The sequence below is a fragment of the Notechis scutatus genome, chromosome 1, assembly GCF_049901735.1.
Source record: "Notechis scutatus isolate UNSWTSFEM ecotype Mainland chromosome 1, rNotScu1.2, whole genome shotgun sequence".
Taxonomy (NCBI): Eukaryota; Metazoa; Chordata; class Lepidosauria; order Squamata; family Elapidae; genus Notechis; species Notechis scutatus.
Window position 1 is genome coordinate 138123784 of NC_142009.1, and position 72089 is coordinate 138195872.

Below are 72089 nucleotides of genomic sequence, written 5' to 3' on the forward strand. Positions count from 1 at the left end.
AATACGGTAACTTTCACTGGAGATCTTAATGCTAGGGGAGCATTTTACATAGAATCTCAGGAGCCCACTGAATGTGGGAATATATCTTTTCCAACAAATAAACTCATTACCTACTAGGACTAGGCATCTTTCTTCTTGCTGCCACCTTCTCATTTTTGACTGGTCAAAAGTCCGTGACTCTTGGAGTAAGAAGAGCAAGTGGAAAGTAGTTGACAGAATAACAGAATTGGTAAGGTCTTCTAATCCAGCTGTCTGCTCAAACCGGAGATTCTATACTGCACCATTTCAGATACATGCACTTCTTAAAAACCCCCAGGCTTGGAGCTGGCATTCTTGTATCTACAAAAAATGAGTGGCTTATGAATGATCATGAATGAGACAGTAAAAAATATTTGTAACACTTTCAATGGGTTTTTACTTTCATACTTATCATTGTTCATCACCCTTGGCATTTCTGTTTGAGACAGATTAGCTCCAAGGCAGACTTTTCTCCATCAGTCTTGTAAACATATGCGCTGGCAGATAGTAACTTGTCCCATTCTGAATTGTAAAATATATTTTAAGAAAAACTTAGTTGTATTCTCTCACTTCATCAAAAATTATAAAAGGTGAAACAAGCCAACATAACTATAATTAAATGCTGATGGATAAATTTTGACAACGAACCTGGCATGCATACTATACATATATTAATCCATTCTGCACATTTTGGTAAGCGGCCTTGGACAAAATATTACTAATATTTTAAAAATATGTTGTTATGGTTTTGTTGGAAGTTGGAAAGGCTTTTCAAAAGGACAGTTCAAAATCTGGACTCAACTTTGGCCAAACTTAGATTTTTTTTCTTTGTTATGAATAGGATTAAAGTCTGTTATTTTAATCCTTTGAGCACAATTATTACAAATGGAATTATTTCCTTACCTCGAAAAAGGTCTCATGGACCTCATCAAAAATGTCTGTTGTTGCCACTTATATTTAATTTGATACTGGACATTTTTCTTTAGACAATTAAAGGGCATGAAGTGTTTATTAATTATTTGCAAGAATCTTGGATAAAGAGTTGGAATACCTTAACAAATTAATCATTTCTAGACTGACTCAGTTTCCAACAGAATTTGGACAGTGCACAATAAAACAATACCAATATAACTAAAATTTCCAATTATACAATTCCTAATAAAAACATAGAAAAAAACACCTTACAATGGTCAAGAGTCTTGAAGAATATTAAGTATGATACTTAATAAGCTTAAGATGATATTAATTCAAGAAAAAATGTTCATGCTTTCTGGGCATTTCAGAGAATCTTTTAAAACATATATCTTTAAATTTAAATCCAGGGGTAGGCTTCAAAAATTTTAGCAAAGGGTTCTCTGCCTGATTTCTGGGTGGGCGTGGCCATGCTGGGTGTGTGGCCTAGTCGGCCTCCTGCAACATGGCAGGTGGGGGCATTTTTGTCCTCCCCGGGCTCTGGAGGCTTTCCTTGGGGCTCCAGGAGGGCGAAAATGGCCTTCCCAGGCTTCAGAGGCTCTCTGGAAGCCAGAAACAAGCCCATTTCCAGACTTCACAAACTTCTAGGAGGCCCGCTTTTCATCCTCCCTGAGCCTCTGCATGCGCCCTGCATTTACCTGCATCCAAAACGGGCCACGTGGGGACTCCTGAGAGGGCCCAGCCAGGAGTGGGATTTGGGGGTTCTCCAAACTGCACAGAATCTTAGCTAGGGGCTCTCCTGAACCCCTGCGAACCCCCAGTAGCCCAGCCCTGTCTAAATCTATTGGAAGTATAAAATAATGGAGGAAGCTGATGCATAAAATTTAAGTTTGCCTTTCTATGCCCTATTTTGGTTAAATATCCATAAAATATTTAGTATGAGTTTTGGGAAGTATAATGCAGTTTAAACATATGAATGTTATTCAGAACTATATATCACAAACATGGAATCTATTGTTATAGAAGTACAGATCCACTGAGCATTTGTTATGATGGAATGACAAGATTTACAGTCTTGGATTAATTATATGTGTTCACTTTTTGCTTCTGAATTGATTCTCTTTATGTAATGGAAAGACCAATCAATATTCTTCCTTGTTATTAAGCTTGATGCAATTTAAAAACTGAGCTGTTTTCTGTATGGATAATGGTATATTTTTGTCTCTATTTTTTCCCTTTGGTTTTCTCATACTCTTGTTATTTATTGTTTGATGTTGTTATGTTTTCCTATATAGTAAAACAAATTATTGCCAAAATCTTGACTTGGGATGTTATGCCTATGTATTGCTTATATGTAATTGACTAAAGCAGTCCATAAATTCATAAATAAATAATAAAAAACAAATGTACCTACTTTGTTTTGTGAGGACAGTTGCATTTTATCTGACTTGGATTAAATGGTCACACAAAGAAATTTTCTCATTAAAAATAACTAGACAAAAGCAAAAATATTGTATCAACTCTATTATATTACATTTCTTTTAAATGCATTAATTGATCTACAATGCACCAGTTGTAGATCAATTAATATCCTTTGTTTTTCACCTTTAAAAGTTTTCAAAGAAAAGTTGATATTTTGCCCCACTGGCCTTTTAAAGGATGAATTAGCAACTGGCAGAAATTTTGGTATCTCTATGCCAGGAGTTTTAAACCAGACTGTGGTACCAGCACTATGCCTCTGAGTAAACAGTGATGGTTAAAATTGGGCTCCAGGAAGAAAAGAAAAAAGACCTCCTTGTTTTATTCTATTTAACAAACTGATGATTATTGTCAAGAGATTTGGGATATAGTAAATATATGGCTTCATACAGGACGTATTTATTTAGTTCAATTAAATGCCTCTGGAAATATAGCAATTAAATTCAAATTGGTTCAAAGTTGCCTTTTATCATCATGCCAGTGCCTAAATGTACTGAATGGAGAGCATCACCAAATTATAGCTTTGTCACCGAAGAACAAAATGTGTCACAGAGACAGGCTCTGCTTCTAAGGATGCACCTTTTCTCTTAGAAGAAAGAAAGGCATAAGTTGAACGATAAGAACCACAGACATCTGATATGGTTATGCAAGCCCTACTCCCTCAGAGTCAGTCTCCACCAGGGGCATGACACCTACACTTTTTTCCAAAAGGATTGTTTCTCTGCCCCACCCCACCCCACTCATAATCACTCTGTTAAGTTTGGGAAATAATGGAGACCAGACATCTGACCAGTGACTTCAACTCTTTAATAATCGTAAATAGAACAGAACAGAGCAAGGCTATGGGCAACAGCAACCCTTTTATAGGGTTATCTGCTACCTTATTAACCAATGACATGTGCAATAAGTTCAAACTTATAACCAATGAGAAGTGTCAAAATAGTGGCCAATCAGGGACTACTTATGGACCAATCCCTAGTTGTTGTATAAGGGCCAATCAGGTGTGCAGTTTTCCAAACCCTGATTTGCATTTATGCTAGTAACTTTTATTGATTCACAACACACTCCATGTTGAATCTTAACTTGCCATTAGCCATCTTCTTGGATAAATTTGGTACCTATAAATTCCCCTCACACACACAGGCTACATTATTTAATATTATCATACCAAAGGCCAGTTAGGACCAAATAGCTTCTTTGCTTTCTTCTACCTTTGAATGTTTTGACTTTCTTGTTTGCATTTCTATACATTTTTACAACTGTGATGCATGCATTGTATGCTTGATTTAGCTCTGCCTACACACATGGTTCTAACCACTGTATGTAAAAGTAATTAACAACAACAACAAAAACCCTGCTATTCCTGATAAGCTTGTTAGAACATCTACCTTTTGAGACTGGAAAATATGAATGTTAAGGAACTGAACAGAGGGTGGTCATTGCAAAGGTTACTTTAAGACCCCTTGAAGCTTCACTCATAAAAATGAACCATTTGTATCAAGCCAAAGAGAGGTAAGTAAGAAGGCAGTTGTAACTTGAAGCTTGTTGGTTTCCTCCTCACTCCTGTTGGTTTATCATAAATCTAATCTTTTTCATTCAATAGAAGAACCAATAGAAGAGAACTGGGGTCCTTGATTCTCTCTGAGCTTGTTTTTCTTGCAGATGTTTCATTATCCAACTAGATAACAGCATCATAATTCCTCTGTATTTGACAAGACCTTTCAGGTTTAGTCCTTCTCTCTTCTGTATCTCAAAGACTAAACTTGGTCATTCTACCTATAACTGGTGAATTCCCTCACCTACCTTTCCACTCCATATTAACTTGCCCTCAAAAGCAAAAGAACAAGCCAACCTACTTCTCATTACTTGCATGCAACCTTACCAAAGCCTTGATATATGTCCCATAGCCTAGTAAACCGAGCCTTCAGAGTTTAAATAATTTACAGAAGTGAATTTTTCTTCCCATTATTATTTTTGCAAGAAGGGGAGCACCTCTGTTCACTGCAGAACAACAATGTGGTCTTGATCCACATTGCTACTGTATGTTCTTTTTAATCATTTGTCAGCATTTTTTATCTTAATCCTTTTCTGGTAGCATGCGTCTATACACAAAAATGGCCAGCCAATATAGCCTTTGAGTCATCCCAGCACATTTTGTGTGCATTACATTGGAGAAGGCAAATTTTGATAATGGCAATGGAATTGCTCGAACTTTTGAGCTAAAGCATTACTTTTGATGGTACCCCACAGTATATTACAATCAGCATTTTATAGCATAGAATACCTTGTGGGAAACCAGAGTTGAACATTATGATATTCTTGCTTTTCTCTCTCTTTTTTTAACCTTTTCTCATTTTTATCTGCTCTCTGTCACTCAATTCTGCTAGAAGCATGGGGTTGATATTTTCTCCTGATATTTTTAAAAAAGCATGCTGCCTTTCAAAAATTTTCCCAGTAGTGTCCTAGACAAAAATCAGGCACTAAAATTGTAAACAATTAGACTGTATAATAAAACAGAATCATTATAGGGCATCATTCTAATAAAGCTACAAAACATTAAAAGCACCTGCCCAAATCAAAATATTCTATGTTCCTTAGGAAATATTTTCAGCTGTTTTTTCACTGAGGACTGTACAAAACATTTCAATCACTTCAATTTAGAACTTCAGTGTGAAAAAAAAGTCATAAAGGCACTGAAACTTAGCTTACAAAGCTAAAACTATGCTAATAAAAATGGTGCAAAGATAATTTTCTTCAATCTATCTAGACCTAATGGCACAGTTACAGCTCATTTCTAAACAATCATCAGACACAGGAGCAAAAAAGAAACATAACATATTGAACAGAAAACATATGTAACTCTTCTAAAATGTGATTGTTGTATTGCTTTGTTGCTTAGACAGGCCATTTATTATATATTTGCTGACCAGTATAAAATCTCCCTCTAAAACCTTCCTTATCAATCTTCCCCAAAGGTCAAGGCAGAGTTTAATTGCTTTCTAAGAAATTAAATCAGCACCCCATGTATGATTAGACTTCACTGCTGCAATGTGACATTTGACTAATCTAAGATGAAGTCAAATTACTTTTATTTATATTGTTTCATATCCGCAGCTCAATTGCTGAGGACGTTTGGCATTTCTGAGGCAGTCCACAAGCATTTATCAATGAGAATGGGAGCATTTACCCCTTCAAATTAGGATTTCCCCCTTTTCTTGCCAATTGCTTATGGATTCATTTTTTAAAAATCGTTCAGAGATTCAAGAAATGTAGTTTCACCTCCCATTGCCTTTTGAAATTAACATGTTGAGTTTTTACCTGTTAAGTATACAAAAAAAAGTATCACGATAATCCTGGCTGGATTCTTCATTTGCTGTTGTCCATATTTAGTAAAGCAAATAGGTGGGAAGAGAACCAAACCTATGAGAGGAAACAGCTGGGCTTTTACTGCCCCTTTGATGGACAACCCAGTAGGCGCCAACTGTACCTTATGGAGGGGAGCAGAGCAGTGAGATTGAAGAGTAAGATCACACAACCAGAAAGCACTTTGGCCATTTTACCATAAAGGAAGATGTATTAAAGATCCCTGTTGCCTTGTAAACTTAGAAAATCAATTAGCACAGATATACCATATATTCATGCATATCACTTCTAAGTGGTCCAGCTTTTTTTTTTTTCTTTTCTTTTCTGGACATTATATATAGAATAGGAAGAAAAAAAAATGTTGGCATAGAAAGTGCACAAAAAACTAGGCATATAAAGGAAAGGTCCTTGCTTAGACACATCTTTTGCATGTCTCTTTCTTGGGATAAAGTCTTGGCCTTCTCTGATAAAGTCACCTCTTTAGAAGAAGCCTCTCTTGAGAGCTTCTGGCCCCAAGCAAGTATGGAGCTTTGCATTGCTGCTTGTCATGGTCTTATCTGATCTCAGTTCTAAAGAGGAGGCAAAACTTATCTGAGTTCTAAAGAGGAGGCAAAATTTCAGCCGATCTCGTGCTTGTTATTGGTTCCCGTCATAAAAAATGGCCATGAAGGAATGTCTACATATACAACCTGTACATTTACTTTTTTCCCCTCTCTGTCTTTCTAGGCTTCTTTTTCAAGGAATTTGTCCAACATAATAATAAATAAATAGATGATAACATGTTTCCCCGAAAATACGACCTACCCTGAAAGTAAGTCCTAACTTGATTTTTACACATGCGCCCAATATAAACCCTAACCCCAAAATAAGCCCTAATTAAGACCCCGCCCATTCCATGGTGCATGGGTAAAAATTAAGCTGGTGATGGGGGGGGTAGAGTGCCCTACTACTTACCTTCGGACGGTTGCAGCCAGGCCTCACACACCCTGACACCTGCCTTGCTAGCCCATTTCTTCTGCAGCTGGCAAGGCTTTCCTGAAGGCCACTGCAACTGATAACAGAGCTCCAGACTGATCCAGCATTCTGTTATCAGCTGCAGAGGCTGACAGGAAAGCCTTGCTGGACTTGCTGGCTGCAGAATAAGTTCCTGAAAGCCTCTGACAGCAAAAAGGAGGAAAGGAGCGACGCATGGGAGTGAGATAAGTCAATGGATATATCTCCTGAAAATAAGACCTGGTGCCTTTTTTGATGGCAAAAAAATAAGATGGAGTCTTATTTTCAGGGAAACATGGTAGATGATAGATAGATAGATAGATAGATAGATAGATAGATAGATAGATAGATAGATAGATAGATAGATAGATAGATAGATAGATGTGTGTGTGTGTGAGAGAGAGAGAGACAGACAGACAGACAGACAGACAGACAGAAAAAAGTTTTTTATCCTGTCTTTAGTTTTTATTTATGTATTTATAGAATTTTATCCTGCCTTAATTACTTTATAAGTAGCTCAGGGAAGCCAACGTACTTACTACTCCTTCCTCCCCCTATTTTCCTCACAACAACAACAACAACAATCCTGTGAAATGAGTTGAGCTGAGAGAAAGTGACTGGCCCAAATCCACCCAGCTGGCTTTCATGCCCAAGCTCATGGTCTATAGAGTTTCTAGCCAGCATCTTCACAACTACACCAAATATCCAAGTAATCTCAGTTCATTAGACTACAGGACCTCACTGCTTACGTTTCCTTTTTTGGACTCTTTATTTTTGCTTCAGAGTGTCTACTAATATATAATTATAACTGTCCATCCACAGTGTGGAGGCCACTGTTTAAAACATTCCACTTAATGTTACAAGCTTTTAATTTAATTTCAGTGACCTTTTAAAATGTTTCAATTAGCATAAACATCCTGCCAGGCCATTATGTATTTGCTATGCCCAGCTAAATTCTTTTTCTTTCTCTCCATTTCCATCACCTCTTCCCTTCCCCGCCTCTCAATTTTGCATTGGTTGAGACTGCATGGCTTAATGCTTTCCTCTCCCCACAGCTCTTTTCTTGTGGCATCAGAGGTATTATTGTAGAGGTTCTTGAAAAAACAGTTGGGAGGCAGCCGTTTGTATGAAAAGGTAAGATGGAATTTAGGTCTCCTCTTCAAACACTAAGAATCCCCAAAACATTCAAAAAAATTATCAAAACCATCTGTTTGCCTCATTTTCTGAAACAAGGATTGTTGCCTAGCCTTTATATCCAAAAAATATTCTCTCTCAGAATCTGTTTATGATAAAATATTCCAGGATTCTTCCAAAATGTTTTTTTTTAATTTCTCCAGCTTAATGTCAGCCCTGAAGCCATTTTGGAGCATCTTCAGGGCTGCCACAGCAAGGCAGGTTGGAGCTGTGGGGACATGAGGGGGGAGATAGAGATAGCTGGGGGATGTGCAGCCAAAGTAACATTCTTTCCTGTGGGAGCCAAGGACATTCTCACCAGGTACTGGAGAGACGTGGACTAAAGCCAGCTGGAGTTGGGACTGTGACCTGATTGGATCATGTGATGGATATGTGACCTGGGGGCAAGAATTTGGGGTTTTGATTTGGGTGGGGGAAAACTTGGGTTTCTTCAGAGTCAAGTTTTCAGCAGCTGTGCCAATATGATATTCCTAATAAATTCTTACTTTGAGGATACTCCTAGCCTCAGAGTTTTGATTGCCTTGGGTCTGTTACTTGGAACCCTGACACTTAACCCTCCTCAGCCAACCCTGGCTCTTCTCGAAAGACCTACATGTCCCATCAGACCAAGAGGCAAATGAGGCAAAAGGAGAAGAGATAAGAAGACGTGCATGAGGAATTTCATTCTCTTCAATGCTTCTGCAGTCTGGAGGCAGAATGGGACTTGGTGCAGCCAATTTGCCACAGCCACCTTGCCACAGCCAACTCAACACGGGACTACTCACTGTGACCAATTTACCAAGGGACAACTCTTTATGGGACAATTCAACATTTCAATTTAAGTATTTAAAATAGTCAAAAATTAAAGAAAAGTAAAAGATGATTCTGAAACCCATCTCTATAAAACTGTATAATTTGGGGGCTTCCGGTTTGAGCTTCTTCAGCGACAGACCGAAACCTCATCTCTGCACGGCTTCGATCCGGAGTACCACTGGAGTGCCCCGAGCCGGCTAAGCCACCCCGTAGAGGTGGGGGGGAGACTGCCTGCAGGATTGAGGAGAGCCGCATCTCTCCTCCCCAGCTGGCCATTACTCTCTTTCCCAAAGGCGGTTGTAGCAGTGGTCGGAAATGGACACCACAAAGAAGAACTCGACCAGAAAAGAATGTGCAGGAGGAAGATAAGACGAGAAAGTTTTAGTTGACCGGGTCAAACAGCAAAAGCAACAAATAAGGTACCCTGGAATTTAAATTTAATAACATTGTTCCCAAAGAAGATTTCGAATCTGCGAAGGACAGAGAGAAGGGAAAGGATTAGGTTTTGTTTTTTTTCTTCCTTTCCTTATACTGACAGCTAAGAGACTTAAGCAAGAAATTGAAAAAAATCCACTTTGACATTAATAGGCATCTAAACTGAAAATAAAAGTCAAAGGGATAATAAAGATTTCTGGATATTTAAAAGTTTTTAAAAGCAGGAAAGGAGGAAAAAAAAAGAATAAAAGGGCAGGATCTGGAAAAATGGAGGAGACTGCCTGGAACTAAGGAATGGAACTGTAACTAAAAGGAACTTACAGTGAAATTTCAACAAAATTCCTCAAAGATACAACTTAATTGAAACTTGGTAACAAAATAATAGAACCCCAGGAAGAGAAAGTGGAAAACAGAAGCAAAATATCAATGTAACTCTTGTCTTGCGGTGAGTTGGCTGTGGCAAGTTTTCCTGAAGTGAGTTGGCTGCAGCAAGTTGGCCATAGTAAGTTGGCTACAAGAAGTTGGGCGTGGTGAGTTGGACACATCGAGTTGGCTGTGCTGAATTATCCTAGAGTCTAGACCCATCTGGAGGAAAACCCTTTTCTGAGCTTCTAATTTGCTTTGATCTCCTGGGATCCTATACTGCAAAATCACTTTTAACTTTTTTCATGCAGCTGGGATAAATTTAAAAAACAAAAAAGGTTCATTGCTTTAATGACAAAGGAAGAGAAATGTCCACAGAAGCCGGGGGTCAAATGTTAAAAAGGCAAGATGACAATCATGGGATTGTAGCATCTTGATTCCCTCACCCCCAGCAAAGCAAAATCTCAAAGCAAACTGCATTAACTTTCATAATGAAAGGGAGGTAAATTAGTCTGAGAGATTTTTCTATTATCCACCACTCCAGCAATTAAATAACTTTTTTAAGAAACTTGATTCGTTAATATATCCCTGTATCTTCCAATTCCATATTAGAATCTGTTGTTTTTTTAAAAGCCAGGAAATTTACAAAGTTTACTCACAGTTTACAAGATACATCTTTATTGTGCATTTTTAGAATATTTGGCCAGTTGGACTTGAGATGGGTTTGCCTGCATTCACAACCTGCTGTTCCTTCATTTTATTTTTTTTATTACTCACTCTTAAGTGAATGATAAAATATTAACACCTGGAAGATTCCGAAAGACTATTATTGACAAAAGGTTTCATTCTAATCAATGAGAAATATTGAATAATTCATATATGTAGCCATTCATCCCCATCATGTTCCTTCCTTTTGGGGTAAGCAACATTTGGCAGAGCACAGAAAAGAAATAAGAAACAATACGCCAAAAGTATAAAAAGTAAAGCAAAATTTATGATTATAAATTTATAAATTAATTATAAATGTATATAAAATCATTCCTTATATTTTTGTATGCTTTTTTGATAATCTAACCCCGATGCTGTTGCATTCATAAACCAGTTCATAACATCAAACCATCAGAGAGGGAGATTTTGAAGTACCAAGCTGAAACAAGAAGAATATGACAAGTTTGTCTTTCAAAAAAATGCTGGTTTTTCTGCAAACTCAATTTTAATACAAATCAAAACTTTATGCTGATGGTAGATGTTGGAAAATAGGGAATGATAGAAGTAGTGCAACTAAGGCAATTTTAGAGTATGGATTTAATAGCCTTATGCTCTTCTCTTATAGATAGTTTTATGATTTCATTTTGCTGAAACCTGACCAAAATGATATACAGATAAGTCAAAATGTCCAAGAACACTCAAAATTGAATCATTAGGTTAAAATGTAGCCATAGTCCAATTAGTATTGAAATCTCAATACCTGTAATAGCAATTAAGGTCCAGAAAATAGACCAGTTAAGTACCATAAGTTCCAGGGAAAGATCAGAGTTTCTAAATAGCTGAGGCTTAAAATACACACATAAATGACCTCAAAATTTGTTCCAGAACTGTATTCCTTTCTCATGGAGGCTTTTATGTTTGAGATTCCTAATTGTTGCTCAAGTGTACCTACAGTAGTAGTCATCAGTTCTCATTTAAAAAAAATGGCTTGTCCAGTAGTAGATCACCCACAAGTAGGCTATCATTCCCAAGATGCTCTCCCAGGCAATCTATCACTATTTCACTCTGTTGATGAAGCTCCCTATGTGATATAGTTCTCTGTTGACCTAGGTGATCAATTCCATGAAGTCAAATCAAGAGCATAGTTGCTTGGTTGGGTCATGTTTGGAGTGCTGTATCTAAATTATCAGAATTTGCTGAGCACCTCACCCAGATCCTGGGTACAACAGTCATAAGGCTAAGAATCCAACCACAATTTAACTCTACAGTTAAATTATTCTGGCTAAGTATTTCTTCTTCTTGAAATATACCTGCCCTGAATTTCTACCCTAACAAAAATGTCACTAGTCAGAAATGTTGGGAGCAGTCATGAAAGTTCTCAATAAAAGGTACTGTAATTATCTTTTCTTCACAGTGATGTTGTGATACATCTACTTCCCAAGGAATTCAGGCCACTGGATGGTCTAGAAACATTCCCTGCTTCTCTGTTGCTCTTTTGGTTTCTCTGTCTCTCTGTTGCAAACATCTTCTGAGTATTTGTCAGCAGTGATCAATTGAGGAAAAGGGGGAGATTTGTCTATCAAGAAGATGCTGCAGGTTAGACTGCAAACCTGGATTGGTGACAAAGATATATTTTTCCATTTGGAATCTAGAAGAAGCTATCTGGAAAGATAGATGGAGGTCTGAGAACCATGAAGTCCCATGGCTTGCTCCATATGTGTGTTCTGCTCACTTTCGTTCTGGTCCAAACACTGAAATGAGGAGCGCTCTCATTTTCAGGAGCACTTCCTACCTTACTTTCTCTCACACCTGCTAAAGGTAATGTGGAGTTAATGGAAATCAAAAGCAAAATTAAGCAATTCCCAATTTTGTCTTTTATTGACTTTATCCAATGTAACTTTATTCTGCCATTTGTTTTACTGTGTTTGTACCTCCATAGCTCTTTTGTTGGTCATATTCACCACAATTTATTTGCAGAGAAAAGATATCAGAAGAATGCTATCACACTGCTGTTAATTTTGTTTAACTTGTGTGGTGGTCTGACATTCGAAATGAGACACAGGGAAAATGTCTGAGCAAATGCCAGCCCTGAGTGAACTCAGGTAGCAGTATTTATTGAGAAAAAAGTAAAACAAAAGTACAGTATGCATTCAGAAAACAATGACCTCTACAGAATTACCTCACCAGCATGAGAACATACAATCTTGGAAAGTCCCAGATGTTACCTTACTAGGATGAGATCATACAGCCACGGAAAGTCCCATGGGAAAGTCTGGAAAGTCCCATGAGAAAGCACAACTGTGTACCTTGAACTTTTACCTATTTTCCTGTTCCTTCTAAACTTGCAGATCAAAACAGGATGAGACATTCATTGCAAAGGTACTCCTACCCCCACCAAGAATGCCTGCATATCCCTAGATCTATGCTAATAGTTGTACAAAGGACTTACAGAAAATGATCAATAAAATATATTACCACATTCCCTCCTTTTTTATTTATTCAAAGATAGGGGGTGTTTTAGTGGCATAGTACACAGTTCCCTCACTACCTGGTCCCCACGCCGGAAGACTGAGGTACACATTTGTAATAGATTAGGAATACATTGAATAAAACAACATAATAAGATACATATAGCAATAATAATAACAACCCCTTGCAATAAGGAGCGAAACCATGACCCATCAGGAAGCCAGGACCACAGACTGTCCCAGAATGATGCATTAAACCCATCGGCTCCAGATTGATGCTGAGCAATACGAGCTTCCATGTCCTGAACAGTCTTTGTAATGTTTGGCTCATAATTATGTATAAAAACACAGCAATGCGAATGAATTAAAGCACAAACTCCTCCTTTGTAGACTCATCCAAAGGAATAGCATGCAACAATACACCACCCTCCCCAGTTCCTGGCACATGCATGCAAAGCCAACAATTAGTAACATTTAAACCCTTGGCCGCAATCCGGACATCTTTGATATAGGAATTTTCTTTCCATAAATTATCACCAAGGTCTCTAGTTTTTGAGATAATAACATCTCTTTGCCTCCGTATCGAAGTTCGGTGGAGGCATAAGGCGAATGGAAAGAGAGTCTGTATAATGTAACTTAGGCAACTCCAATTGACACTGATATTGTCCATAGTCTGAAACAGAAACATTAAACAGGATCAAAGTTGTTGCACAGGCTGAAGATATAATATCCTTATCAGGTCCCGAGTAAAGAATGACTTGATCCTTATGCCAGGACCAATATGCTGGAAAAACCAAAGGATACCGCTGTTTGCAGATTAATTTAGTCCGGTTCCCCAAAGAAACCTGCTGCATACAAGTTGGTAATCTCAGATAAGCAGTCATCTTTTCCCAGTCTTCACATCGCCGCGTCCGAGCTATCGGCATCAAGAGAATCAGGAACCACAGGTACACCATCTTGCTCCTCCGAAACTTCCTTCACAGGTGCCTGCGAATGATCAGGTCGAACGCACCGACCAGGAACCCAACGAATTTGACCAAGATGTTCAACTGCTGCATAACCACGTCCCCACGTTATCAGCTCAGCAGGAACCCATGCTGGATCCGGAAGGAACCGCACCAACACCCGAGGTCTCACCGCATCTGTAGAAGGAGAAGAAAAATGCCTGCTGGCCGCACTCGCAGGGGGGTTACCAGACAAATTTAAAAAATTAAAGTATATAAAGCTAGATTTAATTGATCTTGAATCGCCGGAAGCCCCAGAAGCTTCCCTCCTTTTTTATTTAATTTAGTTAACATGGTCTTGAGCGTGGTTTTTCTAATTGTTGTTGAACCAATTCATGTAAATGAACTAATTTCTCACTAGTCAAAGGCCATTGGTCTATCCACACTGGCTCCTGTTGGAGTAGTTGTAATTTTAATAACTCCACAGGTGGGTGTTCAGTCATCATGAATGACAACCTTTGTATCAAACTGTTGCATCAAATCTCTGCCCCACAAGTTAACGTGAAGGCGCAGAACAATTGGTTGGAAATGTGCAATAGCACCTCCCTGCTCTGTTTTAACAGAAAGAATCCTCCTACTAACCCGTGCGTCCTGAAGTCCTCCGACTCCTCGAACGGACGGTGTAGGATCCGTCGGCCACTCCCTAGGCCACTCACTTTCGCTAATCACCGAGACATCTGCTCCAGTGTCCAGCATCCCAATGAACTTTCTACCTTCAACCAAAAGAGTTAATTTTGGTTTCTGATCAGCTTTGACATTTTGCATGATGGAAAACACACTAGACTCATTAAACATATCTGTAGATCCAAATTCACCCTGACGAATTCTATCTGACTCTCCCAAAGACATAGATGGCAAAACTATAAGCTGTGCAAAACAATCCCCTTTTTTCAAAGATTGAGGAACAGGTGAATGAACCTGAATTTTGATCTGACCCTCATAATCTGAATCAATAACCCCAGGAACCACAAACAATTGACGCCTATGAGACGATGATCTAGGAAGAAGAAGACCCACAGAAGCCGGAGGCAACGGTCCATAGAAATCCGTTGACCCTAAACAAACCACATGCGGATACCCCAATTCTAAATCCTCGGCTAATGGAAGATCAATTCCTGCTGAACCTTTAGTAGCTGGCAACCATATCTTATCCCTACCTCTCTCTGGTGGCTCCAACCCTTCGGACATTACTTCACTCTTTAGAGTAGGGAGAATGCCCTGATCCCTGCTTCCTAGTTTTTCCCTCAGAATGAAGTCTGCACTGATTTGCCCAATGGTAGCCTTTCTTACATTTTGGGCACACTGATTTAGGACGAACACCCTGTCCCATTGATCTCTTATTTTGCTGACTTTGACCTCCTCCAGGAGCCCGACATTGCGCTTTAAAATGTCCAGGCTTCCCACAATTGAAACAATTTCCCTTTTGAGCATTTCCTGCTTGTAAAGCCAGAGCTAAAGTTTCCATGTTAAAAGACTGACTCCCAACCTTCCTACATGCATTAATCAAATCCGCGATTTCTCGCTCTCCACTTGCTACAAGTGGATTTAAGATCTTTCTGCAATCTGTGTTAGCTTGTTCTACTGCTAACTTCAAAAGCAACTCTTTCTGGGCGAATTGATTATTAATTTGTCTTTCAATAGCCAATTTCAGTCTGCTAATGAAATTTTCATAGGGTTCATTGTTCCCTTGTTTGATGTTAGTAAAGGTCTTCTCACCACCTTCGCCGTCAGGGAGAGCCCCTACGGCTTGAAAAATTAATTGTGGGAGAAGAACGAACCCTTCCTCAGGCATACCATCTCTCTGTTGTTCCACTGTTGTAAAATTACCAGCTCCGTAAAGCTGATCTGGGGTAACATTTGCTGTTCCCCTCTGGACTGCCAGCTGTCTCCATTTCTGATCTAACACCAAATATTGAGCTGGAGTTAAAATCATATTCAACAGAGCTTTCCAGTCAGCCGGAATCATTTTATTTCCATAACCGACTGCTTCTAACAATGCTTGAGTATATGGCGATGTAACACCATATTCTTTTGCTGCTTGCTTAACTTCCTTCAAAACCCTGAGAGGTAAAGGCTTCCACTCCCGCTGCGGATTCAACGCAGCGTCCATGACAATTTCTACTGGATTAAGTTGAACTTCTACTCCAAACTCCACCAAATCATCTCCTGATAATTCCCCTCTATTCTTTGCTTCTTGAATAGCTGCAGTAACTGCATCCACCTGAACCCTTAAAGGTAAACTCTTATCCTCTGACAAAGTATTTCTAGCGCCGGACAGTCCCCCAGATTTATCTGGAGGTGCCGTCGGCGGCAACAAACGTACCGCATGGTAAGGCGGCAAACCTTCTTCGGGGGGTGCTAGGAGCGGTTGTTCATAAGTAGCTAACGCATCCATAATCACCCTCCAGGTTAACAAAATTGAAGAAGGGGCACGAGGTTCCCTCGTGCAAAAATTTCCCTATCTTTTTCCAGGACTCTACTTTAATACTACCTCCCTCCGGATATGACTTAATATTTTTCCAAACATACTGTAATAAGTCCTCAATTTCTTTCTTTCCTACAGCACAACCCCTACTGCCAACTCCAAACCCAAAACTATTCCCAATGATCCCTCTCAATTCCCTGATGTGCTCTTTCTGAGCCTTCGAGAGATCTCCCCCATACTCACGAAAAGAATCTATCTTCGACCAGCGAAGAAGATGAGGGCCCAGTCGACGTCCGCGACGATGAGTATAGGATGCGGGAAATGTATAGCCTTCCAAGCTATCACGTCGGGGGTCACCATTTGTGGTGGTCTGACATTCGAAATGAGACACAGGGAAAATGTCTGAGCAAATGCCAGCCCTGAGTGAACTCAGGTAGCAGTATTTATTGAGAAAAAAGTAAAACAAAAGTACAGTATGCATTCAGAAAACAATGACCTCTACAGAATTACCTCACCAGCATGAGAACATACAATCTTGGAAAGTCCCAGATGTTACCTTACTAGGATGAGATCATACAGCCACGGAAAGTCCCATGGGAAAGTCTGGAAAGTCCCATGAGAAAGCACAACTGTGTACCTTGAACTTTTACCTATTTTCCTGTTCCTTCTAAACTTGCAGATCAAAACAGGATGAGACATTCATTGCAAAGGTACTCCTACCCCCACCAAGAATGCCTGCATATCCCTAGATCTATGCTAATAGTTGTACAAAGGACTTACAGAAAATGATCAATAAAATATATTACCACAAACTTGAACAAGAAAATTAGGCCAGGCTGATTTCATTAGACACAATTCTAGAAATTTACCTTTTAGTCAACATTCTTACTTCCGCTCCCAACTTTTCAATATTTCTTGTTCTTTTTACTAACACAATCACCTTTTTTATGGCTGTGCATCTGGCATTCTGCTTCTGTTTATTAATTAAACAGCTGTTGATTAAAAAACAAGTTGCAGATTCTGCAAAAAAAATAAATACATTTTGAAGACAAAAATAAAGATAAATAAATCAGCTTGGTGGTAAGTAATATTCAGGGAGATTGGTTAATTCAAAATATTTTCTTTTATCCAAAAGTGCCTCCTTTTCATGACTTAGCTAGCTGGATTTCTCATTGGTAGTAAAACTCTGCTGAAAAGAATCTCAAACCACCCACAACAGAAGATGGAATCTATTTATGTCCCATTTAGAAGCTTTGATCACAATCATCAAAGATCGTGCATCCAGATAAGATACTGATACTTTTTCCTGGAGATATGTCTTCTCTAAAGTCAGCAAGTGGATTATTTGATCACAAGATGAAAGGGCAGAGCCAATATTTGAGAGGAGAAAGGTGGACCAAGATATATTTGCTAATGCTATCGTATTATCCCAATATATGTTAATCTGTTGTCATGGGAAATATTCTGGAAAGTATACCAAATGGTAAGTCAAGCACTTCCTTAATCTGAATGAATCAACTCAGGTTCAAATTACCATTTGTCTATGGCACTTTGGGGATGAAAGGTATGGAGAACTTATCTATCAGTAGCTACTAAGCAGATATTAGAGGAACTCATGAACTTTTTGAGAAGTGGATAAAAATAAGCCTCAAATGCTTAAACGATCCTACTTTCAAGGCTTAATTATGGCAAAGCCTTCCCACGGGAGGGTTCACCAATTACTTTAGGGAGGAGTTTTTTTCTAGATGTAGCTATTCTGCAAAAAATATTAGGTGCAAGAAACTCTTTCATTAATGAAGAATGCTCAAAGATCTCACAGCAGTAGAAAATTTACCTTATACCTTCTCCTGATGCTGACATTGCTAATGTAAATACATCAACAGTCTATCAATATAAAGCTCCTGTTAAGTCGCCGTTTTGAAGAAGGCTCGGGAGTCAGTGACAAGTTTCAGCTCTTTATTTGCTCCCGAGATCGACTTGGGGTTTTTCGGATCGGCTGCGGCTTATATTGAGTTGGCTGTGCTGGCCGCGGCCAATGGCACCGCTTTGAATCTCCCGCGATCGGTTTCCGCCAATCGCGGGGATTCCCGGTGGGCCAATCAGTGCGGCTCGCTCAGCCAATCCGATTGCCGTGCGCTCTGGCCAATCAGGGCGCGGGGTTACAAGAATGTTAATGAACAATACAGAACACCCCTCCCCTCTTGGTATGGTCCTACGTGACGTAGTCGCGTAGGTAGGCGGGGCTCCGTACCTGCCTACTTGACCTGCGCAGGTTAGTTGATGCTTGGCCTTCGGGCGGTTTGGTCGGGTTCCGTGTTGCTCCCTGGCTCGTTGATGGAACCGCCTGGAAGGGGCTGGGCCTTTCGTGGTGGCTACCTCCCGGTCTACCCGGGCTGGTCGAGCTGCTGGCCTCGCTGCTGCTGTCCAGTCTGTCCGGGCTGGTTGAGCTGGCCTGGCTATTTCTTCCCGGTGAGACTTCGGGCTGGTTGTCTGCTTCTGCTTCAGTTGGTGAGTAGTTTTGGTTTCTTTGGGGTTTGTTCCCAGGGTTTTCCCTCCCCTCTTGGTTTGTGCTTGGATGGTTTTCTTCCATCCCTGGGTTTATGTTTGTGTCTGCTAGCGTGTCGGTTGTGTTTCCTGTGGTCGTTCTTGATCTTATTTGATCGATGTGTCGTTTCCATGCTCGTCCATCGACTGTTTGTAGCCGGTATGAGTGGGGACCTGTTATCTGGGTTATGGTTGCTGGTACCCAGAGTGGGTCCCCGGTAAGGTTCTTAGCGTATACTGCGTCGCCTGGTGTAAAAGTTCGGTGTTTGCTAGAGGAGTTGGGGTTTTTTTCTGGGTTGTAAGTGGGGTGTAGTCTGTCAAGTGGGGACCTTAACTTTCTCCCCATTAATAGTTCTGCCGGGCTTTTGTTGGTTGTCGTGTTTGGTGTTATGTGTTGTATAAACGGCATTTTATTTATTTTCTCTTGGATTTCCCCGTTTTCTATTTTTTGTATTGTTTTTTTTTTGTAAATTGAACCATTCGTTCTGCCCTCCCATTCGCCGCCGGATGTGCTGGTGCTGTCAGCGCATGCCGTATTCCCCGTTCCGCTAGGAATTTTTCGAATTCCAGCGAGGTAAATTGGGGCCCGTTATTGGATATGATGACGTCTGGGAGGCCGTGGGTTGCGAATAGTCTGTTGAGTTCTTTGGTGACGGCCTCCGTGGTGGTAGTTCTCATGTTGCTTACCTCCAGCCAGTTGGAGTAAGCATCTACCGTGATGAGGAAGGTGTGTCCCTTCGTGGGTCCGGCAAAATCTATGTGAATCCTGGACCATGGTCCCCTGGGGGTTTCCCATTCCAGGATCGGTGCAGAGGGAGGGCTAGGCCTGGTTTCTTGGCACTGCCTGCAAGCTGCCACCCAAGCCTCGATTTGCCTGTCCATCCCTGGCCACCAGGCGTAACTCCTGGCCAAGGCCTTTGTTCTCACGATGCCCGGGTGCCCCTCATGTAACAACTCTAATACTTTTTTTTGTAATTTTTCCGGGATAACAACCCTATCCCCCCAAAGTAAACAACCTTTTTGCAATGACAGTTCTGTTTGTCAGTTCCGGAATGTCCTGAATTTCTCGTCGTCATCTTTTTCCGGCCACCCCTTCTCTACCCAATGCAACACCCGCGCCAGACGCTTGTCTTTATTGGTTTCGCGGGCAATGTCTGACGCGGTTATTGGTAGATCGGGCAGAGTCTCTATACTCAGGGTGGACGTTGTGGGTGCTGGGTCAGTATCCAGGTCGGGTAGCGGCGTGCGGCTCAGGGCGTCTGCGTGGCTGATTTTCTTACTGGGTCAGTGCATTAGCCGGTAACTGTAGGCGGCAAGGAATTCGGACCACCTTGTCATTCTTGGAGATAGAATGTTCGGGGTGGCCCTGTTCCCTGCCAGGATTCCCAGCAGCGACTTGTGATTGGTGATAATGGTGAAATCCCTGCCATAGAGGTACTCGTGGAACCTCTTTACAGTGGCGACGATTGCCAGGGCCTCTTTGTCCAGCTGACTGTAGTTTCTTTCTGGCTTGGAGAGGGTCCTTGAAAAGAAGGCGATGGGTGCTTCTTTTCCGTCGGGGAGAGTGTGGCTGAGGACGGTGCCGACGCCGAAAGGTGATGCGTCGCATGTGACGGCCAGCGGTAAGGTCTCGTTGTACTGTATTAGGACAGCATCCGAGGTGAGCAGGTCCTTGGTTTTGTTGAAGGCGGCTTCCTCACGTTTCCCCCAGTTCCAGGTGGCCGCCTTGTCCAAGAGCCTATGCAATGGCTCCGCCAGGTCACTTTCTGGGGTAGGAAGACATTATAGAAATTAAGTAGTCCTAAAAATGCCTGCAGTTCCGTTTTATTCCTTGGCCTGGGGGCTTCCTTGATCGCTCTGATCTTTTTTTCGGTTGGGTGAATTCCGTGCTGGTCTAAAAGGTACCCTAGGAATTCGACCCTCTCAGTGTGCAATTGGCATTTTTCTTTCTTAACTTTTAGCCCCGCATCCTTGAATTTTTGTAGCACTTCCCTTAGACGACCCTCCAGTTGTTTTTGATTGGCCGCTGATACGAGCATGTCGTCGAAGTAGGGAACCACCCCCTTAATCCCTTGTAGGAGTCTTTCCATGAGGCTCTGGAAAATTCCTGGGGCTACGCTGACTCCAAACTGGAGCCTTTTGCAGCGAAAAGCCCCCCGGTGGGTGACTATGGTCTGCGCCTCCACGGTTTCCGCGTCGACCGGTAGTTGTTGATAGGCTTGCGCCAGGTCGAGCTTCGCGAAAACCTTGCCTCCCCCCAGTGAGTGCAGGAGGTGCTGTACTACTGGGACGGGGTAAGCGCTTTGTTGTAAGGCACAATTTAGGGTGGCCTTATAGTCCCCACAGATTCTCACTGACCCATCGGGCTTGACCGGGGTGACTATGGGGGTTTCCCACCGTGCGTGGTCGGTTGCTTCTAGGACTCCCTGCTTGATGAGCTTGTCTATCTGCTCATCAATCTTGGGTCTGAGTGCGAAAGGTACCCGCCGTGGCTTTTAGGCGCGATTGGGGGAATCCTGGGGTCTAGACTGAAGGATATAGGGGGCCCTCTGTAGTTGCCTAGGGTGCCATCGAACACTTCCTGGAAGTCCCTCGTGAGTTGCTCCTCCCAGTCTGTTTCGGTGATGTGGTCGATTCCCGTCACTCCGATCCCGAGTGGTGCGAACCACTGCAGTCCCAAGAGGCTGGGGCGATCTCTGTCCATTATGGTCGGGGGAAGTCTTTCCGTACGGCCTTTGAAGGTGACTTCGAAGTGTCCTGTTCCGACTACGGGGATGCGGTTCCGCAGGTAGTCCTTTAGAATTAGTCTCTGGCTTTCCAGTTCTCTTTTGTGGATGGTGGGTACCAGGCGCTTAATTTCCCGCCATGCAACCATGGAGAGGTAGGATCCGGAGTCTACCTCCATTATGCATGGCCGCCCCTCGATACCCACTTCCACGTGTACCTTCCGGGCATCACTGCTGGACAAGTGGCCGATGATGACCGTCTCATGGGTCTCTTCTCTTTGCCGGTTCTCGTCGTCTCGTCGGCCACGTCCTTCTCGGCTCCACCGGCTCTCGGCTTGGCAGTCCTTTGCCCGGGGCTGTCCCATCTCTGGCTGTTGCTGTACTGTCATCGGGGGCTGTAGTTTCGCTTGAAACGGCAGACTCGAGCGATGTGTCCCCTTTTGTCACAATGGCGGCAGATTGCCTCAAGGAAATGGCATTCTGACCGAGGATAGTCACCCCCGCACCCGGCACATGGTTTCCCCGACTTACGACTCCGTCAATCGCGCCGATCTCTCTCTGCTTGGAGTCGGTGGATGTCTTCTTCCTCGTCGGTAGTGTCGGAAGGTGAGTCGAGGTCGCCATGATGGGTGGTGGTGGTCGCTCGGTGGGTTGTCTCTGGGCGCGTCTCCGGTGCTTGGGTCACCTCGGTGGCTGTGGTTCGGTCTGGTCCGTCGGGTCGCCGCATATGGGCTGCGGACTTTTGTGTTGCCTCGGCCGCGGTTGCTTCGGCGAGGGCGTCTGCGAGGGATATGTCGCCCTTCGCCATCAGTCGGCTCTGTAGAACAGGGTCTTTGAGTCCCAGGACGACGCGGTCTCGGAGTGCCTCATCCATGTCTGTGAAACCGCACATGCCCTCTAGGTTTCTTAAATTGGCTACGAAATCGCCGATGCTCTCACCTTCCTTCTGGTCTCGGCGGTAAAAGTCGTGCCGCCGGATGAGAGTGGGCACGGTGGGGGCATAGTGGCTTCGTAACAGCGGCTCGAGGTCGGTCCAGTCCATCGCCTTCACATCTTCGGGCTTCGCGAGGGCTTTTGCCATTTGAAACACTGCGGGCCCGCAGTGTGTCAGGAAGACGGCCCTTTTTTTCTGTCCGTTCACGTCCTTGAGGTTGCTACTTTCCAAGAACATCAGGAACCGATCTATGTAGGATTCCCAGTCCTCAGTAGCTTGGTTGAAAGGCGCAGGGGACGTGAGGCTGGCCATCTTGTCGGTCGCTCCATCTGGGTGCCACGTGCTTGGTGGGTCTTAATTCGGCGATCCCACCTTCGTTGCCAGTGTTAAGTCGCCGTTTTGAAGAAGGCTCGGGAGTCAGTGACAAGTTTCAGCTCTTTATTTGCTCCCGAGATCGACTTGGGGTTTTTCGGATCGGTTGCGGCTTATATTGAGTTGGCTGTGCTGGCCGCGGCCAATGGCACCGCTTTGAATCTCCCGCGATCGGTTTCCGCCAATCGCGGGGATTCCCGTCGGGCCAATCAGTGCGGCTCACTCAGCCAATCCGATTGCCATGCGCTCTGGCCAATCAGGGCGTGGGGTTACAAGAATGTTAGTGAACAATACAGAACAGCTCCTTTCTGAGATTCCTGCTCATATAGATTTTAAAGATTGGTATCAATCCCTTGAGTGATTCTAAAAGAATAATGAGAACTAATAAAATATACTTTCTTGCAGATGGGTATGAGGCTTTTTAATTCTTTTTGGTGTATATAGTGAGAAGTCACGTCCTAAGGACCAAAGTCTACAATCTTTTAAACCAAAGAGAGAGGGGGAGAAGAGGGGGAGAGGGAGGAAGGGGGAGAGGGGAGAGGGAGGGAGGGAGGGAGGGGGAGAGAGGGGGGAGAAAAGAGGGAAAGGGAGGAAGGGGAGAGGGAGAGGGAGGGAGGGGGAAGGGAGGGAGAGAAGGAGAGGGAGGGAGAGAGAGGGTGGGAGGGAGAGAGAGAGACTGCATTACAGCTACAAAGATGCAGCCAACGTTGCAGCAAAGAATTTTCAGTTTTCATTTCAAAATATCCATGCTCACCATCAGTTTTTTCACTCAGCATTTAAGTCCATGAGAAGAAAAAAATGAACAGAAGAAGAATCTTCCCCTATGCCTAAGTTCAAAAACAACGTTCTTTTTATTCTGTTTCTTCAAAACCTAATCTTCAAAATCAATAGAATATCACTAGCAAAACCACTGCCTGCACAATTCTGAACATTGTAGGTACGTACCTGTGTATATATCTAATCACATTCCTATTTTTTTTTCACTTTGCTCTTTGACTTTCATTACTTGAACTTGCAGAACGTTTGCATTTTCAGTTACCAAAATAGTGTGATCAGCATCATGCAGTTTATTGATATTTCTTCCTCCAGTTTTAAAACCACATTCATCTTCTTCCAATCCAGCTTTCCTCAATATATGCTCAGCATATAAGTTGCATAAATGAGAACAGACACAGCCTAGTCTCACTCTCTTGTTAACTTGGCACCAGTCTGTTTTTACCATGTGCTGTCTGAACTCTGGCTTCCTGTCCTATGTATGGGTTTCACATGAGTTGGCCTAGGATGCTGAAAAAGTCATAAATGTGAAAACTGGCCCTAAGTCACTTTCTTTTAGTGCTGTGTAACTTTGAACTATCATTAAATGAATGGCTATACATCAAGGAAGAGTTGAGGATCTTTCAGAATATGAATGCTGTTTACAATACAGCTAAATTAAAGTCTTCTGGAAGTCTAGTTTTTGCCATTGCCATGCAGGACAATAAAATTCAAAACTGTAAAATCCAAAACAATGCTAATGTAGATACATAGTCTATAAATATGTAAAATATGAGAACCACAAACATGGTAAAGCTCAACACAGTGAAAGATAAAATGAAAGAACTACAGAGAGACATTTTGGTTGAATTGAAGTCATCAGACCCCTTCAGTCAGATCTTCCTCAGGACACAAAAAACAAGAAGGAATGGGGTTGCTTTTATAGTTAGGAAAGATGGGGCAAGAACAATTCTTAGCTACAATGCAATCAGGTATCAAAAGACATCAATTAGACTTCATGAACAACCATTTAATGGGTAATAACTATTACCCAAGTTGAAACTCTATTTGTTGATACAGAAGAAGAGGAGACTGATGGCTGTTATAGTCGACTTCAGAAGGGAAATGGTGGCTCAGTGGCTAAGACCTGAACTTGTTGATCAGAAAGGTAGGCAGTTTGGCGGTTCGAATCCCTTGCACCATGTAACAGAGTGAGCTCCCGTTACTTGTCCCAGCTTCTGCCAACCTAGCAGTTCGAAAGCATGTAAAAATGCAAGTAGAAAAATAGGGACCACTTTGGTGAGAAGGTAAGAGTGTTCATGCGCCTTCGGCGTTTAGCCATGCCGGCCACATGACCATGGAGACATCTTCGGACAGCACTGGCTCTTTGGCTTTGTAACGGAGATGAGCACCGCCCCCTAGAGTCAGGAATGACTAGCACGTATGTGTGAGGGGAACCTTTACGTTTACCTTATAGTCAACTTCAATCAGAAATCAACAGAACAGGCAAGCAAGATGTGCTTGTGGTTGGAGACTGGAATTGGGGTAGTGTGGGGAAATGCTATATTTAGGATTACAGTGTATTACAGAGCTCCCGAGGAACCCAATAGGAAACCAGTTTTGGGAGCAAGGAAATCTATACAATCATTCCATTTTTCTAACTATATTCTTAGAAACCCACAGATTAACATATTTTACAAGATTTTTTTTTTAAAATAATTCCAGCCACACACAATGTGAATATTGATAGGGAACTTAGATTGTTTGCCCAGTATATAAACTAGAGCAGGGCTGTCAAACTCATGGCCCGTGGGCCAGATGAGTCACACGCTGGCCACGCCCTTCCCCAGTTTAGCAAAGGGGGGGAAAGTCTTGATATGTCACGTGATGCCACCGTGATGATGTGAGTTTGACACCCCTGAACTAGAGAAAGGCTTAAATAAGGCATATGAACAGACTTTTCCTATCAATGAAATTATATGCATTTTTGTGTAGAATGTTTCAACTCAAAAAGATTATTAGTGCTGATGAATCCCATGAATCATGGCACAAGTATTTTGCAGTCACATATTTTTGGGTTTCAAATTTACATACCCCACCCCCACCCCCCACCCAGGATACCTATAGATAATATGCTGTGATGATCTTTAGGAGAGCCAGCATGAAGGGATTGACATGCTGAAATAGGAATAGGGAGACTTTCATTCTAGTTGTTCCATATGCCCAGAGGGATGACTTTGGGTCAATCACTCTCTCTCAGCCTTAGACTGGAAAATTTAAAAACATCTACCTATTAGATTATGGTCCATAGCTTTCTGTGGAAACACATTTGTTCTCCAATCGATTGATTTGGACTGAGGACCATAATAATTTGAAGAAGGAATGATTAAACTATGGATTAGGGTGGCCTTCTTATTTCTTATTTATTAAGGGCAAAGCCAATAAACAAAACTGGTAAAAGTGTCTTCTGATCATTAGTGTCTGACTAGCCAGGAGGAATGCAGTAGCCGAAAGCATTCTAAGTTAGGATACATAAAATTTTTTCCATTAATTTATCTGGAAACGGATTTGGAACTATTACTTCAGCAAAATCAAGGATTAAATGGATACCAGCTATAAGGAAAAGTCATTTAGTATTTGGATTTAGAAAAAGTTTGTTCCCTTTTGTAGCACTTCCTGAAATGACTACAAGTAGTCCTCAATTTACAAACATTTGTTTAATGACTGTTCGAAATTACAATGGCACTGAAAATAGTGACTTATAACCAGTCCTTGTACTTACAACTAGTGCAGCATCCCCACAGTCACATGATCAAAATTCAGGTGCTTGGCAACCAGAATTTATAACTATTGCAGCATCATGCCCGGCAGAGGTGGTATTCAGCAGGTTCTGACCAGTTCTGGAGAATCACTAGTGGAAATTTTGAGTAGTTCAGAGAACCAGCAAATACCACCTCTGACTGGCCCCATCCCCATCTATTCTCTGCCTCCCGAGTCACAGCTGATTGGCTGGGTCTTCTTTTATTGCTCTGCACAGGAGAACGGAGCTGGAAAGCAGGTTAGTGGGGTGGGGAGGGAATGGGGTTTTGTAGTAACCTTCCCCCTGGAATCGGGAAGGAATTGAGATTTTACAGTATCCTTCTCCTGCCATGCCCACCAAGCCACCATCACCAAGCCATGCCATGCCATGCCCACCAAGCCACATCCACAGACCGGTAGTAAAAAAAATTGAATCCCACCACTGATGCCCATGGAATCACCATGGGCAACCTTCTCATCTGGCTTCCAATAAACGAAGTCAATGAGGAAAGTTGGATGTGCTTAACAGCCACATGATTCATTTAACAAATGCAGTGATTCACTTAGCAACCATGGCAAAAAAGGTTGTAAAAGTGAATGTGACTCATTTAACAACAGCTTTGCTTAGCAACCAAAATTCTGATCCCAATTGTAGCTGTAAATCAAGGATTACAATAAAACCTGTTTGCATTATAAGCTCATTCCAAAGACAGTCTTGCAAGACCCCTGGGATGTTTAAAAATGGAAGAAAATTAGCAGACGCCTTTCAATCCCCTCTTATTTTAAAACATCCTCATATCAAAACCTTGAAGAGTGCAGTAGAGCGAAGCAGATTTTTAAAAAATCCACACAGTCCTTTGCCCAAGTTACTGGCTTCTCAAATCATATACAAAAAAAGGCTTTGCTTCAAAATTCTGTGGGTTGTTCACCTGCCTCTCTCGTCCTTCACTCCATCAAGGACTTTCAGACTTTTTGGCAGGAGCTAAAAAAGGGGAAGAGAGCTGCATGAGGCAGTACAACCCCAAGGGAAGGGTCAGGAGTGGATGGCATTGATAGACAGCATCTGAGCTGGAAGACCAGAGTAGAACAAAACTCAGAGAAAAAGAACATTGTGTTTAATGTTGTGGATAAACCATCAAATTATCCCAACATTGCAGCAGTCCAACAGATGCCCAGCAATCAAATTCCCCTCTAATCATGGCCCAAACTACCAGCAGCACTAATAAAACTACACACACACATACACACAATGTAATACCTTGTGAAATAAACCCAATAAAATAAAACAATTCCACAGTTCCCTTCTCTATTGCAAGAGGCTTTGTTAATCTGTCTGGGCCTAAAGCCACATGCCAGACATTTCTACAATGATGTTGTTAGGGTTTTTGGGAATTAACCCCTAGCAGAGTATTGCAGCAGTAGTCAAGCCAGGCAACCAAAGGAGAGCGGAAGGGCCCCAGAGTATACACACACTGAACACAAACACTGTTTGTAGTTTAAATAGTTTTTAATCCAGTTAGAGTTTAAGCATTGTCATTCAGTCCATTAAGTCATTCACAGTATTTCCATCCAGTAAGACTCACTAGTATAGTCCAAGTTAAGAGTCCTTGCAATATCTTTATCAGCCGATAAAGATATCTTCTCCTCCTCCGGTTTCACTCTCCAGAGAAACAAACGCTGGATATTCAGTAGAATTACGCAGTAAATCAGCAAACAGTAGCAAACAATAACAGTTCAGTCACAGGCACTCACAGTCAGTAATCACAGTTAGTCGCAGCAGCACACAGTTACAGTTACAGCCAGTTCACAGTTACAGACAGACAGTAACAGACAGTAAGCTTTCCAGCTTCTAATGCTTCCTTATATTGTAACTTCTAACCGCACCCTTAATCGGCTAATTGCCTGCTGCATTGTGCTTAAAGTGATAAGCACTTAAACCATGATATCTAAGTTTTATATATTTATTCACCCAAACCATATTTGGTATCAATGTTATACCTAACATACTCCCCTTTTGGGTGAAATAAATATATAATACCTTTACAATCTTATCCCATATTTTTCACAACTCTCCTGGTGCTTACTGGCACCTTGGGCTTTAGTAAAATTATCAGCTAAATTGTCCTCCGACATACAGTACTCTAGCTGAATCATCTTACTTCTTACAGATTGTCTCACGTTTAGGTATCTTAGATCTGTATGCTTGCTCCTTGTTTTTACTCCAATATTTGTGGCCATTTGAATTGCTGCCTGATTATCTTCATGAATAATTATAGGATAATCTACAGTTATACCTATATCAATTAACATTTGTTTATACATTATTAATTCTGTACATAACAATGATAAACAGGAGAATTCTGCCTCCATAGTAGACAAACTTATATGCTGTTGTCTTATTGACTTCCAGCCTATTAATGTATTACCCAGCATTATGGCTGTTCCTGAAGTCGACTTTCTAGTGTCTCTTTCTGATGCAAAGCTAGCATCTGCATAAGCACTCAAAAATAAATCACCCTTTGGTTCCAAATACAATGAATAATTCATTGTCTTTTTAAGATATCTTAATATCCTCTTAGCTGCATTCCAGTGTCTTTCACATGGTGCAGAATTGAATCTAGCCAACTGATTCACGCAGTACGATATATCTGGTCTAGACCAATTACTAATATAACTCAAACTACCAATTAAAGATTGATAAATCACCTTATCAAACTCAGGGCTTTGTACATCAGTGTTGCTAAACTCCTGACTCATTGGAGTCTTAGCTGGCTTACAAAGCTCCATCTTGTAATCTTTTAGCAATTTGCTTATCTTATCTTCCTGAGATATCTTAAAACCTTTCCGTGTTTTCTTTATATTCAAACCGAGATACTTCTTTATCTCCCCTAATTGCTTGATCTTTTATTCTCTTTCCTAATGATGCTATTATTTTATTTGCTTCATCATTAGTTTCAGTTATCAAAGCAATATCATCTGTGAATAGTAATAATAATGATACTTTCCCATTTTCTCCCTCTTAAACAGACATGGATCGGCTAAACCAGCTTTAAATCCTATATTGTCTAGTTCCTTTACAATATACTGGTTCCATTCATAGCCTGATTGTTTAAGACCATAGAGACTTTTCTTTAACAACCAACAATCATTATTATCCTTATTTTCACTTTTAATACCAACAGGTTTTTTCATATAAATAGTATGTTTTAATGGGGCGTGCAAGTAAGCAGTTTCCACATCTAAATGGTTAACTTTATAGTTTTTACTAGCTGCCCACACTAAAGCTGCCCTCAAGGTTGCTGCCTTAAGACTAGGTGCAAACACCTCATCATAGTCATTAGCATTCTGCCTAAAACCTTGGGCTACTAACCTTGCCTTATGGATTAAATTACCATCTTTATCTGTTTTTACCTTAAAAATCCATTTGCAGCCAATGGATTTCTTTCCTACAGGTAATTTTGCATTTTCATACACTTTCATATCTCTTAATGAATTCAGTTCCTTATTCATTGCTGCATACCATCTTTCTTTTTCCTTAGTAGGATACTTTTTAATTTCTTCAACAGAATTAGGAACTTGATTAATCTGGCACACTGTGTTAGCCTGGTACCTATCAGGCGGTCTAGATACACGTGTAGTTCTTCTGGGAATTACAGGGCTTACAGGAGGACTTTGTTGAACTACTACCTGTTCATCTTCCTCATCCTGTTCAGCTATTGAATCTGTTTCTTCCTTTATGGGCACTATTTCATCCTGTATTTGTCTCTTTACTTTATTTTTAAAGTTACAGGGATAACTGATGGGATTTCTATAGGATTCAATAATTACATCTTTATTGGCATCCTGTTCTAATTTCTCCCATCCTTCATGTTCTAGAAATTGGGCACTAGCACTACATAACACTTTAGATGTGCCTTTCTCCCAAAATCTATATGCCCTATGGTTTGCCTGATAACCAACGAAGAAAAATCTTTTAGCTCTATGTTGCCCTTTTTTTCTGAGTTGTGCAGGAATATGCACCCATGCTGGTGCACCAAATGTGTGCAGGTAACTTAGATCAGGTTTCCTGCCATGCCATCTGGTAAATGGTATTTCACCTGTTGTTGTATTAACAACGTTGTTCAATATGTTATTAGCACACATTGTAGCCTCCCCCCCACAAAGAATCAGGTAACCCAGAATCATTTAACATTGTTCTAACCATTGCCTGTAGTGTTTGGCCTCTTCTTTCAATAAAAGCATTATGTTCTGGCCTGTATGGAGCAGACTTCTTATGCTCTATTCCAGCTACCTTAAGTCTGTTCTGGAATTTGTTATTAACAAATTCCGTGCCATTATCTGTCACCAGGGTTATCAGTTGTCGTTTAGACTTTCTTTCAGCAAACCTAAGCCAATTGAAAAAATGTTGATATGTTTCAGTTTTGCTTTTCATTAAATAGCAAAACCCATATCTAGAATAATGGTCCATAATGCTCAGTATATATCTAGCACCCCCCATACTGGGTTTCTTTGGACCTATTATGTCTGCAAATACTACTTCTAAAGGTTCTTTTGTTTTGAAACCATTTAGCCTATTTGCAGGCAATACCTTGCTCTTATCTTCACAGCAAACATTACAACGCAAATATTTATCACAAGGTTTTAACCTTATTCCTTCAGATAACTCAACTGTACGTTTTAGCATTTTAAAATTTACATGCCCCAAACGCCTATGCAATAAATGGATACATTCTTCATGAGGCTTTATATTATTAAATACAGTCTGAGCCTCCCCTTTCTTACTATTATCTAATACATATAATGTTCCATTTAAAGCTGCAGTTACCCTTTTGTTATCTTTTTCAATTATGCAATTATTATCTTTAAAAGTAATTACATAACCTAATTTATCTAATACCCTTACTGAAAGCAAATTAAACTTTAGTTGCGGTACATACAACATTTTTATATCCTGGTTTATGTACGGACAACGTGCAAAACCTTGACCTTTCGCTTTCAGGTTCCAGCCATTTGCAAGTGATATATGTTGAGAACTTGTAGACATTTTTATAAATTTTGTCTTATCTCTTGTGATGCAGTGGGATGCGCCACTGTCAACCACCCATAAATTATTCTTCACATCAGAGTTGCTAAACGTGGCTAGTTCAAATGCTTTCTTTGGCTTTTTTTATATTCTGGCTTTTTCTCTTTTTGCAGAATCTTGCCAAATGTCCTCTGCCTCCACAATTAAAACACTTTTTAATTGTGTATGCTGTTGAAGATAAATTCTCTTCTTCCAGGTGCTTTACTTTGCTTTGCTGGTTTCTTTCAAGCTTTGAAGATAATTTCTCTTCTTTCTTATCTTCTCTCAGCTCGTCACGCTCACGCCTTCTTCTGGCTTCTTCTAGTAGCCTGCCTGTAATCTCGGTTAATGAGAGGCTTTCTTTTGGCAATACTTCCAACGAAGTTACATAGTCATCATAGCTTTGATCTAATGAAGATAATATTATGTAGACTTGTTGCAGTTCATTAAATATAAGCTCTTTTTCTTGCAAATCTTGAAAAATGCTCTTCATACAGTTTAAATGAACTAACATATCTCCATTCCTCTGAAGATGCGTTCGAAAAAGCTTCCGTGTAAGATTTATATGTGCTCCTACACTGTCCCGAACATAAATCTTCCTGAGGTTCTCCCAGCAGTTTGCAGCATTTTCTTCTCCACGAATATGGACAAGCTGCTGATCACAGAGAGTCAGTCCTATGATGCATAAAGCCTGCTCATTCTTCAGTTTAAAGTCTTGTAACTTTTCGTTATCATCATCATTAGCAGGATCCCATCTACTCACATCTGGTGGGTTTGCTATAATGTCCCACAAACCTTCTCTGCGTGAGAAGTAAACTACATTTCATTGACCATGAAACATAGTTTGTTCCATCCAGCCTGGATATCATGGACAGTTGTGACAAATTTACTTGTGCCATTACTCTTCAGATATTTTGACTATTTTAAACTAATTAAAACAGTTTGTTTTTACAGTAATGTGCAACTCACACCAACTCTCTCTGCTATATCCTGGTTAGTTAAACTATGCTGCTGGGCCCATAACCAATGTTAGGGTTTTTGGGAATTAACCCCTAGCAGAGTATTGCAGCAGTAGTCAAGCCAGGCAACCAAAACGAGAGTGGAAGGGCCCCAGAGTATACACACACTGAACACAAACACTGTTTGTAGTTTAAATAGTTTTTAATCCAGTTAGAGTTTAAGCATTGTCATTCAGTCCATTAAGTCATTCACAGTATTTCCATCCAGTAAGACTCACTAGTATAGTCCAAGTTAAGAGTCCTTGCAATATCTTTATCAGCCGATAAAGATATCTTCTCCTCCTCCGGTTTCACTCTCCAGAGAAACAAACGCTGGATATTCAGTAGAATTACGCAGTAAATCAGCAAACAGTAGCAAACAATAACAGTTCAGTCACAGGCACTCACAGTCAGTAATCACAGTTAGTCGCAGCAGCACACAGTTACAGTTACAGCCAGTTCACAGTTACAGACAGACAGTAACAGACAGTAAGCTTTCCAGCTTCTAATGCTTCCTTATATTGTAACTTCTAACCGCACCCTTAATCGGCTAATTGCCTGCTGCATTGTGCTTAAAGTGATAAGCACTTAAACCATGATATCTAAGTTTTATATATTTATTCACCCAAACCATATTTGGTATCAATGTTATACCTAACAGATGTCTTCTTTGTGAGAAAATTTCCAGTGTTAAACACAAGTTTTAAGGAAGAAATGAACTCAAATGGGCAGCTTAAAAGGTGATCTTCAACTGAAGATGCTGTTGTTGTTGTTTTAATAGATGCATATTATACTGTGAACTAACAGGGACACAAGGCTGAGATTCTTGTAGAAGTGTGCTCAAAAGTGTGCTCAACTAGAATACATTATCTTTGAAACCAAGGAAAGTTTGAAAGGTACTGGGGGAATAAGAGTCAATTTATTCAAACCAATGTTTCAGTGATTTTAAGTTGCATGGAATTCCACATCCACAATTCCCCAGGGAACTGAGATTGGGAGATTCTGGATATGCAAGTTCACATATCTTAAATTGCTGAGATTGAGAAAGACTGATTTAAACCATAATTTTAATCATTTTCTTTTCTTTTTTGCAATTAATATTCACTTTTTGCAATTAATTCACTATGATGGCTATACTACTAAGTTATACTACTAAGTTTTCACTAAGTTTTTGGCTAGCACTTGGATGGAGTGCTTCATATAAGCAGAAACTTTAAAAAAAATAGCCAGAAAAATGGCAATGAGACTTAAAAAAACTTCATACTTTATAGTTGAATAAGAAATTTTGAATAGGATTGTGCATTCTATTCTATTCAAAAAATTGCTTTGTTGGCTAGTCCTGGAGATAAATGGGATTAACTTGGATAAATTTTTGGAATATAATTAGAGATAAGCTTAATGCCAAACGATATTTTATATACCTATGTTGCAAATGTTTATGGCTCACATGTGAACCAGAGGTGGTATTCAGCAGGTTCTGAGCAGTTCTGGAGAACCGCTAGTGGAAATTTTGAGTAGTTTGGAGAACCAGCAAATACCACCTCTGACTGGAGACAGTATCCTTCCCCTGCCAAGCCCGCCAATCCATGCCCACAGAACCGGTAATAAAAAAAAAATTGAATCCCACCACTGGTGTAAACCAAATAACTAGTTGGGAATTTTAGTTTAGTCTTGGATTAGATAATCTTTTAAAATGGGCCAAAGTTGGTTTTCTCTCTGCTATTTGAAACTTGGAAGCACTTACATGTAATTAAAGAGAAATCTGTTGTTGTCAATTCTATAGGGCATTTAGAGTAGACTACTATTTTTATATTCTAAACTGTGGTTTAACTCAGTTGGGAAATCTTATTTATTTAATTTTGGATCACATTCTAATACGAAACATTATTAGCCAGCTGAAAAATCCATGTTGACTACACAGTCCACTGTTTGTTAATGAAAAAAATGTTTTTTCCGCAAATAAATTGAGAATCAGTAAATGTGAGGTTTTGTTTCTTTGAATTGTATTCCCAATTTTGGGGTGTGTGTGTGTGTTATTTTCGTTTTATAAGAAAATAGAGAGAAAGTGAGAAAAGCATACCAAGATATTTTTAATATACTGTATTACCTTGCTTCCATTTTACTATTGCCTGGTTTTCTGCAGCCCAGAAATGACAAGTCCAATAAATCCACATAGTTAGAATATATATCTGGGATAGGGAGAAGCAGCCTGTTGCCCTGTAGAGATTTTTAACTCTGTTCCAATGTGTCTCAGCTAGCATGGCAAATGGTAAAGCATAAGGAAATTATAATCCAAAATATGGAGATTGACAAGTTGCTTATGTGTAGAAGAACGAAGATTTTATACACACATACACACACACACACACACACGAAATTATTTCAAAAATACAAGTTCCAGGTAAAATTGTTAAAAAAAAAAGAGTCAGATATCCTGATCTCTGGAACTAAACATTTACATTGTTCAACTAAGCTTTTGTTAGCCTCTGCTAACATCATCAGAGTGTAAAACTACCATTAAGAGATATGTGCTTTTATATAACATTAACCAATGGCCATTGTGCACATGACTTTGACAGCATTCTCTCTAATTCCCCCCCTCATCCCAATGGACTTCCGTCTTAAAGGCCCCTTAAAGGCCCCTGTAGTTTTACACTCGGATGATGTTAGCAGAAGCTGATGAAAGTTTAGTGAACAATACAAATGTTTAGTCCCAGAGATCGGGATGTCTGCCTCTTTTCTCTGTCTCCCTGTCCCTGTCCCTCCCTCCCTCTCTCTCTCCCTCTCACACACACACACACACACTCACACACAAACACACACACACACACACACACATATAAATACACACACACACATATACACACACATATATGTATGTATGTATATATGTATGGTATTCAGTTTTGTTCGGGTATTTTCCCACGTCATTGTAGTTGTGCTTTTAAAGTTGTAGCAACGTTTCGGCAGAATCTCATCTGTCATCATCAGGCTTCTGTATTGTGTTCGTCTGTGAGTCAGACTTTTACAGTGGTTTCAGATTTAAATTTGGGGCTAGCCTATTGCTGTGCCAGAATGGTTTTTTCTTCATCCTGATTGGTTGGGAGTCTTGGTCTGTGTTTACTGGTCTTGGAGTTTGCTGTGTTCTGCTTGATTGGTGTTTCTAATATCTTCTGTCTGTTTTGTGGCTCTTTTTGTGTCTTGATTGGCTGGCAACATTGTGTTCCTGTATTGGAGGCCTTTAGTGCAGCCTGGCTCCGAGTAAATGGACGGCTATCATTTGTTAGGAAGCTAGGTTTCATCTGGGTGCCTGGATGGGGGGTGTTTGAGCTGGAGGTATCAGGGGGGATCTGTTTGTGCCCAGGTGTTTGCCTGGCTAGTGGTGTGGAGATTTTTTTGTTTGTGAGTGCAGACTTCCAAAGGATTGACAGTCTGGTGGAATCATCTCTTCTATTCATGCTTTCAGGTCTTTTTTCAATCTCTATGGCTTCTCTGATAATTCTGTGGCTGTGGTTTTCTATAGTGGCTAGGGTTTTGGTGCCATTGAAGTTGATGTTATGACCTGTGGCTTTCATGTGTTGGACTAGTGAGGAAGTGTGTTCCAGCTTTTTTACTGCATTTTTGTGTTCATCCAGGCGGGTACTTATTCTTCTATTGGTCTGTCCAATGTATGTGGCAGGGCATGATGCACAGGGGACTTCATATATGCCTTGGTTTTCCAGGTCAATTTTATCTTTGGGGTTTCTTAGGAGGGCTGCTATTTTTCTGTCTGTTTTGAAGGCAGTCTTGATGTGATGCCTGTGTAGTATCTTGCTGATTTTGTCTGTAGTACCTCTTATGTAGGGCAGGACAGCTGTTCCATAGGTCTGTTCATCTTCTAGGTCTCCATTATGTCTCAGTGTGTTTTTGTGGATCAAGCTGGTGATTTTGCTTTTGTGGAAGCCATTAGCTGTCAGTACTTTAGTCAGGGTGCATAGTTCAGTCTTTATGTGTGTCTTGTCTGCCAGGCATCTGGTTCTGGTGATTAGTGTTTTGGCCACGGAGTTTATCTGTGCTGGGTGGTGGTGGGATTGAGCATTGAGGTAGCGGTTGGTGTGTGTTTTCTTCAGGTATATGGTGTGTCCTAGTGTGCCATCTGTTTTTTTGTAGATTAGTACATCTAGGAATGGTAGTTGTTTGTTTGTTTCCATTTCCATGGAGAACTTGATTTTGGGGTGTGTGCTGTTTAGGTGTGTTAGGAAATTGTTTAGGTTTTCTTTTCCATGGGGCCAAATCACAAATGTGGCATCGATGTATCTTAACCACGGTTTGGGTTTGTGTGTGGCATTGGCTAGGGCTCTGGATTCAAATTCTTCCATGAACAGGTTTGCAATGACGGGTGACAGTGGTGATCCCATAGGGGCTCCTTCAATTTGCTTGTATCTTTGTCCTTGGTATATGAAATATGTGTTGGTTAAGCAGTGTTCTGCTAGTTCCATGAGGTGTTTAGCTGGTTGGTATTTATTTTTGATGATTTCAAGAGTTTCTTTTATTGGGACTTGAGTGAATAGTGAAACCACGTCGAAACTTACAAGCAGATCTTCTTGTTCTATGTGTAGATCTTTGATCATTTCCAAGAAGTGGTATGAGTTTTGTACATGTGAAGCTGCTGCTTCAGCATGGGGCTGTAGCTGCTTTGCTAAGTGTTTAGCTAGGTTTTGTAGTGGTGCTCCTCTGGAGCTGACTATGGGTCTGAGAGGTATGCCTTCTTTGTGTATTTTGGGGAGGCCGTATAGTTTGGGGCATCTGGAAGATTTTTCTCTTGGGATGATCGTCTGTTGGATCTCTTTGCTCATGTGGCTGGTTATAATTTTCTTCTTGGTTATTTTTTCCAGATATGTGGTTGGGTCCGTGTTTATGGGTTTGTATGTGGAGTCTTGGAGTAGGTCTGTCAATTTTGTTTCGTAGTCTTTTCTATCCATTACTATTGTGGCATTACCTTTATCTGCTGGAAGTATGATTATGCTGCTGTTGTTCTTTAGGGCTTCCAGGGCTTTTAGTTCCTCTTTGTGCAAGTTGCTTTTGGGTGGTTTGCTTGTGCATAGGATGTTAGTAACTTGGTGTCTTATTCTGTCAGCTTCCTCTGTATTTAATTTAGTTAGGCTGGATTCTACTGCACATATGATGGATTCTGTGGGGATTTTTTTGGGTGGAACAGGAACACAATGTTGCCAGCCAATCAAGACAAAAAAAGCCACAAAACAGACAGAAGATACTAGAAACACCAATCAAGCAGAACACAGCAAATTCCAAGACCAATAAACACAGACCAAGACTCCCAACCAATCAGGATTAAGAAAAAAACATTCTGGCACAGCAGTAGGCTAGCCCCAAATTTAAAACTGAAATGGCTGTGAAAGTCTAACTCACAGATGAACACAATACAGAAGCCTGATGATGGCAAGATTCCGCCGAAACATTGCTTCAATTTTAAAAGCACAACTATAATGACATGGGAAAATACCCGAACAAAGCTGAATTATATATATATATATATATATATATATATATATATATATATTTGTTTTCTGAGGTTCTCGGGGTATTTGTATGTGGATCTTTGGTTATTCGGGTTTTCTCCCGCGTAAGATTCAAAGTATCTAGGCAACGTTTCGGCGAGGTCCCACTCGCCATCTTCAGGCTGGTGCTTTCGGCTTAGTGCCAGTGCAAGCAGTGTGTGACCGGAGCTGCCATCTCTCTCTATATACAAGTGGTGGGGGATGGTGTGCTGGGCTGGTTGACTGTGCTGCAGCCTCTTGATTGGTTGATGGAGTTGATGTTGGTATAATGGGCTGTGTAATGGCCTTTTGTTGTAGAGATATCCTGGATCTTGTGCTGTCATCTCCTGGGTCGTTAGCCTCTTGTGTTTTAACGGCTTGGGTAATGGGTTGTGTGATGGGCTTGTGAGTTCTTTTGTTGTGGTATCCTGGGTCTTGCGTTGTAATCTCCTGGGTCGTTTGTGTTTTGATCTCTTTTCGATTAGCCTCCTGTGTAGTAACAGCTTGGGTAATGGGTTGTGTGATGACCTTGTGAGATTTATTGCTGTGGTATCCTTGGTCTTGTGCTGTGATATCCTGGGTCATTTGCTGTGTTGTGACTTCTTGAGTTCTTGAGTTGTAATTTCTTGAGTTTTCTGATGTGATGTCCTGAGCGGGTGGCTGTGATGTAGCATTTTGGGTTTTTAATATGGCTTTGAATTTGGGGTCTGGGTCTGTGTTCGTTTGGCTTGAGTTCGTGGTGTGCCACATCTTCATGGTGGGGTCAGTTCGCTTCATGTATGGTTCAGAGGAGTTTGAAGTGGGTAGTGATGCAGCTGCAGTGCGGCTTCTGGTCTGTGGTCGTGTCTCATCTTCTGTGTGGGTGTGAGTCTGATTTTTACGTGGAAGTGTGGTGGTGGCATCTTGTGTGGCCCTCATGGGTGTGGGTCTGGTGTCATTTATCATGTTGGGTACTCGTCTGTTCATGAGGGCGGGTTTAAAAAACTGAACACCACAGCAGCAGAATAATCAGAGAAGCCATAGAGATAGAAAAACGCCCACACAGCATGAATAAAAGAGATGACACCTCCCGCTTACCAGCCATTTGGAAACCCGCCCTCATGAACAGACGAGTACCCAACATGATAAATGACACCAGACCCACACCCATGAGGGCCACACAAGATGCCACCACCACACTTCCACGTAAAAATCAGACTCACACCCACACAGAAGATGAGACACGACCACAGACCAGAAGCCGCACTGCAGCTGCATCACTACCCACTTCAAACTCCTCTGAACCATACATGAAGCGAACTGACCCCCACCATGAAGATGTGGCACGACCACGAACTCGAAGCCAAACGAACACAGACCCAGACCCCAAATTCAAAGCCATATTAAAAACCCAAAATGCTACATCACAGCCACCCGCTCAGGACATCACATCAGAAAACTCAAGAAATTACACCTCAAGAACTCAAGAAGTCACAACACAGCAAATGACCCAGGATATCACAGCACAAGACCAAGGATACCACAGCAATAAATCTCACAAGGTCATCACACAACCCATTACCCAAGCTGTTACTACACAGGAGGCTAATCGAAAAGAGATCAAAACACAGGAGATTACAACGCAAGACCCAGGATACCACAACAAAAGAACTCACAAGCCCATCACACAACCCATTACCCAAGCCGTTAAAACACAAGAGGCTAACGACCCAGGAGATGACAGCACAAGATCCAGGATATCTCTACAACAAAAGGCCATTACACAGCCCATTATACCAACATCAACTCCATCAACCAATCAAGAGGCTGCAGCACAGCCAACCAGCCCAGCACACCATCCCCCACCACTTGTATATATAGAGATGGCAGCTCCGGTCACACACTGCTTGCACTGGCACTAAGCCGAGCACCAGCCTGAAGATGGCGAGTGGGACCTCGCCGAACGTTGCCTAGATACTTTGAATCTTACGCGGGAGAAAACCGAATAACCAAAGATCCATATATATATATATATATATATATATATATATATATATATATATATATATATATATATATATATATATATATATATATATATATTCTGAGGTTCTCGCGGGTATTTGTATGTGGATCTTTGGTTATTCGGGTTTTCTCCCACGTAAGATTGGAAGTATCTAGGCAACGTTTCGATGAAGTCTCATTCATCATCTTCAGGCTTGTGTCTTCAGCTCTGTGCTTCTCAGAGTGATGTGAGCTTGCAGCTGCTTCTTCCTTTTAACTGCTAGTGGGGGTGTGACTTGATTGGGTGGGGGCTTGGCTGTGTTCTGATTGGGTGGGGGTGTGTTCTCATTGGTTGGGGTTTGGCTGTGTTCTGATAGGTTGGGGGTTGGCCGTGTTCTGATTGGCTGGAGGTGTGTTCTGTTCAGGTGGGGGCTTGGTTGTGCTCAGGTTAGTCTTAGTTGCTGGGGGATTTGAGCTGGTGAGCTGTGATCTTGCTGTTTGGCTTTGAGTTCGTGGTCGTGCCGCATCTTCATGGTGGGGGTCAGTTCACTTCATGTATGGCTCGGAGGGGTTTGAAGTGGGTAGTGATGCAGCTGCAGTGCGGCTTTTGGTCCGTGGTCGTGTCTCATCTTCTATGTGGTCTGCTTTTTACATGGATATATATATATATTAAAGAAGTCATATGACTTTCTATCTCATACAATGATCCTAGACTGCTTACAATAGCTGATAATAAGAGGAATAAAAAGACAGGCACTCTTCCCACTAGGTGCCACCCCAATTAGCATGTGAATAATCTATTTATGATAATATGAATTGCTTCGAATTGACCTTTACAAATATAGAAGGCTTGGTGTTCCATCTAGTGCAAAAATGTTTTTCTTTTCTTTTCAAACCACTGGGAGTTAAACTTGTCCCGTGTAACTGAGCATTCATTGTACTGAAGCACATCTATAGGTGTCCATTATGGTTCACATTATTTATTAAAAACACTAACTTTCTCTCAAAATGCATATTGAAATGAAGATTGATATGTTTTAAATGATGGAAACTGCATCATAACTTTGCAGATGTGCTAACTCCAGTGGATATCTAGAAGAACTTGATGACAATGCAGATTTTTTAAATTTGTTATTGCAGTATTTCTATGCTGCCAACTCCAAGTGGAATTGGCAAATAGCAGATTTATCACACACTCCTACTTCTAAGAAATCATGTACTTATACAGGTTGTATAAGGCAACACTTATGACTACTGCAGATTTTCCCACTTGTCAATGTTTAGCATTTTTGTCTAGCATTTCCTCTTTTGATGACAAAAAGTAAAAAATGTTAATCATTAGTCAAGGATTTCAAAAAAAGATCAATAATGAAGATATATACTTGAGTGGAAAGTTGACATTCAAGTTATGATTGTATTGCACAAAACCCACTTATTGTGTTTGACATGCCATTTATAATATTTAAAATGTCAAGAAATCCAATCCACAGTAGGAAATTCTGACTTTTGCTGAATGATAACATTGAAATGTAGTACCAAATGTTTATTGGGGGAAAAAATCCCTATAGGTGGAAAACATATGTACCTAATTCTTTATGGCACTGTTTTTCAACCTTGACAAGTTGAGGAAGTTTGAACTTCAACTCCCAGAATTCCTCAGCCAGTCATACTGAATTTGAAGTCCACACATCTTCAAGTTCCCGGGGTCAAAGAACACTGCTCTATACAGTTACTGCAAAATAAATGCCACTGAATGCTCAGAAGCTACCCTCACCCAAATCCTTTTGTTGCATAATTAAACATCCTGTTCAACTCCACATTTGGTTATGCCGTATAACAGGGGTGTCAAACTCGATTTCATTGAGGGCTGCATCAGGGTTGTTTTAGACCTCGGGGGGCTGGAGTGGCCGTGGCAAGGATGGCCGTGGTCAACTCAACATCACTTCTGTTGTGGGCGCCTGTCCTGGCCCGAGCACTCTGCCAGTGAAAACAGGCTCTTGAGCTTCGTTTTCGGCTGCCACGGCCTTCTGCAACCTAGAAGGCCATGGCAGCTGAAAACGGAGCTCGGAAACCTATTTTCATTGACAGAAGCATTGCAGGCCAGTCTTTCGCTGTTTCCAGGGTGGCCCCGCAGGCCAGATTTAAGTACCCTGCAGGCCGGATCCAGTCCCAGGCCTGCCCTATAATGTCATCATTCGGACACCAGGAACAAAAGCGCAAGCTGAATTCACCTGCAATTACTTTTTAAAAGTCAAATTGTAACAACCACAAAAATCTGTAAAATGATTAATTCAACATTTCTTTTTTTTTATTCAGGGTTTTTATTTCATACCCCTGTATATGCTTCTTTAAAAATTATTTTGAAAGTGACTGTCTCTTTTCTTTCTTCTAAGGTATAATTTATGAAATGTAATTCTTGTTATTATTCCTGGGATAAGTAAGTAGATCAACATCACAAGCATACTTAAACACATTTCAAGTATTTGTATGATAATCCTATTTTAAATTATCTGTATAGTCCCAACTTCATTTGCACACAATAGGGATCTTTTTAATAGCTTACAAATTGCAATGAATTTAAGATAAATACCAATCAAAACAGCTTGGCAACCTCCTTATTAACTTATCAGCATGGGAGTTTCACACTAAGCACATCTTCAAGATAGCTAAGAAGGTCCAACAAAGAAGGTGGTTGTGTTTAAGAACAAGTGGGGGCACAGACTTATTAGAAATATATACATATTTCTATTGGTCATAATTCCATAGAAATCCTGCACAGTTTGCTAGACGTTAATATGGGTGGTTAACAACAGGGTGTTTTCCCAGTGCAGAAATATTTATATAGAAAGATCAACTTCAATACAATTTTCACTTCCTATTCACTGAGATCAAAGAAGCGGTTCACATATAGTTGCCAAGGCTTCATCTCAACACTAACTCTTTTCTCTGAAAGTTCATCTCACTGATCTCTGGCATATACTCCTTCCCTCGCCTTACTTTGAGGCAGCTTCTTAACCACTTGGTGGTTGAGACTCTAGAAAGAGTACAGAGAAGAGCAACCAAGATTATTAGGGGGCTGGGCTGGAGGCCAAAACAAGACCAGTTGCAGAAATTGGATATGTCTAGTTTAATGAAAAAAAGGACTAAGGGATGACATGATAACAGTGCACCAATATCTCAGGGGTTGCCATAAAGAAAAGGGGTCAGACTATTCTCCAAAGCACCTGAGGGCAGGACAAGAATCAGTGGATGGAAACTAATCAAAGAGAGATGAGATCCAACCTAGAAGTAAGGAGAAATTTTGTGACAGTTAGAACAATTAATAAATGGATCAACTTGCCTCCAGAAGTTGGAATGCTCCGACACTGAAAGTTTTTAAGAAGAGATTGCACAACAATTTATTTGAAATGGTATAGAGTTTCCTGCCTGAGCAAGAGTTGGATTAGAAGACCTCCAAGGTCCCTTCCAATGCTGTTATTCCGGTACTACAACAGATTAAATCAATACAAGGGGCCTATGACATCAGTCTGCTCCAGGATTTTGATGGATCTATTTGTGTCTATTTGTGCCCTGGGAGAGTTTCTCCTGGAATTATGGAGTGGTGGAAGCCTTGGGCAGCTTCTTTGTATATACTGATCTGAATGGGCCTTTAATTCTCTGAGGTATTCTTGGAGCAAAACATTAGAAGAAATGCCTAAATCATTACTGGAGGAAAATTAATCCAACCAAACTCTTACGTGAACCTATTATAAAACCTACATGATGGCGATAAATTTAGCAAAACAGTTATGTTTCTGCCTTTAATGTATCTGCAAAATATTACTTAACAGCTCTTTTTAATACAACCTGGACTAAGATAGGAAAGACATAATGAACTTCTCATGGGGATCACAGTGAGGATATACTAGGTATTTTACAGATAAAGTCATTAGATTTTGTTCAGAGTTGGGCTGGCCCTAATGACATATTTGGTGACATTAAAAAGTTGTTTTATTTTGTTTAAAAAGGAGAGTAACACACACGCACGCACGCACACACACACACATTTCTTTTTCTTTTTTTCAGTAACAGTGTGCCCTACCACAGAAAACTGAGTCTCTTACTTGCTTCCAGAGAAATTTTTAACATACCGTAATACTGTAATCTGGTTCTTTATGTCTCCTTTTACTGATAAATTTGAAATTAATGCTAGTTTTTAAATAGAAATTCCTTTCTTCCCTTCTTTTCATTTCCAAGGTAGACACTTGGATTATTGATAGGATTTGATTATGAATCTTGCTTATAGATTAACAAATTTTAGAAAGGTGTATTGGTCACTACAGCAGTATAGGAATATTTTTAAGCAATATTTCAAAATAGGCAAAGGATTCCATATACTGTATGTAATCTACTTTTTGACCGATTTATCTCTGACAGCATGTAATAAAGAGAAAAAGCATAACTTGCTGAGATGAAGTTCTTGTTATTTATTAAGTGATATTTTAAAACTGTGATGGCTTCCCAGAATTACTGTTGCAAGATGCATCACCATATAAATGAAGCAAATATATAAGTAAAAATGTGCCAGATAGTTTTTCAAAAGGCACACAGGTCTTTGAATGAAAATTTATGTGGAGATATATTTAACAAGGTCCAAAGCATGCCTGTTGGAGGCACAATGAATTTATCTCTGGATATGTGAATGCGGCAGCTGTAAGCATCTCTAGTTAGCTCATCAGCTACCTGGAAATTACCTTGCTTGAGAACTGAGATGAGATTACCATTTCTGCATGTAGGCTATGTGGAAGGCAGGCATCTAATGCTTAGAAAACAGCTGCCAGCAGCAGCTTCTGCTTTTTGAATTCTGGAATGTTCTTAATTTTGCTTAAATGCCTTTGCAGCCATGTTTCTTCAGTTGCTGTGTGGAAAGCCTGCCCTTTCTCTGTCCTTCAAGGGAAACTGTCTTTGACAATGTTGTTAGGACTACTCAAAGATATTTGGAAATCTTCAACAGAGAACTGCTCAAAACAGCCCCATGAATCAGATTCCCACTTAAAAAGGGGAACTGATGCAATTCAACAGATTGAACTGGATGGCTCCAAATTTTTCTGAAACTTTCTAAACTGATGTGAAGATTCTGGGGCTTATCTGCTGTTCCTGAAATTACAACAAGACAATGGTGAATGCTGGTGTCTCCAGTACTATATATCCAGTGTATATACAGAAAACTCTGAAAAGGTTTTTGTGTTCTTTCTGACCCTGGACAGTGAGTCAAAAAACTCTGCCTGCCACGGTATAGTGTGTGTGTGTGTGTGTGTGTTTGTGTGTGTGTGTGCGTGCGTGTGTTTAAAGATAATGATCATGATCTGAATACAATCATGATTAGTCCTATCATACATGGGCTGTTATTATTGTTATTTAGTGTACGACACACAAGGTCAGGGAGGCTGCCATGTTATGCGTTGACATAAATATAAGTCTTGGCAGCTGGCCTGCAGCATTCTCAGTGTTCAACCAGGACTTTCCTCCACCACTCCTCCACTGATCATGTCCTGGCAGTCCCAATGCCGGTTCTAGCTCCCCATGCAGAACACAGCCAGAAGTTTCTCACCATCTAAATGGCGGTATCTATCCACCTGCAAACAAATGTCTATGGGGATTCTCCGTCATCCAAGTCATGGTTGTCTCAAAGGTGTTTTTTTCAAGAAGCAACTTGATTTTCTGGTTTTTGTTTGAAGACATTTTGGATGAGAAGGAAAACGTCTTCAAAGAAAAACCAGAAAGTCTGATTGCCTCGGTGGTGCAGTGGTTAGAGTGCAGTACTGCAGGCTATTTCTGCTGACTGCCGGCTGCCTGCAATTTGGCAACAGAGTAAGTTCCAGTCTTCACTCTAGTTTCTGCCAACCTAGCAGTTTGAAAGCTTGCAAATGCGAGTAGATAAATAAGTACCACTTCTGTGGAAAGGTAACAGTGCTCCATGACATCATGGAGAAAGAAATATCTGCAGAAATATATTCAGATAGTGTTAGCTCCACGGCCCTTGAAATGAAGATGAACACCATCCCCTACAGTCTATAATGACTAGCAGAGAAAAAAATCCACAGAGATTCCCTTACTTTATCTTTACTAGATGACAGCAACTTGTAAATTTTTTCTACATCTAGTTGCCTGCTCAGATATGATACATATTATTGTCATTGTTGTTGGATGATCATACATGCCTCTCAATTCCAAATGCATAATCTGTACAATATGGTGGCACAGTGGTTAGAGTGCAGTACTGCAGGCTACTGCTGCTGACTGCAATTTGGCAGTTCAAATCCCACCAGGCTCTAGGTTGACTCAGCCTTCCACCCTTCCAAGATCAGTAAAATGAGGACCCAGATTGTTGGGGGCAATAGGCTGACTCTGTAAACTGCTTAGAGAGGGCTGTAAAGCACTGTGAAGTGGTATATAAGTTTAAGTGCTATTTCTATATACCATTCTGATGCCATTATTGATTTTAGACTGTATGGTTTAACTTAGGCTGCATCAATTTCTCAATCAAATTTATAAACTGGGAGATCTAGTTCCTAAAGTTCATTCCTGAGAATGGGGTGATGGGTATCTCAGGACTTCTCAATTTAGCATTTTTTTTCAACATGTAAAAGAGGTTTTAAAAAGAGGCTCAATAAATAAGCTCTTAAAAATAAAAAATTGAATGATAAAAGACAGTTTTCTTTGAGTTGCCTGGACAGCTATCCATTTTTACTTTTACATGAAAGCCTGAAGTAGATTGGCCCCAAAAGTGTATTGCTGTTGACTAGTAAATGGACCAAGATGGATATGATGCATGTCTTTTTCTGTGTTGGTCTTGCTGGCACTAGAAGGGGGGCTGTTCAACTCTCAGCACTGTGAATATAGGATCATACTCACCCAATGCATTCATGGATCAAAGCTTGCATTTACACATTGCATGACTGGGAGGCATGCAGGCAGGCAGGCAGGCAGGCAGGCAGGCAGGCAGGCAGGAAAGGAAGGAAGGAAGGAAGGAAGGAAGGAAGGAAGGAAGGAAGGAAGGAAGGAAGGAAGGAAGGAAGGAAGGAAGGAAGGATCCTGCCAAAAAGAGAAAAGAAAGCTCTACAAGGAGAGATAACAAGAAAAACATATGGACAGGGAAGAGCTTTCTACATTATATGTACTGAGATACGAGAGAAAATATTACAGAAAAAAATTACAATAATACAGCCAAATATTAATGTACTACAGTATTTAATTTAAAAAAATACTGCAAGGGCAAAATGTCTCTTTTGTAGTTTTGATTGATAAGCAACTCTACTTTGCAATCAATATTTTTTTCTGTTATTTATGTTTCAGGATATGCTTCATTTTCTTCATTTTTAAAATTTGTTAGAAGTTTGTATCAATGTATGAGAAGGTTACAGTGTGTGCAGCCCTTGAGCTGAAGAACAGCCTTCCTGCAGAACTTGTGTCAATTTGACTCCGAAACCCATCATTAGAACAGGGCAGATGCTTATGTGGTTTTCCTTCCTCAGATCTGTCCATTCTGCCCTCAATTTTTTTTGAGAAATTTGGGTTTTTTTCCCCAAGACTGACTGAGGTAAAATCAATGTTGTCTAGCTGATACTTACCCAGGTTCATGTTTTTGAAAGGAGCTACCATCCCTGCTATTTTTATTCCTTTCAGCCAAGAAGTGAACAATTTTAAAAAGCTCAGATCCTTTGACACTTTTCCTGTTATAGTGAAAAAAAATTCTGTATTTGTTTGCTGCCATGTAGTGGCTATCTGGATTTTTATAAATCCAAGAATACCATGGGTAGCCAAGAACATATTAATTTTCACACAAGGTTCAAACTTTGGATATATTACATATAGCCCTTGCTTAACAACCACAATTGTGATTGGCAACTCTGTCACTAAGTGATGCAGCCATTAAGTGAGACATCAGTAATTGTGACTTCTGTTTTAGTGCTGGCTTTTCCATAGATTCTGCTTGTCTGAAGCCAGCTGTGCACAAATGGTAAACATGACACTGCAGTAGTTGTAAATACCCACTAGTTGTGAAGCACCCAAATCTTTATCACATGATCACTGGGAGTGCAAAGAGGTGCCGTGTAAGATTTCTTTTTCATTACTTCAAACAGTTTTTCTTAAGCAAGGAATCATTGTCAGCCATTCAGTTGTGTCTGACCCTCCACTATTCTATGGCTCAGCTTTCTCCATGCCTCTCTGTCTTACACTGCTTCTTTCAGATCCACCATGTTCATCCCGATATCATCCTTCCTAGTGTCCAGCCAGAGGGTACTTCTTTTTTCCACAGGTCACTCCCAGCATGATTGACTTTTCAAGTGAGTCAACTCTCATGACATGTACAAAGCATGACAGTCTATGTTTGGCAGTCTTGGCCTCAAGTGATATTTTTGGTGAGGTCTTCTTTGTTATTTTTGCAGTCCATGGGATGCGTAATAGTCATCTCCAATACCACAGTTCAAAAAATGCCAGCCTTCTCCCATCTGCCTTTTTCAGGGTCTATGTTTCACTGTCATAAATAGCAATTGGAAAAATTATTGTGTCAACTAATCTGCATTTGTTTGTGAAGCTGATGTCTTTACTCTTCTAGATGTTATTCATGCCAGACATTACAGTTCTCCCAAGTGCTACACACTTTGTGATCTCAGGGCTGCAGTCACCGCTTTGGTCCATTTTAGAGCCCAGGAAAATGGATTCCTTTACTGTTTCAATGGTCCCATTGTCAATCTGCACACTGACCTGTGTGTTCTCTGCAATAGTCATTATCTTTGTTTTCTTGATGTTAAGGTGCAGCCCAAATTTTTCACTTTCATGTTTGACTCTCAGCATTAGCCACTCCAGATCCTCCTTGCTTTCAGTAACCGATGTTGTATCATCTATGTATCAGAGGTTGTTGATATTACTATGATTTCCACCCAATTGTAGATTCCTCCAAATGTGCATTTCTCATAACTATTTCTGTGTACATGTTGAAAAATAGAGGTGACAGGATGCAACCTTGCCGAGTGCCTTTTTCAACTCTGAACCGTTTGTGTCTCCATATTCCAATCTTACAGTGGCTGCTGATCAGAGTACAATGACCGAGCTGATGTGGCGTGGTGATATTCCCAGTTCTTTGAAGCAGTTCCATAGCTTGCCATGGTCAACAGAGTCGAAAGCAAGCAATACCTATATGCAAAGACTCAGCTCTCTGGAGAAGGCTCTAATGTTGGGAAAAGTGGGAAAAAAGGAAAGAAGAGAATGACCAACAGCAAGGGGGATGGATTCGGTTATAGTGGTGATTGGTTCACCATTAGAAGACCTGAAGGACCTAGTTAGGAAAATATCTTCATGCATAAAATCAATCTATGTGGTCACTAGGAATCAAAAACAACTTGATGGCACATAATCAATAAACATAGTAACCTGTAATAGTCTCTTAACCCAGTGGGATAAATCCATCCCACCCATGCTAGCAAAGGAGGCATGCTGAAAATCCTATCAGTCAAGGAATTGTGGCTTCCAGGATCTAGGAGAACAGCCTTCTCTGCCATGGCACCAGCCCTTAGGAACAACTTGTCCCTTGAGGTGATATCCATCTCCATCCTCCTAACTTTCCATCAGAAGAAAGATGACCTGGCTCTGAAGACCTGGCTTTGCCAATTGACCTGGAGCTCCAGTGTGGCAACTATCACACTGAAGGTGCCTAATGGAGAAATAATAGATCCCACCCACCCCCTTGCATCCTTCTCCCTCCTTTCCCATCTTTTAATCATATTTTGTCTTTGTTTTTTTACTGCTTGTACGTAGATAGATAGATAGATGGATGGATGGATGGATGGATGGATGGATGGATGGATGGATGGATGGATGGATGGATGGATGGATAGATATAGATAGATATAGATGATATAGATATAGATAGATAGATAGATAGATAGATAGATAGATAGATAGATAGATAGATAGATGATAGAACTGTGAGATGGGCCACAAACAATTGTAATAAATAAGTAAATTAAACAAACAAACATGAGCATGCCTGATGACTCTACGCTTAAATGTCTTAATTAAAAAAAGCAACATTCAGTATGGCTGAGCTTCACATATTACATCAAACCCAGAGGCTATTGCTGCTCCTAATTAAGGAAGTACAACCTATCAGCACCAAAACTCATTGTGTTTACCAATTTGTTTGTAATTGCGGAGACAATTACATCAGCAGAACTGATAGGTGTTTCGCTTTCAAAATAAAGGAGAATCTTCCGAAATGGGTCCAAACAACCTTGAGTAATCCAACAATAACAGCAAATCATGGCCATAAAATGCCTTCTTCAGCCATTATGAGACACTTCTATCTACGGGTCACCAGGTGGATCAACTCTCCATTTAAAGTTCAACTATGCCACCGGAACTCTTGTTTCCCTCTGAGGCAGTTGCTATTAACCGTTTGAAGCCCCCCTTGTGTGTGCAGAAACAGTTTTATGTCAATCTATGCCTCCCGTGGGCATAAGGTTGCTTTCCTGCATACATTATAGGCTTAATTAACTTATGCTTTTGCTAGATTTTATATTTGAGGTGGTTTTAACTGTGTTATTGTAATGTAGGTATTGATGAGCCAATACAAAATGCTTGCATCTACCTCTGTTTGTCTTTTGACTGTACTGTTTAAACAGAAATGAGATTGTTTCTGATATCAAATTTATAATCTTGTGTCAGGTTCAACTGAATCAGGTTGCTGGCAAATCTAGAACCTGACACTGAATCATGCCCTCTTGGATACTTGAATCTCCAAATTGATTTAATGAACATTTACTCACATAGCCCTAGAGAAAGTTGTAGACTTCCCACCATTCAAAGGAAGAAAACAGAAAGCATAAGCTGCCTCACTACCTCACTGGAAATCTTTTCTTTTGTTTTAGTCTTTGGTTGCCCAGCAACCTGATTTAGTCATCTGAGTAAGCAATCATGATATTTGCCCAAACAGTTTTCTTCTTTTTAAAATATGATCTTTTCCTCCCTTTCTTAATCATGGGTGCGTATGTCATGAAGAGGGATGCATCATATCATAGCTTTCTCATTGCGTAGATGTGTAGGATGTAGACTTTCCCTCAGGAAACCAGCTGGTTTGAAAATATGTTGGATGTCTAAATGATGATAGTGTTAGATTTGTTCTTTTGAAGTCAAAGGGATAAGCAGAATGGTGATATATATATGTATATATGCAATCTTGAATGACTAATCCTTGTACCTTCAAGTTATTCCTTCAACCCATGTTTGAGAATTCCAAAGGGATGTCATGATAGTTAGCTTGCCCATGTCCAGTTTAAGTATTATGAACATAAAATTATGTTTATATGAATGTACAGAAATGAACCCAATCCCTTATTGTTTCCAGTATTTTTTTAAAGAACAGATAACAGATTTATTTATTTATATTTATATTTATATATTTGTTTTCTGAGGTTCTCGCGGGTATTTGTATATGTATCTTTGGTTATTCGGGTTTTCTCCCGCGTAAGATTGGAAGTATCTAGGCAATGTTTCGATGAAGTCTCATTCATCATCTTCAGGCTTCTGTCTTCAGCTCTGTGCTTCTCAGAGTGAAACCCATGGAACAGCTGTCCTGCCCTATATAAGAGGCACTACAGACAACATTAGTAAGATACTATACAGACACCACATCAAGACTGCCTTCAAAACAGACAGAAAAATAGCAGCCATCCTCAGAAACCCCAAAGACAAAATTGACCTGGAAAACCAAGGCATATACGAAGTCCCCTGTGCATCATGCCCGGCCACATACATTGGACAGACCAATAGAAGAATAAGCACCCGCCTGGATGAACACAAAAATGCAGTCAAAAAGCTGGAACACACTTCCTCACTAGTCCAACACATGGAAGCCACAGGTCATAGAATAAACTTCAATGGCACCAAAACCCTAGCCACTATAGAAAATTCCAGCCACAGAATCATCAGAGAAGCCATAGAGATTGAAAAAGACCAGAAAGCATGAACAGAAGAGATGATTCCACCAGGCTGTCAATCATTTGGAAGCCTGCACTCACAAACAAAAAATCTCCACACCACAAGCCAGACAAACACCTGGGCACAAACAGATCCCCCTGATACCTCCAGCTCAAACACCCCCAACCAGGCACCCAGATGAAACCTAGCTTCCTAACTAATGATAGCCGTCCATTTACCCGAAACCAAGCTGCACTAAAGGCCTCCAATAAAGTAACACAATGTTGCCAGCCAATCAAGATACAAAAAGAGCCAAAAAACAGACAGAAGATATCAGAAGCAGAACACAGCAAACTCCAAGACCAATAAACACAGACCAAGACTCTCAACCAATCAGGATGAAGAAAAAAACCATTCTGGCACAGCAATAGGCTGCCCCAAATTTAAATCTGAAACCACTGTAAAGTCTAACTCACAGACGAACACAATACAAAAGCCTGATGATGGCAGATGAGATTCTGATATATGGATCTTTGGTTATTCGGGTTTTCTCCGCATAAGATTGGAAGTATCTAGGCAACGTTTCGATGAAGTCTCATTCAACCTGAGCACAACCAAGCCCCCACCTGAACAGAACACACCTCCAGCCAATCAGAACATGGCCAACCCCCAACCAATCAGAACACAGCCAAACCCCCAACCAATGAGAACACACCCCACCCAATCAGAACACAGCCAAGCCCCCACCCAATCAAGTCACACCCCACTAGCAGTTAAAAGGAAGAAGCAGCTGCAAGCTCACATCACTCTGAGAAGCACAGAGCTGAAGACAGAAGCCTGAAGATGATGAATGAGACTTCATCGAAACGTTGTCTAGATACTTCCAATCTTACGCGGGAGAAAACCCGAATAACCAAAGATCCACATACAAATACCCGCGAGAACCTCAGAAAACAAATATATATATATATATATATATATATACACACATACATACATACATACATACATACATACATACATACATATATATATATATATATATACACATACATACATACATACATACATACATACATATATATATATATATATATATATATATACACATACATACATATATATATATATATATACACATACATACATATATATATATATATATATATATATATATATATATATATATATATATATATATATATATATATATATATACCTGATACAAACAATTACACATACACAAATGCAAATTCAGCTTTATATCTTCTTTGTCAACTGACACTCAACATCTTCAGAATATAAAGCATGAAAAATCATCAATTTTCTATACAAGGACTTGGGGTTAAAATTTAGTCTTGGACTTTATGGTTTATCTGATCATGCCAACAAATCTTGGTTTTCAAAAAGCCTCATTTTTACTTCATTCCTATTCCTGCATTATTATTAATAATATTAATATTTATTCATTAATATTCATTCATTAATAATTATTAATATTAATTATGTTAGTATTTGGGGGTGTGATGCTAGTTCACCTCCTCGTGGTGCACCCTGGATAGCACAGTAGTGTGAACCAAATGACTAAGTTACAAACTTTACCATGTTAAAGTTTGTAACCATCAATATCACACTAGAGATTGGATCAAACCGTTTAAGAACTATAAACACAATAACATTTGTGATCTATGGAACTTCTACAATATGTCCTGGAGTTTTTAAAAAAACCACTACATAAAACATTAAACATACCTGCATTGAAAATAGTCAAAATATAGAAAGCTCCTTTTTGGTTAATGGTAGGAGATGGCTTTCTTTTCCATAGGTAATCTTCACTGCATAACTCTAAATTGTCTCCATAAAAATTTGATTGAACTTAATGATGTGAATAAAAAAAAGAACTGCAAATCCATCTTTCTGTTTCATTATCCAAATATAGTTCCACATGAGATATTGTGCCTAAGGGAATCCTGGCACTCAAGGTCCTATACTGAAACATTGCATGACCTCATCATCCTGCTGAAGAATTTACCAGAGGCCCTACCAAAGACATTAAAGAATACTTTTAATTGGAATGGGTATTACAATTAAAACATTTTCCTGATTTCTGGACTTTCCATACATCCTGAATATTATTTAGGATTTTAATTAATATTAATTTAATCAATATTAATTTATTAATAACTGTATAATTTAGCTCTAGGATTAAAATAGAGGCTTTTTAATGATTGATTTTATTTTCAATGGTTGAGAGTGCTTAGTGCTTACAAGCATGTGAGAAATATTTTTAAGGTCACATATTTTATTTGTTTATCCAATTTATTGGCTGCCCATATTGACTCTAGTCAATTATAGATAAAACTGATTTTCTCAATCACGTTCAGTATGAATTCAGTATTGGTTTTAGAGGGGAACATGATCACGGTCATTCTTCAGGAAGATCTGTACTGGGATAGAAATGGAGAGAAGGTAGTTTAATTGGTTCTTTAAAACTTCTTCCCATGTGTGATCAATCTAATTGACCATGGTATCCTATACTGGATAGACTGTGTGAATTAAGATGTCAAGATACTTGATTGCAATAGCTCTCTTTCTATTTAGATCACCAGTTCCAGGATGAAGGGATGCTGAATGGTTATTACTCTTCCCCCATGGCAATTTTACTATGGGATCCTTAAGAGCTCTACCCTATACCTTGTGATTTTTGAATTTACATCAAATTCCTGACAGTACAAGAATGTCTAGCGATGCGGGTTGAGTTATCACCAACTTGATAAAGACACCTTTTATTTAATGCTAGTGAAATAGTTGGTGTTCTGTTCCTCTGTCTGATCGCAGTAATTAATTGGATGTGGCCAATGAACTGGGCTCACTGCAGATAACATGGGGAGGTTGGCATCTTTGTCTGATTAAATGGTGTTCACCTTATCTTTGGTGTGGCAGTAGTCTACTTGGTATGCCAGCTCCTTTCTAAATCAAGGTTTTAACATTTAAATCCCAATATAACTTCCTGCCAGATTATCTGAAGCTGCAGATTTCCTTTTATTGGTTTGCTTGGATACTCAAATTGTTAGTCCTATTGCTGGTCTCCTTTCTAAATGAGCTCAACTGTAGAGCTGTAAAACACAAGGGCTGCCTGAGTGACAGAGCCCTATTTGAGCCCTTCCTCCTCAGAGAGTGTTATCTGACCTACCTCATTACTTTCTCAGGACAGAGAAAAATACCTTTTGATTTTTGCAGCATTTCGTAGCCTTTTCAGGACTTCCAGATCTTCATCTTAGTTTTGTTTTATTGCTGATATTACTTTTGACTACATATCTGGCATTGTCTTCATCCTTGATGGGTGGTTTTATTTATGCTTTATTATGTGCTTTTGAAATATTGTATGTTATCTTTTTAAATGTACCTGTACACTTATCCAGGTAACCTGAAGTGCAGGACTGTATCAATGTATACAAATAAACAAATATATCAATATTATTTTTCCCAAGGTACAGGTTTATATTGTATATTTTTCTGGCTGAGAAACTGGCAAAAAAATCCTACAGAAATGAAAGTCATTATGCTTAAAGTGTACAGCTATCTACTTCAGTTTTGAAAAACTAAAAAGTGCAAGTGAATAAGCCTATAAATCTAAACTTTATAAACTATTAAATTTTATGCTAGCCTGTGAAGGTAACAAAGATTTATGTTGATTTGTCAAAGTTACATACTACAGTACAATGCTTTGCTTATGCAATAAGCCAGCCAAATAATCCTTTATAAATAACAACATAAAATATCTATATTATTGTGTTGCTTATTACAAAGCACGCAATGCAAACAAGAATTAAATGATGTTCCACTGTCAGTCACTGGCTGATAGGGAAGCTAATCTAGACAATGCCTCTTGTCAAATTCTTCATGCAACACAAAACATTTTATTTATTTTATTTATTTTATTTATTTGATATCTGACAGAAATAAAGAAGTGTAAAATTGTTCTGAACAGCCTGGACATTACAGCAAAAGAATGTAATTTCCTTAGCATGGCACTCTTCGTAAGAGGTAGAGTATAATAAAACCTGCATAACATTCTCTATTGATATTAACCCACAAGAACAGAGATGTTTCTTATACAGGATATTCTAAATCTGCCATGTAATCCTGCTGATGGAAGCAAATCAACTCTTGCATTTATGAACATCCTTCTACATTTTGGGAGAAGTCGTGAGAGAAGGCATCTGGCAGTTTTCCTTCCAAGATGGATAAAATTCTCTTTGACATCCTTTTTTGAGAACATAATCCTTGTTGAGCCACAGTGGTACAGTGGATAGAGTGCAGTACAGCAGGCTGCTGACTGCCAACTGCCTTTAATTTGGCAGTTCAAATTTCCCCTGGCTCAAGGTTGACTCAGTCTTCCATCCTTCTAAGGTTGCTAAAATGAGGACCCAAATTGTTGGGGGCAATATGCTGACACTGTAAACTATTTAGAGAGGGCTGTAAAGCACTGTAAAGCGGTATATAAGTCTAAGTGCTCTTGCTCTTGCTATTGTTGGCCATTGTGAAAGGAGAAAACAGTGGGCTGATGGCCAACCTTCCTGCTCCAGCCTTCCTCTCCCTTTTGATGGTTTTCCCCATGGCAGGAATTTGTCCAGGCTCAAAGCACCAGGACAAGGAGAAGCAGCACTTGGAGCCAGAGTTTAGAATGAAGGGAGACCATCAGGCAGACCCACAGAGAGAAGCCCTATAGAAAAGGCAACCCAGAGAGAGAGAAAAAGAAACAGAAACATAACAAAACAACCTGGGGGAATCCAGCAGCATTAAAGAGCAATGGGAAGAAACATCTTGGGAAATTGAGATGGACAGGAAGTAGAGTTTTCTTGACAAAACTTAGTGACAAAAAAGTGCAATAACACTTGCCATTTGCCATCATAATACCAGCAATATTTTAAAAACTTCAGAACACCTGCAGCACAGAAAAGCATAGTCAAATGCAGGAAGGTGAATAATTGGGTAGGGCAAAGGCCTGAGAACATCACAACCATCAGTTATAAAGAAAGTTAATCCCAACCACAGGTGCAGTCTTTAAGAAACAAGGAAGGAGACCAAATGAAGCCACACATGTAACCATGGGCATAATGAGTGGGAGAGCCTGGTGGCATTTGAAGGGGTCAAGGAAGTAAATCTGAGTGAAAAGAGAAAATATACTGGACTAGGTAAGATCGAATGATGAGAGATGGAGGGAGGGAAGGAAGGAGGAAGAAAAGAGAAATAATATCTTATGAATGCAGAGCCATTATAAGTAGATGTATAATAGTAATTAAGCAGAATTAGATAGTGAAATATAACAACACAAGATAAAAATAAGAAAACAGAACAATCTCTTAAGTGGAATTGGGTACAGAGTGGAATATAACAAAATAAGATAAAATAAGAAAAACACTTGGGAATAATAAAAACAAAGCATTGTCTTCCTATTCAAAAAAAATCTTTATTTTAAAGCATATCTTTATAACAAAATCCCTTTTGAGCCTGTTTTCTGGTAGGAAACCATCTCCCCCTAAGAACCCATGAACCCCTGCCTCTTTGCTACTCCAAATTGCCCATAACTCAAAAAGAATAAATATTCGGGAAGAGATAAAGAAAAATGAAAATTTAAAAATCTGGCCTGCTACTCCTGGATGGAAAATTATCATAAAATATATGAGGAAATAATCCCACTGGAAAGCATTTATTTTTCAGTCAGTAATTGGCAGTTGCTAATCATACACTGGTTTCTACTCCCCATAGACCAATCTCTAGCTACAAGGTTGCTTTGGGGATACATCCAGAAAGCTTTCTGATTACTCCTAGGAATTCAGTTTGTACCATTTCAAGCACTCGATAATTAGGATAAGGGCCCAGTTGTACTCCATATAAAAGCTGTGCTGATGATTTTGTCTGAAGTAATTTAATAGCAGCAGCTATCAGCCCATTCCCTTACATGCAAGAGAAATTACAGAATGGCTGCTGAATTTATCTGGGTGATCAGTGTTGCATAATCTGTTTTTGTTTTCACTGAAGACTGAAAAAACCACCCTCCGCAATCCAGCTTGGACCATTTGGCAAGGGCCATTATCTTGGGCTTTTAATGGTTTCTTTGTAGATGTCATTGTAGAGGGAAAGAGGTTTCAAAAGCCTCCCAAGACTCATTATGGTTTATGACAAAGACATATTGTCAACACACAGTAACATTAGAAAGTTCCACTCTGCCAACCTAGGTGGATCTTGATGTACTATATGTGGAATATTGGGTAGTGTGTTTATGTAGTGTGTTTATATAAAAGATGTAAAGTCTCCAATAACTGACACCTCTTTGCACTGAAAATTGGATTGAAAGTAAACTGCTTGGATAGCATCTCTCAAATAACTGTTGGAATATAACATGCTGACTGAGCATGATTTCCATAATGTCTAAGTTCTTCTCAAAAACACAAATATTGCCACTTCTGTAGTGATCTGGCACTTCAGCTATTTGATTTTCCTCTTCAATAATGGCCTCCTTATTCAATGGACATCATGTGTATGTTCAATTGTAAGAAAAATGAATGTACTGTAGAAAGCAAAAATCACTTTAACATGACCCTTAAGACAAATTCAGAAACAATGACAATTCTAAAACTCTAGGGGTTCTCAATAAACTTGTATTTCATCAAAATGGTGACATAATATAAGGCCTGTATATATGTCCTAAAATCTGATGAAAGTATATAAGTTGCAGTTTCTGTATCATGACATCAAGACATCATGATTCATTGTTTGTGTGTACACACTCACAGAAAGCTATGAATTCTCGTGTGGGCTAATGCCAGCTGAAACTTAGTTATCTATTCAAAATGGAAGAGACAGAAGGCATGCTGGATCAAATGATTAGTCTGCTGTTTTTAAAGGACAACAGCAACAACGTAATGTTTTGCTGCCCACAAAATCTTGCCATTTGTCAACAACTAGGCTGTAATCAGTCTTGCTTATCAAACGAAGATTGCCAAGGGATTTGATTGTATATTCTCATTTTATGTTATCCATATTCTTGCTTTATTAACAAATGTACCTAGTTCACAAGTTTTGCTAGACCACCATATAGTTGGTTGGTTTCTGGCTTAGCTTTAAGTGAGAGTCAGACAGCTTTGGTTCACCCCATAAACCATAGTTATAAAACTCCCAGCTTAGATGGTTCCATGAAGTCTTTTCCTCAGATTCCAATGGTCAACTTTGTAATGGTATATAAGTAGTCCTTGTTTATGATAACAATTGGGACTAGCAACTCAGTTGTTAAGCAAAGCAGTTGCTAATGTGACTGTGTTTATGACCTTGCCCCAGCTTTCCTTTGCTTTAGAGACCTGGAAAGGTCATAAATGCAAGGATAGAGCATAAGGTTACTTTTTAATCGCTGTCATAACTGCAACCAATCACTGGTATGAGCAATGTTCTTCAATCTCATACTATTTTTTACTTCTCTTACACACATTCCCACATGCGCGTGCAGAGATTTCATTTGACATTACTAAACCAGTTGTGAGATAAGCAGAAAGTACACATAATTTTAGTTGACTATGAATACACTTACTAGATAGTAAGCCCAACTTGGGGGGGCGGGGGAACAGAGGATGTTATGAGAACATGCAGAGTACATGGATTGCGGCCAGAATGTTCAAATTAGCAAGTCATTTTCATTTATGACTTCCCAGAAAGTACATAAAAAGCTAGTGAAAAAATTCATAGTTCATTACCATAAATTTCTGTTTCAAGGTGGAACTGACAATGTTAATTGTCTTATGGACCAGTGATTTGAATTTTGCCCTATAGTGGCATCCCCATTTTGACCAGTGCTTTACTTGTGCTCATTCATCATTTACAGCTGTGGTGAGAGATACATGGCTGTCTAGAAGAGGTGGATTCTTTGTTTTCCTCATTGTTGACCATGTTGAATACTGCTGATGGGAGTTGTAGAAAATCGTCATGTGGAGAGCCACAGCTTTCTCAGCTCTGAGATATAAGGAGAACATGCTATAGAGCAGGGGTATCAAATTCACATCGTCACAACAGCATCACATGGCATATTGGGACTTCGCTAAACCAGGCATGGGCGTGGCCAGCACATGACACACAGGCCATGAGTTTGACAGCCCTGCTATGTTTGTGGAATCTTGATTGGATAAGGAAACATCTGAACCCCCAGTGGTTTCTCTAAATGGCAAATGGAGAACTATTTTGGCTATAAAAGACATAGATGTATTTATTTTTCATCCCAATATTTTTAATGAATCGATTTGATTGCTGGGAACTAAGAAAGCATGTCCTCAAGGAACTGGCATCATTTTGAAACTCCATCCCATCTCTGATTTACTTGGGTGATTTTTCTGGCATCAGGCTTGTAGGATTCCTGTGCCATCTAGTTTGAATATTTTGCTCATGGAAAGCATTTCAGGATTCTTAAAATAGATTAAGCTGTCTGCATAGAAGGTATGGGGAGAAGCAAATGAAGGGCAATTTCCGAAATCTAATTTTATAGTACACAAGTTAATAGTCAGATGTAGGCTGCTCCTATCCTTTTCTCTGCAGTCTGTCTTTTTCCCCCCACATGAACAAGTAAGCTAGGGCTCTGCAATGCAGCAGAGTTGCTTTCTTCAACCTGCAATTTTCTCCACAATCAGTTTCTAACACTCTCAGAAATCCAGCACTGGATTTTGCCAAAGCTAAAAGAGTTCTACTTGGTGCTGAAAAAAGGTTCATGAAAGCATCCATACTTATTTTTTTAATTATATTGAAATGCTTCCCCCACACACCAACCCACCCCCCACACACCTTCCTCAATACCCGTCCAAACACAGAGCATTGATATCTTTAAATACCAAAACACAATAGGGTTGGCTTTATCTGATATGATCCCAGCAGTGATGATGAATTCTCTGAAAAGTTCCACCGAGAATATAGAGAAGAAACAATATCAAGTATCAGCATTTTTCTTAAAATAAATGATCTAGGTTGTCTGGCCCAGTCCAGAAATATGAACCTGTATGGAGGAAAAACAGAAGAAGAAAAGTCTGTTTTAGTTGTATATGATTTCTGGTGGCAACATGGACAAATCCGTGTAACTTTCTTTATAATTGTTTGAAGCAGTGGTGGGATTCAATTTTTTTTACTACCAGTTCTGTCGATGTGGCTTGGTGGGCGTGGCAAGGGAAGGATACTGTAAAATCTCCAATCCCTCCCCACTCCTAGGGGAAGGTTACTGCAAAATCCCATTCCCTCTCCACCCACTGACCTGCTCTCCAGCTCCGTTCTCTTGTGCAGGGCAATAAAAGAAGACTCAGCTGATCAGCTGGGACTTGGGAGGCAGAGAAGAGATGGGGCAGGGCCAGTCAGAGGTGGTATTTGCCGGCTCTCCGAACTACTCAAAATTTCCACTACTGGTTCTCCAGAACTGGTCAGAACCTGCTGAATACTACCTCTGATCTGAAGGTATTTGTTATTGCTTTTCTTAGGAATGTTTTTTTTTACCTTGCCAGGCTAGTCAATAGATTTTCAATAGATGTAAAAGCTTCACAACTAACTTTACTTAGTTTTCAAGATAGAGAAGCAGAATGTAAAGGTAAATGCTGTAATCAGAAAGCCACAGATATAATCTTGAAGCAATCTGGTATTGCTGTTATATCACAAAAGTTTTTGTATATATAGTTACATCACAGAGGTGATGCAGCATAAAGACAGGAAATATTGCCCTCATTTTGAGTTTCCTCATGACAGTATACAACTTATCCAATTTAACTAGATGGTGTCTGAAAACTGTATTCCAATGAGGGCTAGGCCAAGTCCTCTGGATTTATTTTGACTTTAATTACACCAAGCCCCTGAGTTAAGAATGCCCCAATTTAAGGATCACCCGTAATTAAGAGCAGAGCCTATTGTAGCTAAATTTGAGTTAAATATACGAGTCATTTTATATACACATTAGTTCAAGCGCATTGCACAAGACTACTTATATGATATTATACAGTAATACTGTTCTGTCTTACATACAAAAAGGATAGATCTTGGGAATGGAAATCATTCTTAAATTGGGGGCTACCTGCACAGATAAAGATCTTTACAGGTAGTCCTTGACTTATGACCACATCTGAGCCCAAAATTTCTATTGCTAAGTGAGACATTTGTTAAGTGAATTTTGCCCCATTTTATGACCTTTCTTGCAATTGTCATAAATATTAGTCAATTGCCAAGCATCTGAATTTTGATCACATGACCTGCAACAGTCACGTGTGTGAAAAACAGTCATAAGTCACTTTTTTTTACTGCATTGTAACTTTGAACAATCACTAAATGAACTGTTGAAATTTGTGGACTACCTATATTCATTTTTGTAGTTATCCTTGAAAACCCACTGAGGGTTCACTTCACCAAATTCTTATGAGATTTTAAAAATGCCCACTCTGCAGATCTAGTTGAGGGAGAGATAATTATATTCTTTTCATATTTTTGTCTTCAAATATTAATACTTGTCCAATCAGATCTTAACATTCATGAAGAGCCTATAAAAATGAGTTGATAAATAATTTATTTTGTTAAAATAACCATTTATCATAGTGATTTCAAAATGATTGTCATTCTTCTAATGCCTACTAAGGAATTGTCAAGACATGTCCGATGGCATTGCCAAGCAGCTTTTGCTATTGAAAGACTGAACGGACATGGTCTTGACAATTTGCCCCTATAGTAATAATTTATACTAAATAGGAATGTTTCACTATTGTTAATTAATTAATGTTGGTCTATTTGATTCAGAATGTATTTCCATTTATTTCTCTAAAGAAAGAAGGAATAAAAGCCAATTGCTTTACATATTAGATTAAAAGTGAAATGATTTTAGCCCCTGTAGGGATCATATTGAATTCATATTTAATCATAATTTTATCCCCCCTAATCATGAAAAACTGGGCCTGATAGACGCCAAATACAACTGAATCCTGGGCAATGAATATATTTCATTAGGTTTATGGGAGCTACAATCCAAGGCCTCTGGAAGGTACTTGGTTAGGGAATATTTCTGTAGAAAATTATTGGAAGCTAATTGTATCAGATGGAGATAGCTTCATTTTGAAAATAACTAGCCCATAAAGAAACCAGCTTTATGACTCAAGAAAATCTCTTCCTCTTAGAAGAACACTCTGAAAACCCAAATCCTCCTATTTATTATTTCTTATACTATCACAATTCTGTAGGGCTTTTACCTTAGCCAGGTTAGAAGCACTGCCTTTAACAGTCCACTATGGATACTGCAAGAATACACCAAAGAAACAGAGAATAGTTGATTTAGGGGAGATTTGACCTCACTGACTGTCTTCAAACTTTCTTCTCTGTATTGTTGGCTAGGGAGTTCAGAAGGTCTACCTAGCAATCCCTCTTCCAATTTTCCCCACAAGAACAAAGCAATGAATTAAAGAATGACCGGTCTGAAATCAAATGGTCTGAAGTGGAGCTAAGCTTCAGTCTGACCAAATCTATTTTATTTATTCAATTTATATAGCTACCCGTCTCAGACAAATGAGTCTGGGTGGTTACAAAAATGCCTGAACCATTATACCACACTGGCTCAAAATTTATTTATCTTTTCCTCTCATAGGAAGCAATGGGGCTCTCAAGGATACAGAGGTCATTTCTTAGAGCTGTGTAAATTAAAGCAAGTACATTGTTCTTTCCGTTAATTCCAGAGAAAACGGTAATTCCATCTATGGAAATAGGTAACTCATGAAATTCCTCCATCCCACTACCACTATCTTGAAGGGAATGAGAAAAGACTTGATAATTTCAAAAAATGAGAAAATTATAATTAGAGTTAAATGCTTATGTCATACTTTTTATAATTTAATGTAATTTTTTTAAAAAAAGAAATTCATATGTCTGAAGTTATTAATGTTTACATTCTTTTTATGAGGTTTTGCTTCGCATTTCATTCTTTTTTCCTTGACCTTTCCACAGGGATTCTTTTACTTTCTTTTCAATCTAAAAAAAATGTAGCCATAAAAATTCCCAGACTTTCAGAATATATAATGTTGGATCTTTGACTTTTTCTTTAAAAGCAGACAATGGGCTCTGTAAATATCAAAAGCCAGAGCATAGTTGAATAATGCCATGATTTCAAAATTAAGGTCTGGCTTTACATTTGAAAAGCAAATACCATCAAGGCTGAATGACAATGGAGACAGATATAAATCTGACAAATGTCACCTCTGAATGAAGGGGTGATGGAATTGCTAATGAAGCTCCATTCAATACCTCCTGAAATGTGCAGGTACTCTAGTAACGTATTATTGGTCCTGCATAAAATTTCTTTTTAAGGATGATGGGAAAAGGAGTCTATTCCAAAGTCTAATAAAGACACCTCACCGTACAAACACATCTCTGTGTACACAGGTAGTCTAGCTTATGACTGGTCATTTAGTAACTGCTCAAAGCAATGATGGACCTCGAAAAAGCTACCTACAACCCAGATTCAAAGTTCTGATGTTCTGCTTCCCCTTGAGGTCAATGATCATGTTATGGGAGCTGCATTTACAATTGGTATTTAATTCCGGTTTCCATAAAAAAATACCCCAAGCCAACAATGGGCTAGTTTAACGACCATGGCATTCACTTTACAACCATGTTCACTTAAGGACCACTGCAAAAAAGTCATAAAATTGAATTCAATTTGTGGTGAACTGCTTTATAACTATCATGATTTACAACTGAACTTGCAGGCTTTATAAATGCCTGTATATCATTAAATGTGTTTCCAATAAGTGAAATAATTTTGACCTGCACTATAGACATTTGGTGAAATTTTGCAAGAAATCTTCATAACTGATGTTCTCTTCAATTGTATGGATGCATTTGTTCTAATTTTCATTTGCAGAAAGGATTTTAGTTATGAAACTGTCAACATCTTTTGTTTTTCATTGACTGTGACTGCTTCTTTCTTATGTATACCAAGTTAGTTGGGTTCTGCTTTGAAGAGGAGTTTAATTATTATGCTAAATTAATGAAAGAACTAATCCAATATACCATTTCTACTTCCCCTTCTTTAAAAAATGTGCTAATTGGAAGAATATCCCATTATTTACAGACCTATTCAATATGTAGATCTTTCTACTCTGACTCATTCGTTCTCTAATTTGATTTCAGTACATGCAGATGTTTGAAGGAGAAATACATTTTTTTCAGGCTCTTGTGAGTTTTCATCAGTCAAGGTTGCATTGGTAATAGTAAAGTAATTAAAGGATAAACCCATTCTTAGCTGTCTTAAATGACATATTTCCATTTCTCATGAATGACTGTATAATTCAACTCATGACTGTTTTAAAAAAGGCTCAAGTCACTATGATATTAATCAAATTAAAACCAATATTCTTAACTCAGATTTTTCATTAAGGATGAAATCCACTTCTGCTTTCAGAAGCGTAGGGGTTTTATTTCATGGACATGCTGAAGTAGCAGTGGGGAAATTCAAATAATTTTGTGGAAAAATCCCATAAGAGTGAGAGCTGACTTAGTGTTAGGGTTAGGTCTCCTTGAATTGAGGTTTATCCCAATGGGATTTTCCCATGTATTTTACCAGGAAATTTAAAAAGAGCGGGCTCGCAAAGTCAGGTCTCTGCAAAACATTATGATGTACTACAAATCATTTGAAGATGTCCATTTTGTTGTCAGAATTCATGGAGACCTAATCCTAACCCTAAGTAGGTTTGACCTCCAATGGGATTTCCTATGTATTTTATCAAGTAACACACATAGTGCAAGATTGAAAAGTCAGCACTCTCTTAAGAATAATGATGCAATATATAATCCTTAAGGGAATTCTGTTTTGCTCTCTGAATTCATGGAGAACTGCATTTGGGTTTGTAATGTTTAAAACACTTTGAATACATCCTATTTTCCAAAACAAATCAGAAAGGCGGGGGGAGCCAAAGGAACAGGAATTGTTCTAAAAATTATAGAAAGTGTGGGATGAATAAATACCTTTAATATTCCATTCTGGTTTTTCACAGGAAGGGAAGTTGATGTAATAAGTGCAATTGCCAAAGCAAAAAGTTATGGTAGAAATTACGTTACTCTCCTGCCTACGCTGTTACTTGCTGATATAAACCTAGCAAGACACCAAAATGACCTTAAAAAATAAGGCAAGTTATTATAACAAAGTAATAATTTCAGCATTAATTTTATTCTTTATGTACACACTGAAACAATTCTGATATCTTTCAAATTATGCTTATTTGGATAAATGTATTCTCTAACTTATACTTGTTAGAAAAATTACATAAAAATTATTGAAGCAGTTTCAATCTATCAATTGCTGCATCTCTGAAGCAGACTGCATCATCATCTCTCACTGCACTTGACTTTTGTTTAGTCAATCATATTACTGTACCATAGTATATTGACTGTTTTACATGTAGCATCATATTTCCTTGTATAAAATGTTGATATATGTCTGAGATAATAATGATGCAGCATCTCCTCTTGTAATACAAAGGAACTCTTAGCTAATCTTAAAATATTAAGGGCTGAATAATATTTGAAGGAAAGACACTCAAAAGTCCAGGGCTGTAGATTAGACTAGGGAGATTTTAAAAACAAAAAGAGGAAGGCATTAGTAAACAGTTCTATAATTTTGTTATGAAAAGTGCACAGCCAATGAAGCTAGCGGGAGACAAATTCCATTTGAAGTAAATGTTACCTTTTTCAATTTACTATGGGTAAGAATGGCATCAAATACAGTTAATATAAAAAATTCAATTTTTTTGTTAATTACCATATCAGAGGAAACTCCTTCACTAAATTGTTTGCTGCAAAATATTAGTTTAATAAATAAAAAATTTCATGTAACACATTAAGAAATCATGTAACTTTGGGCTTTGGCCTAACTTTAATGCGTTGTATAGACACTGCTACAGGTGATCGCAACTTACAACCACAATTGAGCCCAAAATTTAGGTTGCTAAGTGAGACATTTATTAAGTGAGTTATGCTCTATTTTACAAACTTTCTTGCCACAGCTGTTAAGTGAATCACTGCATTTGTTAAGTTAGTAACATGGTTGTTAAGAGGCTACCCCATTGACTTTGCTTGTAAGAAAGTGGCAAAAGTTTATAACGTGACCCAGGACACTGCAACTGTCATAAATATGAATCAGTTGCCAAGTGTCTGAATTTTTGATCATGTGTTCATGGGGATGATGCAAGGTTGTAAGTGTGAAAAAAGGTCATAAGTCACTTTTTTCAGTGCCATTGTAACTTTGAACAGTCACTAAATGTACTGGTGTAGGTCAAGGATGACCTGTAATTAAATCTAACAAATGGTTATGTCCAAATTTGCCCTGGTATGTGTGATCTCCTACTGTATGACCAGGAAGTTTGTCCCAAATTGTCCAGGATGGAGGCAATGGAATTACAGGCATTAATCAGGAGAAACAAGAAGCAGCATTTCCTAGCTGTATTTTCTATAAAAATATCCTGCCTGAGGTTCAAATGATTAGGTTTTGTTTTGCTTATTGTAAAAAAAACAAATGTATTAATGCTTATACAATTATGAAAACTCTTGAAAACATGTGGCAAGAGTTGGTATGTTCCAAGGACTCTCTGACTAACTTTTTAAAAAAAAAATTGACTGGTGAATTTACTTGGATGAGTAACTAAACATCTCAGATTAACAAACTTTGGTCCAGTTGCCATGATTTAACATTTTTAAATAGTTTTGCCCTAGACGATTTAGTTTTCATTGACATATTTCAATGCATTTTGGAGAAAAACCCCTGCAGTCAGTGCACCAAGAGTTGGTACATTCCAACAACTCTCTAACTCTCTGCCTAACTCATTTTTTTATTTAACTGTTGAAGTTATTTGGATGAGTAACAAAACACCTCAGATTAACAAATTTGGGTCCATTTAACCTTTTTTTTTTTTTTTTTTTTTGAGACTAGGCCTGAAGCATAGTAGGCCCGGGCCCTGTATGAAATTGCAAATCGGTTTCACTCCACCAGTATTTAAGGTATGAAATCACACATTTCTGTAACATCAAAATCTGCACAAAGCCAGCATTAATATATCTGGATTTTATTTGCAAAAAAAGTGAATTGAAATATGATGATGGAGTTTTTGTTAACATGTTTCAGGCCTAGTCCATTCTGATGGGCATAACCAAAATAACCATAACTGATTGAATGAATTGCTCAGTACTAGAAGAGCACGGCTAAGTTGTGTACTGTATATTGCATTTTGCTAAGTAAAAAGAAACCAATTGGACTCCAGTGCTGCCCAGTTCGCCCCACTGACCCGTGAGTCTCCTAACAGTTGCAATGGCTGAATTCCCAATATGTATTTCCCAATACAACTTTGACTACTACAGCATTACTCTTAGCTAAGTCTACATGAAGAGGAAGCCTTCCTGGGCAAAGTGCAGCTCATTGCCAGAGCAAACTCCGGGCTGATACTCCACATTAACTTAACCACCTCTCCAGGAACTATTTCACACCCATAGCCACTAAGAAAGGGGAGAAGTGTACAGCAAGGGTGTCGAAACTTTTTGCAAGGAGGGCCAGATTTGGTGAGGTGAAAATGTGTGGGGGCCGACCATTTAACCTGACATTTTTTGAAAAATTAACATTAAATGGGAAAAATGCCAGCCGGCGGGGATGAGTGACAGGTTGAGCCGGCAGGGAGAACAGGCTGCGAGCCACTCAAAATTTGAAAATGGGCCACAATTGGCCCCCGGGCCAGACTTTGGACATGCCTGGTAGTCCTCTACTTACAACAGTTCGTTTGGTGATTGTTCAAAGTTTTGACATCAGTGAAAAAAAATGACTTACAACCGTTTTTCAGACTTATGGCCATTGCAACATCCCCATAGTCATATGATCAAAATTCGGATGCTTGGCAATTTGGCATACATTTATGACGGTTGCAGTGTCTCAGGATCATGTGGTTCCCTTTTGTGATCATCTGACAAGCAAAGTCAATGGGAAAACCAGGTTCACTTAACAACTGTATCACTAACTTAAAAATCTGCAGTAATTCACTTAAGAACGGTGGCAAGAAAGGTCATAAAATGGGACAAAATTCACTTAACAAATGTCTCGCTTTGCAACATAAAATTTGGGGCTCAAAATTTGTGGTTGTAAGTCGAGGCCTGCCCATGTTAGCTTCGTCAGTGGTGAGGAAAGGAATAAATGAATGAAAAGCCAGAGCCCTTGTGTTTACTCCTCCTATCCCAATCCCATCACCAAATACATCTCGGTGGTGAAGGCCACTATATTTCTGACAACAGTGCTAACGTGAAGAGCAGCAATGATGGATACATTGTGGTGAAGGGAGGAGCTGCGGAGAGGCATGAAGCCATTACCATAGGAACTGCCAAACCACATTCTGGCTGGAAGGCTCGCCAGCAGTTGGAAGGTTCCAACTGCCATTTATATCATGATATAGCAGCCAGTGAAGGAAAGCAAGCTCAGCTTCTAGCTTACTGTATCTTAGCATACAATGTGAATCCAAAGACTCTTCTGGCCATACCTTCTTTATGGGATTATTGTGAAAATTAGAGGAATGGGTACGATTTTAGTAAGGTGCAAGTGGTATACTGGATGGATAAGATAAGATAAGATAAGACAAGACAAGACAAGACAAGACAAGATAGATCTCTGGATTCAAAAGTATGTCATCTACCCAGTTTAGAGAGGAAAATCAAATATAAGAACACCAAAGCTGAGGGAAAGTAGTAAAGCAGTAGGAGATTGTTAGGAAAGGAGGACCGAGATAGGGAGAAATAGTACTAAAATTGTTTTTGACATGCAAGAGTTAGTAGAAAGCAGATTAGTGTGGGGACAAACAAAGACATACCACATCAAGCTAAGCCAGGGTCTTGAGAAAACCACAAGTTTCTATTTTTTTTCTACTTTTTGTTACTACTGCTAATTATAATCTTTTAAAATTCTGCCTCATCTGTACTCCAATATTATGTTTTTGAGGTTTCAAATATTGAATGTTAAGTAATTTTCATAAGGGAAAAGAAGATGGATTTGTCAGGCCTCACAAAGAACAGCTGTAAATTTCAGTTTTGCAGACACTAAATCCTCATTCTGGCAGAAACATCATGGTAGATACTAGGCAGCAGTATCTAGCTGACAGAATTTTTCTGGATTAATTTCTCTATTACAGACAAGGATGAAGTTAAATACAGGTGACCTTGTTTAACAATCATGATTGGGACAAACAGCTAAGTAAAGCAGTCACTAAGTGAAACCACCACTGGATATATGATCTGACTTTTGCTTTGCTTTGCTTTGCTTTTCTTTGCAGATCTGCAAAGATTGGAAATGTGAAGATTGGTCACAAAGCTACTTCTTCATCAGTGTCATAACCAAGAATGAACTGGTAAATGAGTCATTCACTGAACGAGGGATCTGGTTACACATATGCAAACAGAATTTTTGCCTACTGCAGTTCACTGAAATTAAAGAGACAAGGTAGATAGATTTTCTAGGTTTTCAATTCTAATACATTTCCTACTGTTTTTGCAAATCAGTAAATATTTGTTTTTTTCACAGCTCTGTGATTTATTTATTTTTTATTTTATTTATTTATTTGATTTGCCAATTGTTTACAAGATAATAAGTATAAGTGTATACATAGTTGTGAATACATGAAATGGGTACATATAAGAAAAATAAAAGAATAAGAGAAACAATAGGACAGGGACGGTAGGCACGTTGGTGCGCTTATGCACGCCCCCTATTGGGAAGCACCTCCTTCAAAACTGTCATAACCTTAGTCCCATCTGACATGACAACAGGTCAATGCCAGTTTTATTCTTTACAGATATGAACATTGTGTTTTCAGAAGGGATGGGTTTATACTTTTTCTGGGAGAGGTATCAAAGAAGAAGGCTTTGATCTAAAGCAGGGGTGTCCAACCTTGGCAACTTTAAGACTTGTGGACTTCAACTCCCAGAATTCCTCAGCCAGCAAAGCTGGCTGAGGAATTCTGGGAGTTGAAGTCCACAAGTCTTAAAGTTGCCAAAAAGCTGGCTGAGGAATTCTGGGAGTTGAAGTCCACAAGTCTTAAAGTTGCCAAGGTTGGACACCCCTGATCTAAAGTAACAGTCCACTCCAATGGAATTTTGCAATCTGACAAAAAGGGTCAAGATAGCGGTTGCAAAAGCTTAGTCCCCTTTTTGTTAACATGCAATTTATGGCAGAGTGACTTTGGGCAGGATCAGGACAGGGTCACTTTCTCAGCCCAACCCATCTGACAGAGGTGTTGTTGTGGGGAAAATAGAAGGCAGGAATATTTAGGTGTGTTTGCTGCCTTGAATTGACCAAAATACATTTTAAAAGTCAAAGATAAAATTTTATTAGGGCTAGCTAACTAACTTTGCATGCTTCGGTAAGCCTTCATATTATATTAGCTTAGTGTATCTTCACTGCCCTTCAGATATTTTTAAATGCTTTTTTTCTTCTTCTTCAACCTTCTGGTGTATTTGCAATATTCCATAACTATCCATTTTCCTTGGTAAATAGAGTCAGTCAACATTGCTGCGTGGATCAAGGGCATGATTTAGTAACATTATTTTTTTGATCTTCCCATTCAGGGCCTGCTTGAGTCCAGTCCACTATTCCAGCTTTGTATCTAATGATGGCAATTGGCCAAGCACTGATTGCTTTGATGGTATTTCTTCCACTGAGTTTGGACTTTAAGATCTTCACTCTCATGATCAGAGATGGTATTCAGTAGGTTCTGACCAGTTCTGGAGAACCGGTAGCAGAAATTTTGAGTAGTTCAGAGAACCAACAAATACCATCTCTGACTGGCCCTGCCCCCATCTATTCTCTGCCTCTTGAGTCCCAGCTGATCGGCTGGGTCTTCTTTTGTTGCCCTGCACAGGAGAATGGAGCTGAAAAGCAGGTTAGTGGGGTGGGGAGGGAATGGGATTTTGCAGTAACCTTCCCCCTGGAGTGGGGTGGGAATGGAAATTTTACAGTTTCCTTCCCCTGCCATGTCTACCAAGCCACGCCCACAGAACCTATAGTAGAAAATTTTTAATCCCACCAATGCCTTGATGTATGTACTTCCAACCTTTTTCTTGAATTCGGAATGCTTGATGTTGTCACCTTGAAGGATGCTCAGATATTTGTAGTGATCATCTTCATCTATTGATGTTGCTTCCATAGGGCATCTTGATTCCTTCATTTTTCACTATTTTTCCCTGTTTGATTGTGAGG